At 44.4% G+C, this 72,089-nt stretch overlaps 3 gene segments (V, D, J or C); all 3 read right to left on the reverse strand.

Annotated features, from left to right (window-relative positions):
- Window positions 1-30,475: 30,475 nt before the first annotated feature.
- Window positions 30,476-34,182, reverse strand: LOC130365237 (Ig heavy chain V region 914-like). The segment is given in 3 exon segments: window positions 30,476-30,898; window positions 32,864-32,884; window positions 34,056-34,182. Coding segments are annotated over 3 exon segments (480 nt in total).
- A 12,545-nt stretch (window positions 34,183-46,727) lies between these two features.
- On the reverse strand, window positions 46,728-47,196 carry LOC130365392 (Ig heavy chain V region 914-like). The segment is given in 2 exon segments: window positions 46,728-47,059; window positions 47,151-47,196. Coding segments are annotated over 2 exon segments (378 nt in total).
- Window positions 47,197-65,971: 18,775 nt separating this feature from the next.
- LOC130277114 (Ig heavy chain V region 914-like) lies at window positions 65,972-69,722 on the reverse strand (the record flags this gene model as incomplete). The annotated part of the segment is given in 3 exon segments: window positions 65,972-66,003; window positions 69,277-69,585; window positions 69,677-69,722. Coding segments are annotated over 3 exon segments (387 nt in total), but the record flags the coding sequence as incomplete, so codon positions are not given.
- Between the last annotated feature and the right edge of the window lie 2,367 nt (window positions 69,723-72,089).

A 72,089-nucleotide genomic window follows, 5' to 3' on the forward strand; every position in this document is an offset into this window, starting at 1 on the left:
ACAACCAACTGTCAATCGCTGCTCAACTATAAAAAGACTCTGTTCTCTGGACTGTTATTGATGTTGCCTGCTACCCATCGTTTGTCGAATCCATCGTATGTTGAGGGATTCGTGCAATGTAAAGTATAGGAAGTTATACTCACCTGTCCCCGCCGCTCCGGACCACGTCCTCACCGCTCCCGATGTTGTCCCAGGGGCTCCTGATGCTGTCCCGCTGCTCCAGCATCTTTTTCGGGATCCTCCGGCTTTTTCCGCATCTTCTCCGGTGTCCGGACCCCGGAAAAGATGCAGAAAACGCAGGAGGATCGCGAAGTGGACCCGGAGCAGCGGGGATAGGTAAGTGAACCTGTCTGGGATGCTTAAACTGCTATCCGACAGCAGCTTAAGCATTTTGCGCTGTCGGATAGCAGTTAATGAGATGGCCCCGACATATAAAAGCATCATATGTCGATGCTGACATCGACATACGATGGCCTCTGAGAGGCCATCGTATGTCGATTTGATCATATGTCGGGGCCATCGCATGTCGGGGGGTTACTGTATTTAACCCTCACCCTGGCGTCACGAGTGACAAGGGTTAACAGCGCCCTTTATAATTCAGAACCGCAACACCCCAACTACCCTATAACCCCAGAGGCGTACCACAAAGCCTTTTTGGCCTGCTGCTGTTGCCACTAGTAAAAGTGTACTCCCCCCAATATAAGAGACTGTGTTAATGAACTGTGAATCATATTCTAGCATACGGGAAGAGGAGCGCACGAAAAGTAAGGGGGGAGGCGAAGAGTACAGCAGAGTTACAATTCGCAGTGGAAAGAGTTAAAGCTCCAGAGTCGGAGACCTGCAAAAGGACATAGCGCAACGCGCGAAAAAGCGAAGAGTGCGACAGCGGGTTGAAGGTTGTAAAGAGCCGGAGCAGTACTGGACTCTGAGACGCCAGACAATGTAATCTGTATGTTGAGGATTTCCTCTGTTTGTAGTTTCTTAAAGTGCGCAGATTGTTTAATGAAGTGCCACCTTATGGTTGCCTAATGGGCACACCACAGTGTTGCTTCTGAAACTTCTCTTGTATCATTTTCCATAAAGTATTGCCGGATGTTCCCTATTGTATCTTCCTTATATCCAGTTTGTTGCAGTATATGTGTGTAAAGCCTCCATGTTGACTTACCCAGATATGATCTATGTTCCTTAATTGTTAGTGTAACAGGACTATGGTCTGACCAGGTTATTGTACCTATTCTTATATCCTCCACCATAGATAAGTTTTGTTTCCCCACTAGAAAGTAATCTATTCTAGTATACGTTCCATGTCTCTGTGAGTAAAATGTATAATCCCTTTCCCCTGGGTGCTGAACCCGCCAAGGGTCAAATAGCTGATGATATATAAGGGTTTTTGCATATGTGGTAGGTTCAGCAACCAGTGTTGGGTTGGTAGAGTCCATTGAGGGCCATTGGGCTTTGTTAAAGTCTGCACTAATAATTAAAATTCCTTTTTTTACCTTATTTATTATATTTATCATATTCTTTAGGAATTTATGTTGCATTTGATTGGGGCTGTATAGTGACACTAAGGTATACACTATATTGTTAATTCTACAAATAACAATTACATACCGTCCTCCCAGGTCAGTCTGTGTTTTAAGTATTGTTGTTGCGTTTGTGTCCTTTAGGAATATGGAAACTCCTCCTTTCTTGTGGACTGCAGGAGAAGAGATAATGTTAGGAAATTTTTAATTTTTTAACCTATATAGGTCCCTGTCTTCAAGGTGTGTCTCCTGAACACAATATACATCCACTGTATGCATTTTAAAATCCTTGAAGAGCAGGTATCTCTTGTATGGTGAATTCAGACCCTTAACATTAAGCGTGGTTATCTTAAGTACCATTGTTACTGAGCATCTGCTCGCTTAGAATCAGTGCATCATTCTACCAACCGTCAGCAGTATCATATTTTATTTTGTTTCCTTTATACCAATTTATCATAAAGAAGAGTGCTACTAGATAGATTAGATTTACTTTCAACAGGTTCAAAGAAAAGAAGACAACATAACATATAGTAAAGAAGTTAAAAAATACCCCAAGATTCTCAAGACGTTGTTCCCACGCCTTATAGGAGGACAGATGGTGTTTTCCCATCTTATTTCAAACCAGGGCCGAGCCGGTCTAGCAAAATATAATCCAAAAAGATAATCAATAATAATAATAACAACGGCGGGGGGGTGGGGAGGGGTGGAGTTGGCATAGGGGGTGAGGGGGGTCCATAAGGAAATCGGGGGCGCCAGAAGAGGGGGGGGGAGTGGAAGGTGGGAAAGGTGGGCGGGGGAGGAATGTGGGAGGCGGGGTGGAGGAGAAGGGGAGCAGGGGGTGGGGGGGTAGGGAAAGGGAGGGGGGTTGATGGGGAAGGAGATGGTGGAGGGGGGGGAAGGAGATGGTGGAGGGGGGGAAGGGAGGGGAGGTGGGGTGGTGGTGTAGTGGGAGTTAAAGGATGGGGGAGAGGGGGTAGGGGGGAAGGAGGGGATAGGAAAAGGGGGGGAAGGGGAGGGATAGAGGAGGGGAGGGATAGAGAGAGAGGAAGAGGAGAGAGGGAGGAGGGGGAGAAAAGGATAGAGGGACTGTGAGAAACAGGAGTGGAGGGGAATAGAGGGAGAAAAAGAAAAAGGAGAAATGAATGTGGGGAGTGGGAAGGGAGTGACTCCCATCCTCCCCCAGCTTCAGAGGGAAATAAAGTCCATCACTACTTGTTTACATGCTCGTCTAGACGCTCGGAAGCATCCTTCCCATTAATACCAAAGCTATAGAGTCATTCAGTATGGTGGACTCCATTGCCACCAAGTATTCCTACCATACTTTCGGATCCTCAGGAGATTCTATTGTATTAGAATTTTTTTTTCTTTTTATAGTTGACCACTGTCCATTCAGGAACGGGACCCCGCATTCCGCTCAGGGGTTCTCCAGTTCTTTCCACTTGCATAATGAGTCCCCAATTTGTACATAGATCCAATAATGCTTTAGGGGATGTTACCACGAATTTTTCACCTCTGTATGTCAGCATTAGCTTAACAGGAAAGCCCCATTTATACAAAATTCCATTATCACGTAGTACCTTGGTATAAGGAGCAAATTCTCTGCATTTAGTAAGAGTGATGTTTGAAAAATCAGCAAACATAGAAATCTTTTGGAATTTTTCCGGGAGCTGCATATTAATTCTGGCTGCTCTCTGAAGCTTTTCTTTTATATGGAAGAAGTGTACTCTCAATATCACATCCCTTGGTAGGTGGACAGGTAAATGTTTGGGTTTCGGCAATCTATGTGCTCGATCAATTGTCAAATCAATTTTTGTGTTCTCAGGAAGTAAGTGGGAGAAATATTCAGATATAAATGCATGTATATTTTCATTTTTAATTTCTTCCGAGATGCCTCGGAGCCTAAGATTATTTCTCCTAGATCTGTGCTCCATATTTTCTATTTTTATTTTGAGAGTTTCAACTTCGTCTTTTAAATCTTTTAAGCTGCTCTGCACTGTACATTAAGTTCTTATTACGTTATCAAGATTTTGTTCAACCTGTGATGTGTGTTCACCCAATTGGTGTAGTTCTGAATGTATGCTGGTTACAGCGCTGTTAAGCAGACTTGCAAAAGATTGCTGGAGCTCATAGAGCATTGTTCGCATAGCCTGTTCTGTGACAGGGGCAGTAACCTCATTCTGTCTCTGTGTCTGTGGATCTTTGACGCTCTGTTCCCTGGGGGGTAAAGGTAGTAGGTGCTGGGCTGACTGCATTGGGGGGGGGGGGGGGGGTTGGTGATGTCAGCCTCAGGTTTGATGTTGTTTTGGCTGCAGGGCTGAATGCAATGGGGGCTGATAGCCTTGCTAGGGTCGGGACCTTCTCCCTCCTATTATGAATAGGGCTATCCACTGCCAGGGGTCCTTTAAAAGTAGAGTACTGCATCTGTAAGGTGGGTGCCGGTTTAATAATAGAGACCTGCATCCGTATGTCGGGTACAGGCTCTCTCATATCCTCAGTCACCTTTAAAGCACTACCAAATTCATCTCCACTGTCATTCCCTTCTGCTGAGTCGCCACTCTCTATCTCCTGTCCTCCTCCACATCCATCACCTCCGCTCCCCTCCACCGCTCCCCCACACAGCTGTCTGTCCATAGCCCATATTGCAGTACCCCCGTTATTATTCTGGATACCTGGCTGAGGTTCCATGCTCCCATCACTCTCCTTACGCCGTTGCAAGTGACTCACCTCCTGACTTCCATCCGGACCATCCTCGTTCTTTGTTTCCTTTGTTCCTATAATGCTCCTCGGCGTCACTGTAGTCCTCCCCTGGGTCGCGGCTCCTCCGGTCCTCTGCCACATTGGCAGCGTTGATCCCCGTCTCTCCGCTGGGCTCCCGCCGGCGTCTGTAGATTCCATCATCGCGCCGTGTCCGGGTCCTGTGGTGGAAGGGGAGTCTCTGCAGATTCCTGTTGCTTTGTTGCGGCCAGAATCAGCTCCTCTCCCCCATTCTGCCGGTGAGTAGTACATTGTTAACTTAGTAGGGGTCACTTTCTTGGCTCTGCTACGGGTCATAATGCTCAGTTTAGATCCGTCGGTATGGATACCCTCATCCACTGTGTTAGTAGCCAGGATTAGCTACCACGCCATTTATTCGTGCTGCTTTGCTAGCCGGTGACTTAGCGGTTCAGCTCACATCTCCAAGCTTACAGCTCCAGATTCAGAGCTCCCGCCATGCTCAAACAGCCCCTCCTCCTCCTCAAACAGCCCCTCCTCAAACTCTCTCAAGTGTTTGAATCCTATTCCCCCTGAGGTACGCCTCAGACTATAAGAGCGACGTCAGAAACCAGGTGAGACTCTCAGAGCATATGCGGTAGCTTTGCATAATGCATTAGATGTGTTGCAGAAGCTGGATGGCATCCCGCCCGATCAGGGTAACCGAGTGCTGATGGAGCGATTCATAGAGGGGTCACAACTTAGGATGTTAGCTGTGCAAAATCCCGACATGGCCTTCCCTGCTTTTAAGAGACTAACGGTTAAGGTGATTGAATCAGGACCCCAGGCAGAGGAAGCTAGTGTCCCTACTGCAGAATCCCCAGGGTCCTCGCCCCAGTCACCTGTCCCTTCTCAGACTGCCCTTATGTTGTGGACATGAAAAAGATCCAATTCAACCCCAGAGCCACAAACCACAACAAATGACGACGAGGATGGGATTTTGCAGGAGTTATGAATATTAGTAACCAATTGACCATATTAACTAATTTCCCTAACAATTATAGCTTATTTTTGAAACTTCTATATTAAGGAATATTTTTCTGATGATTAACTTTGTAGTCTTCAAGGGGCTTCTTAACTAAAAGGGTGATTTGTATGTTGGTCTGTACTTCCTGTTTCCGTTTTGTTCTTGGGGACAAAGAAAGCACATGGTCAGGGAGGTTAATCTGTTTAGATGTGGTTATCACGTGTAGCACTGTACTAGTTATACAGAATTCTCATAGACTGTTGCTTTGTGTTCCTTATTTAAGGGTAACTTGTATTGCATTAGTGATTTGTCACTGGTAATCAATAGCATTGCTTTGCTTTTGTAGGTAATGGTTGCTTGTATTGCATACATGATAGTTATTAGACACAGATTGTAAAGCATATTGAAAGTCTCCGGTTGTACATGTGTTGCTAGATTGTGATTGTACCTTTAGTTGTGAGAGCTGTAACTCTACACTATATTTTGTGTTTCACTAGTGTGGGAGGGCGTATACACACGTGTTTGTACGAGATACCCCAGTGTAGCCTGTTTGTGTATGTGCTTGGTGATTGTCCTGCCATCTGATATTGTGCTTTAGGTTCTTTGTCTGATCACATTCCAAGTATATCTGACGGAGAGAATGAGCTTCATTAGAAGGAAGTTTTGCGCATTGATTGAGGATAGAAGGCCCAAATTTGGGGCTGTACCACATTGGGCTACCACTATGGGAAAATGGAGTGTTGTAGCAGAAGAGCTTGTACGCTATGGTGCACCGGTTTACCCAGAGATGGGGGATGAGATAGGAGGTATGGCTCTGAAGCTTGATTTAGGGGTTTATCCCAAAAATGAGAGCCGAGCTGCGGCTGAAGTTGGTTGGATTGTTTTACATGCCCTAAAATGTGAGGTGCAGAGAAATGAGGAACTTGAGAAAGAGTTGCAGGCAAAAACACAGATGATTCGTGATAAAGATAGGCAGATTTGCATGTTGGAATCAGAATTACTGGAATGGGAGAGCCAATGTATAGATACTGATGAAAAATTGTCTCAGTCTTATGCTGAAATCCAGGAGTTGAGGAATGAGATTGCTAAAAGTGAGTTCCCCAAAATGGTGTCTGGTGTGGCCTCTTCCCATAATTCACAGCCACATTTCACAGCAGATTTGCCCTCTGAAAAGGTCTGTGTTTCAAGTGCAAATAATGGGGCACTAGAGAGTGAAATTGTAGAAGTTCCCAGTGTTGGTTCTCAATTGTGTAATAAACAGAAATTGAATAACAATAAGGGGAAATACAAAGCAAATTGGAGAAGTTTAAGTGTTGTTAGAAGTGTGTCTCTGGCAGTGAAGCGGTATAGATCAGCTATGAAAAATGAGACCCAGATAGTAAATACGGGTAAAAGGGAAAAGTCTTGTTTTGCATGTGGTGTTTCAGGCCATATCGCTAGATATTGTATCAAAACAAAACACTGTTCAGCTAAATGTACTACATGTGGTCATAGTGGCCATATCTCCACAAGTTGTTATTCTACTGGAAACATGATGCAGAGGGAACCAGGTAAATCCCGACTGACTGGGAAGGAAAATCTACATTCTTCCTCCAAACAACAGTTTCCAGAGAAATCTCTCAGCTTCCCATATAAACCTAATCTGCTTAATCCTATGAAAGATGACATTACAAAATACGTGTTCAAGGAGTTGTGTGCACAGGTAGCAATATTCTTACAGAAACCGTATATACAGGTGGAGGATCCCATGCCCTCTGTTGGTCAAACGGGGGAAGGGAGACTAAAGAGTAAACAAGGGCCACCTTCCTTTTGCATGTAAATAGTGTTCACTTGTTTTGTCTTTTGGGGAAAAATGGAGGCACATAAGATACTGACTAAACTTTCTTTCTGCCCACTAGGGCCATACCATAGGCTTACTTGTACAAATGACAATTCATTTGTTAGTTTAGGGTTGACATTTACAGGAGCCTCCCCAAATTTGTGGGGAAAACTAATTAGGAAGAAACTAACTAACCACTTTGATTTATTTTTTTCAAGAGGTGGGGGAGGTTTAGCAATAGCTAGTCCTTCCACTAGAAGGCAATATGCCTAGAGGGACTGAGGTAACACTCATACTCAAATATTAGTTAGCAATGGTCGGAATAATGCTGGGAAAGTGAGTGTGGATATGCAGAGTGGAGTTCAACTGTGTCTAGTGTTGGGTTGTTCCAAGGTTCACTGATCAGCACAGGCAGAAGATCATCTCTGATGGGCCTGGATATACTAAAATTGTATTGTTGGAAAGTGACTCTAAACATGTTTATTTTCCATTCAGCAGATTAGTGGCAGTGTAACCCCGCTCAACCCATGGACCTCCAATCAGAAGAATCCAAGCTCACCACAAACAGATGACCAGCGCTTCTAATGGAGTGAAGAAGGCTACCTATTCCCCAGCATCCCGTGGTTGGAAGATGACAAGGATCAAGTCGTCAAGACTGGGTTTGGATGACATAGCGAGACAGGAGAACCCAGAACCAAAGGATTCCCTCCAACATTTTGCAAAAGGCTCTTGGACACCACAGAGGATGCTTTAAATAAATAGTGTTGAGCGGCATAGGCCATATTCGAATTCGCGAATATTCGCGAATATATGGACGAATATTCGTCATATATTCGCGAATATTCGCGTTTTATTTTCGCATATGCAAATATTTGCGTATGCGAAAATTAACATATGCAAAAATTTGCATATATGAAACCTGTGTAAGGAAAATTCGCATATGCGAAAATTAGCATATGCAGATTTTCACATATGCGAAAATTCGCACACCAGTCTAACACAGTAGTATTAGAGCCTTCTTTACACCACACAAGCTGGAAGCAGAGAGGGATGATCACTGTGATGTGTACTGTGAAAAAAAAACAAAAAAAAATGAATATTCGTAATTACGAATATATAGTGCTATATTCGCGAATATTCGCGAATTCGCGAATATGCTATATTCGCGAATAAAATTCGTATTGCGAATATTCGCGAGCAACACTATAAATAAACTGTCTCAAGAGAAGCTACAAAATGAGGACAGTAGCTCCATCACTCGCCTAAGACCTAGACTATCCCTTTACTGGCAACAGTAGAGTCGGTGCTATAGCTACATAGTGAACAATGCGGGCATTGTCTACCATAATCTATGTAAGCTGACAGCAAGAATCTAGGGCTACCTATTGTAAATTTAATAATTTGTGAATACTGAGTTTAGAGGATTACCCATCCAGCAAGCAACTCTAATGTGGTTTTCTGGTACTAGAATCAAGAGGTGGAATGTTGTGGACATGAAAATGACATACATTTTATTTGCTATATTTTGTGATTCTAGTCCAAGGAGGCCGCATGGAGTTTACACAAAAGAAAAGACGGAGGATCATCTTTATAGTAGGGGTCTCCAAGGCATGCTTACAGGGGCTTTTGTAACATTAGACAGACCACCTGGGGGCTGGCTGGGGGCGGAGAACATCTAAATAAAAGCCCATTCAAAGGGGACCACGCGCTCTCTTTCTATTGCGGGGCTGGATACCAACACACCTGGCCATTCAACTTCCTGTTTGGGCCTGAATCCTGAAACAAAGGACTGCTGCCTACTCCCATGCCTGTCTTTGTTCATCATACTTGCTGTAAGTAGCTAAGTATTTCAGTATTATATTCTCTGTGTGTTTCATTTAGTATAGTTGTATCTTTTAAGGAAAATCCACCCATATAGCCAATTATAGGATTTCTACTATAAATGTAGTATATGTGTTTCCTTACATTGCGGATTTAAACTTCTAGGTATTAGCAATATATTTTCTCTTCTCTCTCTCTTAGTTAGAGTGTGTTTAGTTAACTGTGTATTAAACATCTTTATTTCTGCCAGTGTTTGGATGTGTAGTGTTAATTTGTGCATTGGATATTAGGATATAACTCTTCCAAAATTCCTAAATAGGTTGGTCTGTGGGGTGTTTATGAATGCATTTGGTCGCCGGTAGTACTGCTCAGTTAAGTGTCTATGTGGTCCTGGTCTGTGAATATATTGTATTCACAACACCGCATGGTGGCAGCCATTTTTGTCGGACATTTTGTGTCCCAGATGCATGGTCTGCAGATTTTAACTGGTCGTGTGACCCTTGGAGCCAGATATAATTGAACCCCAGAGCCACAAACCACAACACCTTACAACCAAAAAAACAACCAAGAGTAAGCTAAAATTTTACAACTTTTATTGAATACAGTAAAAAACCTATAATACTAATTATAAAATGAATACAGAGTCACGGGTCTCAATATAAGGAGACTCTACTCAGGGTCAATCCCCTATTATTCCCCCTTTTTAACCCAACGCGTTTCTCCATAGGTTAGATGTATCTACGGTTCATTAGGAGTTACACTTAAAACCCGGATTACAAATGGAGTCTATATTACAACTTATTCCATTCTATGTATAGTAGACACAGGACAGAACACATATCACATAGCAAGCAAGGTTAATAAATAATATGAAACATCTGTGGGTTCTTGCTTTGATCTCCAATGATAGATTGGCATCCAGTGAATCCCTACATGCTCGATATCTCCAGGGATAATTGGAAATCCTAGAATGCAAAAAGCAGACGGGCAGCAGACAGCAAATAGACATAGGTCTATTAACATACAGGGTATAGCAAACAAGACTACAAATGAACACAAAAAGCCACAATACATTGAAAGCACATATATAAGGGCCTTTGTTTGGTACATGTAGAATGGAATGGTTGTAATAAATACCTGAATGCCAGACTATAACACATCAGAGTTTGCCCAAACAAGATACAGTGGGTTAGTAGATACAATTAATTTCTTTTTCAACAATGGCCCCTATTGACTATTGCCCTTACAACCCCTCCTCGTAGCCCTTGGACAGCTGATTTACAAGACATTAAGCAAGACATTGAACAGTTAGCCCTGGCCTTTAACCCCTTAACGACGCAGGACGTATATTTACGTCCTGCGCCGGATCCCGCGATATGAAGCGGGATCGCGCCGCGATCCCGCATCATATCGCGTCGGTCCCGGCGCTCATCAACGGCCAGGACCCGCGGCTAATACCACACATCGCCGATCGCGGCGATGTGCGGTATTAACCCTTTAGAAGCGGCGGTCAGCTTTGCTAAAGCGAAAGTGAAAGTGACCCGGCTGCTCAGTCGGGCTGTTCGGGACCGCGGCGTCCCGAACAGCTGGCAGGACACCGGGAGGGCCCTTACCTGCCTCCTGCCTGACTGCTGTTGACTGCCATGACTGCTCCGTGCCTGAGATCCATGCAGGTGCAGTCAAGCGCCAATAACACTGATCACAGGCGTGTTAATACACGCCTGTGATCTGTGTAAAAGATCAGTGTGTGCAGTGTTATAGGTCCCTATGGGACCTATAACACTGCAAAAAAAAAGTTAAAAAAAGTGTTAATAAAGGTCATTTAACCCCTTCCCTAATGAAAGTTTGAATCACCCCCCTTTTCCCATAAAAAAAATGAAACAGTGTAAAAAAAAAAATAAATAAACATGTGTGGTATCGCCGCGTGCGTAAATGTCCGAACTATAAAAATATATCATTAATTAAACCGTGCGGTCAATGGCGTACGCGCAAAAAAATTCCAAAGTCAAAAAAAGCGCATTTTTGGTCACTTTTTATACCACTTTTAAAAAATGAATAAAAAGTGATCAAAAAGTCCGATCAAAACAAAAATCATACCGATAAAAACTTCAGATCACGCGCAAAAAATTAGTCCTCATACTGCCCTTTACGTGGAAAAATAAAAAAGTTATAGGGGTCAGAAGAGGACATTTTTAAACGTATAAATTTTCCTGCATGTAGTTATGATTTTTTCCAGAAGTGCGACAAAATCAAACCTATATAAGTAGGGTATCATTTTAACCGTATGGACCTACAGAATAATGATAAGGTGTAATGTTTACCAAAATATGCACTGCGTAGAAACGGAAGCCCCCAAACGTTACAAAATGGCATTTTTTCTTCGATTTTGTCGCACAATGATTTTTTTTTTCCGTTTCGCCGTGCATTTTTGGGTAAAATGACTAATGTCACTGCAAAGTAGAATTGGCGACGCAAAAAATAAGCCATAATATGGATTTTTAGGTGGAAAAATTAAAGGGTTATGATTTTTAAAAGGTAAGGAGGAAAAAACGAAAGTGGAAAAACCCTGAGTCCTTAAAGGGTTAAAGAGTCCTGAATGAAAACACGGCTATGCCAGATGCGGGTACAAACTTACTAGAACAATTGTGAAAAGAAAGCAAGGACTGCACTCGGATAGATACATAGGTGGAGGTGGGGGACGTAACCGGGACAGACTGTTTCACGCCGGTCTGGAACTTCTTCAAGCCGGTATACTAACTTACTAGAATCTCCTCAGGCAAGGAGTCTCCTGGCCAGAGGCCGGGCACAAACTTGTGAAGGTGGTTTTGTTGCAAACAGGAGAACTTCTTGGCATAGTCCTGCCAGGCACTTTATCTGGAACTTGTTGCAGAACTGTAGAAAACCTGTAACAACAAGAGGGTACTAGAGTACCACACAGTTAGTGATGAGCATAACACTTTAGAAATAGGATTTTCCTGACTCCCAACCTCGCCTATCAGCATGCTTCCTACTTTGTGACATATAGCGAGGAGCATGTGGTGTAGTGTCCCAAGAAACATGTGTGAGCCGGGACTGTGCCACTGATGGGTTCACGCTGACAACAACATTCATGGCAGAGGCTGAGGCCACTGGGACTACAGTCGGTGCCGGTTGGTTCGGCCTTACCTCCTTGGGTGGAGTAGGCCGCAGCACATCAGTTGGTGCCTGCTGTTTAGGCCCCACCTCTGGCTCTGGAGTATGCCTAGGCACATATGTTGGTGCCCGTTGATTAGGCCTCACCTCCCCAGGGGGAGTAGGCCTGGGCACGTTCTCTGTTAAAGATGATGCTGAACTGGACTTTGACATGTGCTTGGGATCCATGATGGTCATCTTGTACACTTTCTCTTCACAGTCTGTCTCTGGCAACCTCATTGGCCGAATTCAGTGGGGATCTGCGTCCCAGTCGCAGTCGTGGGAAGTATGTGAAGGGTATCTGTGTTGGATTTTTGGGCCTTGTTATGGCTGCAGCCCATTCACCCCTCAAACTATTGACTGGGGTGTACTCCACAATCTCCCCTTGCTCCGGGGAGTGATATCTTTTAGGCAGGTAGTCCCGCTGAATGGCCCTTCTATTGACTAATATGGTCCCTCCATGCCGGCAGTCCTGGAGGGTACCAAAGCCTCTGGCTTTATCAAATTTGACAACTGTGGCACGTCTGCACTCCAAGGGTGGCTCACCCTCTTGAGGATTGTCCAGCATGCAAATACATAGAGCTTGCAGCTTTTTAGTGTCCCTCTGTTGCTCTGCCTGGACTTCATAAGGGAGGCATTTCGGCCCATATCTCTCTCTATGCTGGGCCCTTAACTTTTCAATTATGCTGGTAATTTCAGCCTCCCTGCGGGCCCTTTCTGCCTCAGCTGTGGGGACCGGTGGATGGGACTTCCCTGGCTGGGGAAGGACGTGGTCCCGCATGTACTGTATGAGCACAGGCTCGTCACAGAACACCCACTGTGGAAAGGGGGGGGAGTGACCGCAGGTGTGCGCTAACAGGTGCAGACTTCTGTGCTAGGGGTCATTAACTCTTGCTGGTACTTGCAGAGGAGAGCGCAGCATGGCTTCGCTGCAGATTTTGCACATGGCCACAGAAAGACAATCTTCACCTCCCCCTTACTTTTTGTAACACTCCAGCTAAGCACCCTTTCAATAGTAATGTCCCGTACACTTATGGGCGCAATTTTAATCGCTACTCGTGATACTTCTGGGCAGTTCATGAAACACATTCCTGCATAGGGGGAGGACTATGGCACTTGCAATAACGGTATACACCCGTTTTTCGTTGTGGGTGGTCAGGGTAGCAAAGTTATTAAATGAACAGTACAAGAACTGCGGAGCACTCACGAGATATATTCAATCAGAGGCTTCTTTATTGTAGCTTCGTACAGACGAGATACATGCAGCGGATATGTATATCACACAATTGTTTACATGCAGAACTTCTTTTGTCGTCTATGGCCTTTTATGTACGTGCATTTTTTTCTACATAGGGAAAACCATACTGCCCCTATTTCATAGGGTTAGAGAACACATGATATCCCTTAAAATAATGATAGGGGCTCCACACCTGGTTTCCCATATGTCATAAACCCACAATAATAATCCAGAAGCCTTACAATTTTTTGCTATTGAGCGAGTAGAAACTCCAGAGTGAGGTTATACTAAGGAACAAGAATTATTGAAAAAAGAGGCTCTATGGATCATCCTTACTGAAGCTACAGGCTCACTTGGCCTTAATGATAAATTTGAAGTAAGTGCTTTTATGTAATGTACGGACTGTGACAATGTCTGTTTTGTATATACAATTTTATCACTCAATACAGCAGAAAACAAAATGAACAAAATAGAGCCTCTTTCATTCAAGTAATCAAATATAGATTCGCTAAGCTAGAAGGTAGTTTTTAGTGTTATACACTGTATGTGATCCCCGTTCACTGTGGTATGTATAGGGTTAACACATAGCTGTTCCAACCCTCACCTGGCATATAACATTCCCCGAAGTGCTTCGGCACGTAAACGGTCCGTCGCTGTCTTGTATACCCCCGTGTCTTCACCATCCTCCCCTGCATGTATCCCGTCTGTACGAAGCTACAATAAAGAAGCTGTTACGCCGAGCTCTCAGGCTCCCCCTCCTCCTCCGGAGCGCTTGCGGCGTTTCCTGCCCTGCAGCGCTCCGGTCGGCAGTGCTGACCGGAGACGCTGTTCAGCTGTGCCCGGCGGGGATGCGATCCGCCTAGCAGGTCGTGCCCGCTCGCGGATCGCACCCCGTCCCTCTCACCTGCCCCGTCCTCCAGCTGTTCTGTCCCAGCGCGCGCGGCCCCGCTCTCTAGGGCGCCCGCGCGCCGGTTCTCTGAGATTTGAAGGGCCAGTGCACCACTAATTGGTGCCTGGCCCAATCAGTGTTAATTAGCTCCTACCTGCTCCTTGCTTATATAAACCCACTTCCCCTTCCTGTCCTTGCCGGATCTTTTTGCCTTGTGCCCTGTGAAAGCGTTTAGTGTGTTCCCAAGCCTGTGTACCCAGACCTTCTGCTGTTGCCCCTGACTACGACTCTTGCTGCCTGCCCTGACCTTCTGCTACGTCCGACCTTGCTCTTGCCTTGTCCCTGTGTACCGCGCCTGTCTCAGCTGTCAGCTGGGGTTGAGTCGCTATCGGGTGGAACGACCTGGGGGTTACCTGCCGCTGCAAGTCCATCCCACTTTGCGGTGGGCTCTGGTGAAAACCAGTAACCCCTTAGACTCCGTTCCCCTGGTATGGCCCACGCCATCACTCTGCTGACACAGAGTATCCACCACCAGTGTCCTCGCTGCATACCAGTCCGGATCCTGACAGAAGCCTCTGATTGAATATACCTGGTGAGTGCTCCACAGTTCTTGTACTGCTCACATTGTCTGCTTTTTCTACATTGCGTGTCAGGATTGGTTTCCAGGGACTGTGTGGATCAAGTGTCCACTTACCTAATCTAGTGCAACATAGGGATGGTGCTAAGACCACTACTTTGCATGCGTGTGAAAGTTATTAAAGGCACACACCCATATCCTGTTTCTAGGATGCCAAAAGAGTGGTGGTGACTGGGTGAGGCAATGGTGTTATAGGGTCTGGTGGTATTAACCCTTGATTTTTCATGACGCCAGGGTACGGTTGTTTTCTGAACGAGGCCCTGCCGACCACCGGCCCAACACGGCAGGAAATAAATGGAATGTCCACAGCAGGATTTTTTTTATTTTTTTTTTAAAGTAGATACTCTATATTTTTTCAGACAGCCTGGGCACATTTCAATAAAAACAACTTTTTGCTGGACAACCCTTTAAAATGTGACAGTGTGTGCCAAAAAATGCTTTATTATTCTGCTGTAAGATTCCAGCAAAGTTTAACCAAAATAATATCTGAACCAAGAAGAAAGGTCCACAGCAGGATTTATGAGATACCTGGAACTTTTACTTAAACTTCTTATAGAACAGTCTTTACAGTTATACAGTATCTCTTGAGGTAAACGGGATGCAGGATACCTAACAGGCTTTGCTGGGATTAGTAGTCTGGAGATTTGAGCAGGCCACTGTGCTACTAATTATATACTTGAGTTGAATAGTAGTCACTAGGAATTGTAGATAGAGCTTGGTAACTCACGTTTTTAGTAGCTGCAGGTTCCTTAGGCTTTGACCCAGATGAGATGAATTTAGTATATGCTGCTGTAGTGTACAGGATGAGGAGCAGGAGACTATATATTAAGGAGGCTGGACTAAAGCCCATTGGTTACCAAGCCTGTAGGTCCTGAACCCAGGAAACTCTGAGTACATCACATGACAGTATCACATGACCCAGGAAGGTCCTATACATTTGTACAACTTTATATAGAATAGACACTAAGTACAATACATTTATAATGCATTATATGAGGGAGTAATTGATAAGCAAGGGGGGAACAGCCTGGGGAATGGAGGGACTCTAAATGAGGGGACTTAGGACAGGAACAGAACAAAGTCCTGTACCGGGAAACCACAAAGTCAATGGAATCTTTTTTTTACAATCCTTTATCACCTGTTTGCACCCGTTTGCCTCCTGTTCTGTTTTTGTAACAGATAGATACCATTCCCAATAAGGCTCCTTTCACACTATATGTTGACCCGTTATAAACACCCGTTATAATGTAAGTTAAGAAAAGCCTTAAAAACAGCTGTTAAACGGCCATTACAAAATCCCATTCAAGTCTATAGGATTTTGTGATTATCCGTTATCACCTGTTATAGCCCATTATGAATAACGGACGTTATTTGTGATGGGAGAAAAAATTTTACATGCACAAATCTTTCTCCTGTCACAAATAACATCCGTTATTCCTAACGGGCTATAACAGGTGATAATGGCTAATCACAAAATCCCATAGTCTTGAATGGGATTTTGTAACGGCCGTTTAACGGACATTTTTAAGGGACATTATAACAGGTCTTTAAAACGGATCAACATATAGTGTGAAAGTAGCCTAATAGTGATTACCATGGACCTCTACATACCAAACATACTGCATGGTATGAGTGCATTCGTATCTCAGATTTAGAATCCGGCAGCTGGATATGGTGCGAGAATTTCAAAACCGTTTCCTGCTGTATCCCAGCTGGATCCACATTTATACCCATTGATTTCAATGAGCTGCCCGGAGTCAGTTTGTACAGGTGAAACTCGAAAAATTTGAATATCGTGCAAAAGTCCATTGTATTTCATTAATCCAACTTAAAAGAAAAGGAAGCATGAAGTGCTCCAAAATCTCCTGGTAGACGGATGTGTTGACCCTAGACTTAATGAAGCACAGTGGATCAACACCAGCAGATGACATGGCTCCCCAAATCATATAATATATTGGGGGGTTTGGGGTTTTCATGAGCTGTAAGCCATAATCATCACAATTATGACAAATCACAGCTTGAACTATCTTGCTTTGCATGTAATGAGTCTCTCTCATATATTAGTTTCACCTTTTAAAAGGGTACTCCGCTGTTAAGCGTTTTGAACAAACTATTCCGAACGCTGCTGGAGCCTGTGCCAGGAGCTTGTGACGTCATAGCCTCGACCCCTCATGATGTCACGTCCCGCCACCTCAATCCAAGTCTATAGCATGACGGACATCCTGAGGGATGGGGATATGACGTCACAAGCTCTTGGTGCTGGCTCCAGCGTTCAGAACAGTTTGTTCCAAACGCTGAGCATAGAAGTACCCTTTAAGTTGCATCACTGAAATAAATGAACTTTGCACTAGATTCTAATTTTCCGGGTTTCACCTCTGTGGGGAGCTGGGGTGTTGCAATGGTGTAGCAGGGTCTGGTGGTATTAACCCTGTGGGGTAAGATGTTATTAACCCCTGTTTATTCGTGACACCAGGATTTGGTTGTTTCGGTGTAAGGCCCTGCCAACAACCAACCCAGAAACAACAGGTAATAAAGAAATGTCCACAACAGGAATTGTGAAAATAACTGGAACTTTTACTTGGAATTCTTATTAAACAGTCTTTACAAATATGCAGTTTCTCTAGAGGCAACCGTAATGCAGGATACCTCACAGGCTTGCTGGGACTTGTAGTTTTGAGATGATTTATGCAGGCCACTGTGCTACTTATATTATTCTTGAGTTGAGTAGTAGTCACTAGAATTGAAGATAGAGCTTGATAACTCATGTTTTGAAGTGGCTGCAGGTTCTTTAGGCTTTGGCCTAGTGGAGATGAATTTAGATAGTACAGGTGTTGTGCTGTCTTTGAAGACAGGAACTAAGAGAGTGAATCTACAGACTACAGCTCCTTTTATACTAAGGAGGCTGGACTAAAGCCCATTGGTTGCAAAGCCTGGAGTTCCTGTCTCCAGGGAGTTCTGGGTAACGTCACATGATAGTATGACTAGCCTCTATACATTTGTACAACTTTATATACAAAGAACCATATGTACTCAACACGTTAACAATGCATTAACAGAGGGTGAGCAAGGGGTGAGCTCTGTAGGAGAGCCCTATGGACTGCAGGGACTCTTCCTGAGGGGACTTAGGGATGGTACAGGACCATGTCCACTCTACCACCCTGGACCTAGATGCTGCATAAGGGAGGATCATAGGAGAGAGGTCAGATCCTGAGTGCACTGCAGGACAGACTGGCATAGACAATGGTGGATATATATCAAAATCTGTGTAAAGGTGTGCAGTTGCCCATAACGACCAATTACACTTCTTTCAGAGTCCTTTTTAAAAATAAAAGAAGCAAGCTGACTGGTTGCTTGGGGCAACCGCACCACTTCTCCTCTACACAGGTTTTCATAAATCTCCCCCAGTGACACTGGCATTTGGTCATTATTGTCCCTGACAGTCTGCTGAGTACCGTGATGCCTTTCAGCTTTGCTAACCTGGCAGAATCCTCTTCTCAGCAGAAGAGTGAACCCCCCTGTGCAGTCACATGCTCCCTAAAGCAAGACATGGATGCAGGTCCTTTACAATATGCCACACAAAAGTCTAGACTAGATCAGCGTAGACTAGACTAGATTATTCTAGAATATGCTGCATAGGCCTAAGTTTATAAAAAACCACCCCACTTAAAAGTGCAAAAACATTTAAAATCACAGTATAAAACAGAATATGAAATTACATAAGAACACTATTAGGGCATTATTACGTCCTGTTCACATTTAGCATTGCCGCAGGTTCGTGTATCATAATTGTTCACCAGGCACATACAACCTTAAGCATACTACCATCATCGCTTCTATGTTTAACAGAATCAGTATGTCAAATCTGTGATCAGATGGATCCCTATAAATCTTGATATGTCCCATTAACTTATTATTTACTTTAGGTTTAGTTTATTGTAATTGTTTTGCAGAATTTGCTATTCTTGCTGTAAAAATATAGTAAACCTAACAAAACAAAACCTAGTGCAGGTATGAACAGGGTCTTAGTTAATAACTGCGCTCATCTATTTGAGTCCGATTTATTTATCAAGATATCTTTATCTTGCATAGTTATTTTATGGTGATCTAGAATATTGTGCCGCCACCTAGTGAGTCACCTTAGAAACCTATGATTGGCTTAAATTATATGTTCTCTCACATTCATAACACTTATGTTTACCGCCACACAACCACCCTTCAGCTCACCGATTGGCTGAGCAGTTGGCTAACTTTGTCTCCCATTGGTTGAAAGCACGCACCACGTGACTATATAAACAAAAGAAGCGCTTTCAACATCAACACAATACGTCACCCCAATCTCACAATCTGATTGGTCGCCGACTTTGCATTGAAATAAGCGGCACGTACAAATTCCGACTTACCCATAAGGACGGTATAGTACGTCATTGCGTATCTATACTCTGATTGGCCGCCCTCTTCACATAGACAAACAGCGGCAAGCTTTAACCGCGGCCTTTGAGACCATGCCTCACTATCAACACTAGCTAGCCCAAGCCTCGTTCTGACTCCGTGGCTACCATGACTAGTACATAACTGTTAGACTTTGTAAAGTGGATTTACAATGAATAAAGCGAATTCCAATATTTTACAAGAACTAAACACAATATTTTCTATATTGTTTTCTAAATATGACCATTGTTATTCAAAATGAATATGCAGCATTACTCATTTCTTATGTTCAACCTTTGACCTGTGCCGGAATGTTTTTGGCGCCAGATTGTAAATGTATTTATGTGTACCACATCCCCTGTCACATCAGACTGCATATGTCCACAATTTAAAAAGGGAGGGCTCACTCCCGAAACGCATCTTGTCCTGTCTGTACCACCTATTGTATGTGTTTCAATAAAATATTGTTACATTATACTCTGGGTACCATCCACATTATTGCACCATCCGAGCAGCGCCGACGAAGAGGGTTCTCCTTTTTCTTCAAACCGTACTTTGTTTCAAGACTTCTGCCGATCCCTGCGAGGACATCGGCCGCAACCCGCAGGCTGCAGCTCCGGTTTATCGCTCACTACCCCAACACGGAGGGGTTACATGCATGAACCCAAGGTTCACCTAAGGTGAGCATATTACCTAATTTTTCGCTTTAACAAATATCATCGGAATTACACGAGGCGCCGTCCTCCTTTTTTTGCTTTTCTATTTTATATGGATCATATTAAAGGAGTACGGGGCCCCGGCAAGGGGGCATGTCCAACCACCGCATGACAAGGCAGCTGACATGCCCCCTCAGTGGCGGAGACTGTCGAGTGCTGCATTCGACAGTCTCTGCCACTGCCATAGAAATGTATTGAGGGGGCGTGTCACCCAATGCATCATGCAGTGGTAGGAACACACTCTTTTGGCAAAAAACCAAGGTCCCCATACAGGAGATGGCGGGGACCCCAGCAGTCATACCCCCCCCCCTCCGATCTGAAACTTATCCTCTATCCCTAGGATAAGGGATGCGTTTTTATATCCCAGAGTAATCCTTTAAAAATGTCGGCAAGTTGTGTAGTGGTGCAACATTTCTGCACCCAAATTCTAAGTGGAAAATCTGCACCAATTGATGCAGATTTTAGTGCAAATTTGCTCAGAATTTTCCTTTGCAGATTTGCAGTGCAGAAATGCAGTGGATTTTTTGCCTTACAAATTCTGTAGCAGTTCTTCTGCTTGTGGCCATACTTTTATAGCTGTGTTTGCAGTTGATCTGACACAAAGGATAACAGGCTGTGAATTAAAAAATTGCCCAACAAGGCCCTTACCATATGGATTTGTTGCATATTTTATCTAAAGCATGGTCCTGCTACTCTGAAATATTGCATCCAGTTAGCTGCAATTCTGAACGTTGTGGATTTTCTGCAAGGATGTTGGGGTTATTCATGAACAGTGGTGTAGGTGAACGTTTTCTTACTCCATTAATTCATGTGGTGGAAACTGTGTATCTGCTTGTCGCAGGACATGTGATAAATATGGTGCTGATCACATTTCTTACTTCAGTACTCCACTTTGTATGGTATGGTTATTCCACTTTTTGTGCATCTTTTTAACCTGTGCAACAAATGTGAGACTTTTTTATAATGCTGTCCATTGTCAGTTTGTAAGCCAACATAGGACTGGTGTACATTTGCGCTTCAGTCAGAACCAAATGATGTGACCGCAACCAAACAGACACCTCCAAGAGTAATCTCAGGATCAAGCAAGGCGCATGGATCTTGTTAAAATGGTAGGATAGTTTATTACCCACAAAGCAACTCGTTTCGTGGGAGACCGCTTCATCATCAAGGATGCCTTCATCAGGCATTCATCAGGAACTCGTTGCATTGTTGGTAATAAACTATCCTACCATTGAACAAGATCCAAGATCCACAACTTACTTGATCCTGAGATTACTCTGGGAGGTTTTGGTTTGGTTGCTGTTACTGCCTCAGAAGCGGCTGCTGAACCCTGGTTATTACGCTTCTACCTGAGGTTACCATTGTTGTACGTGGCTTAGTACAACCATCGCTGGTGAGCACCAGATATTCTGGTTTTTAATATAATTTTGCCATACGCTATCACACCATGTAGTGCTTTCCTTTGTTCTAGTTAAACGATGTGACAAACTGAAATGTCACACGTGATAAATTCCTGACCACTGCATGATATCAACTGAATTCACGAATTAGTATGATCTTTTAAAAAAAATGTCTTCTAAAGCAAAAGTCATAATAAAAAGTCTCTAAACAGCACCTAAGACAAACTGTGCAACACATTTACACCATAAAACCAAGGTAAAACCAATCATAACTCCAGTAACAAGAAGATGCAGAAAAACGGAGCACTCACACTGCTGTAGATGGTCTTCAAGCTGTATTCACGGAGGGCTCGGCATGAGGACCCTCTGCAGGAAGACTAGATGGAATAGGGGGGAAGCTCAGACGGCAGCCACGGTCCCGTATCGCGCCAAAGGGCGCTTCGTCAGGCCTGACGAAGCGCCCTTTGGCGCGATATGGGACCGTGGCCGCCGTCTGAGCTTCCCCTCTATTCCATCTAGCCTTCCTGCAGAGGGTCCTCATGCCGAGCCCTCCGTGAATACAGCTTGAAGACCATCTACAGCAGTGTGAGTGCTCCGTTTTTCTGCATCTTCTTGTTACTATAGTCATTTGCACTTATATACGGGCAGCACCATTGATACACATATGCTGGGTCATTAACCTTCTCTCCTTCCATTTGGACATTTCAGTTTGCATTGCCGATGCCGATTTTGCCACTATTCTCTTTCTGCTGTACCTTTTCTGTTCCCCCTTCCAATCATAGCCCCCGTTCTGGTGTGGAAAATCTGTAGCTTAAACCTCAGTCTAATACGCACCTCACTATTAGTGATGAGCGACATAGGCCATATTCGAATTTGCAATATTTCGCGAATATATGGACGAATATTCGTTATATGCGGGTTTTTTTGCGCATATGCGAAAATATATGTTCATATTCACCCTCCCTTCTTTAATGGTATAGGGAACTAATGGGCTAGTGCAGTGGTCTCCAACCTGCGGACCTCCAGATGTTGCAAAACTACAATTCCCAGCATGACCGGACAGCCAACAGCTTTCCGTGCATGCTGGGAGTTGAAGTTTTGCAACATCTGGAGGTCCGCAGGTTTGAGACCACTGCACTAGTGCATCAACTCTGTGATTTTTTGCCCGTTGACAGGTAAATTTAATATTTCATGAAATTTGGGAATTTTTCACCAATAAATGATGTAAGTATCGCCGAAAATTTTTTTGCGCATATACCATTGACCGTGCAGTTTAATTAATGATATAATCGTATAGTTCGGACATTTATGCACGCTGCGATACCACAAATGTTAATTTTTATTTTTATTCACACATTTTTTTTTTAAGGGAAAAGGGGCGTGATCAGCCCGACTGAGCTGCCGGGAAGCGTTTACTTTCGTTTTCAGACGCGGCGATCAACTTTGATCGCCGCATCTGAAGGGTTAACAGCGCGCGGCACAACGATCGTGACCCCGTTTTTCACCCCGGGACTGGGCTCAGGTCAAAATGGGCTTGGTCCCCAAAGGGTTAAAATGTATATATATATATATATATATATATATATATATTAAAAAAAATCTTGGCCACAGCATTAAAATTCCTGAAAAAAAATAGGTGTTTATTCCATAAAAGGTGTCAATACAGCAGCGGCGTTTCATTCAGCTCAATCTGACCTTTCTCAAGCAGGTTGACCTGAATGAAACGTCGCTGCTGTATTGACACCTTTCATGGAATAAACACCTATTTTTTTTCAGGAATTTTGGTGCTGTGGCCAAGATTTTTTGTACTGTTTGAAAGATGATCCCCTAACGAAGGATCCAGGAGCTGCGTGCACCTCCCTACAGAATTCTCCTCTTATTGGCTGTGCTGTTCTGTTTCTACTATATATATGTATATATATATATATATATATATATATATATATATATATATATATATGTGTGTGTGTGTGTGTGTGTGTGTGTGTGTGTGTGTGTGTGAAAATCTAAGGAATACATGTGTGGCGACATGGTGGTGCAAGGAATTCTTATCACTTTGTGATGCCATCGCACCATTAGCCTATACACGGGGTGGAGACATCTTCTCCTGGGCCAGACATGGGGGGGTGGTGGTAAGAAAGTGCAGAGCGCAGTTCACAATAGGGGGCCAGAGAGCCCTGTAGATCTTGTCATCTAACATATATCTCTAGTAGCCTGGGTGGAGGGTGGATCAATAGTGGGCATTTTTTTTCACATGTTTAGCAAATTTTTTTTAATTAAGTATATTAGGAAAATGCTTAGTTTTTAGGGAAGTATTACATTTAAAAAGTTGTTTCTAGCATCAGTAACACTTTAAGACAAAGGTGGAGACCTTTAAGGTTACATCCACCCGAACAATGTGCAGAGCAGCAAAAGGTGACCCTGCTCCGGGACACCACAGGTGCACAGAGTGTAGCATCAGCAAAAGGGGTAGTCTAACAGACAGGGTCAAAGCCAGACAGACATGAAAATTTAAATCAGACACCAGAGGGTAACCAGAAAAAAAGCTGGGATTAGGATGAGACAGTAATGGCCGGACAATTGCTGAAATGTCAGAACAAGCAGGGTCAAATCCGGAGAGTATGTCACAAGAAATCAGAGGTCAAAGTTAAGGTCACATTCTGACAGGAGGTCAAAAATCCAAAGTTCAATTGAATTGAAATGCTTGTGCAGCTCAAAGCAGAAACACTAATCGCAGGCAACAGCTGCCTATTTAAATCTGGCAGTGTCCGGCAGCATTGGACGCCGGTGCCGTGCCTCATTGGCCTTATGTCTCCGCTCCCATAAGCTGACTGTTGGGGCGGGTTAAGTGTATGTTGCGGTTCTAAGATGATAATCCTGTCTGCAGCTCCACTTATTGTGGAAAATCCTGCTGACTACACCAATTGTGATTTTTGAATTAGAGTAAAACAAACATGCCCCTCCACTGACCATGTGCTTTCTTTGTTAGTCCCCAAAATGGCCACCAACTATATGAAACGGAAAAAGGAACTTCAGGCTATATTTATAGGTCCTAAATATGTTTGTAAAACACAAGTTTTGTATTACTATGAAATAATTGCACAAGGTATTTTGGCAGAAATGTCTTGTACCGGCAGTGTATACCACCAAATTAACAATCACTCGGCAACCAGCAAAGTTGATAACATTTAATAAAACATTAATTAGCTAAACCAAATAAGACATACATACAAGCATTAATACAATAGTACATACTCTATGTTTAGCAAACTAGTATGAATCTACCCAAGTGATACATGAATATTTAGTGTAGAAATGATACAATCAATTAACTTATCCATCCTAGGCTAAGGAGCATAACATGCTCCCCTCTTCAAGGAAGATCCAAAAGAAAAGAGACAGAGGGCCATATGATTTCCAGTGAAATCCCCTAATGCCTCACCTCTTTGGTCTAGTGTCCGCCTGCTCTCCTCACATGATGTGGAAAAACAGGTTCTTTAGCCCCGCCTGCTGTGGATGTATGTGAAACTAAACTTTAGACCATGGGGGCAGGGACATTTATACTAAATGGAATATAATGGATGTAAAAACACATAATTTCAATATCCATAACAGTGTATGACACAAATATCACACTCATGCTTTCAGTTCAAGTCTCTAAACCCCACATTGGGCATTCATATTACATGTGCAAACGTGTCCATATAAGCATGTGTGAAAATGATTTAAAGCTGGGCTCACATGTTGTATTCTGGTCAGTTTCTTTAGACAAAACTAGGAGCGAAACAAACACAGATCATTATAATTTCCCTGTTTTGGACCCACTTCTGGTTTTAGCTAAAAATGCCGACCAAATACTATCCTGAAAAGAAGTACTGGAAGTATGTTCTTATATGTATCAACACATGAGTAATTGTTCCTATTGCTTGTAAATTGAAAATTTTAATCAACAGCTCCAAAGCACTTACTCGGTATCTTCTGTATTGAAAGTGTGGTTTACCAGCACCAAGGGCTGTCCTGTGGGCTGTGGATCTACTCGGGCATGCCTGTTGCACGTGTTGGGCCAACTGAGAAAGTGTCCATTATGTTTATCCTGTTAATGCACTTTATTATATTTTCCATATGCACTGTATATTATGTTATTTATGCCCCGTACCTGTGAGAGCAAGAGGAGCATTGTAAACCAGGTGACCCTGCCTGACCGATGGGAACCCCTAAATTGGTCAATTGGTCAGTATGTAGTGTGTGTGTGTGTGTGGATGTTTGGGACCCGCCCAAGTTCAGCCTAGAGCTGTAAGTTGAGTACAGTATGGAAAGGATGTGAAGTTGTTTGTGGAGAATTCCTGAGGGAAACATAAGAAAATCTCTTATTCATCTCAGCCTCGCCATTCTGCAAGTGTTCCTCCGTACAGCGGTGATAGTAATTGAACCTTGAAAGAACCCTAGCCTGCATGGGAAATCTACAGTGTCTAATCTCAAGTTGGTATAATTAAAGTTAGTGAAAAGCACCATAAGTCCCAGCAAGGCAACAGGTCTTCCAAGGGTTACACTGCCTCCCGTCTTCTCTGCTCCGTACTGTGTGTAATACCATCTGCACCTGCTCAGTAAAAGACAGTTATCTGTAACTCGACATTGGTGTGTTTCTTACCCCCCCCCCCATGCCTGGCCCAGGAGAAGATGTCTCCATCTTGAACCGTGTATAGGCTAACTGTGCCATGGCATCACAAAGTGATAAGAATTCCTTGCACCACCATGTCGCTACATATGTATTCCTTAGTTTTTCATATATTTTTACCCTTTGGGGACCGAGCTCATTTTGACCTTAAGGACCAGAGCATTTTTTGCAATTCTGACCACTGTCACTTTACGCATTAATAACTCTGGGATGCTTTTACTTAAGAATTTGATTCCGAGAATGTTTTTTCATGACATATTCTACTTTATGTTAGTGGTAAATTTTCGTTGATACTTGCATCATTTATTGGTGAAAAATTCCAAAATTTCATGAAAAATTTGAAAATTTAGCATTTTTATAACTTTGAAGCTCTCTGCTTGTAAGGAAAATTAACATGTCCAATAAATTAAATATTGATTCACATATACAATATGTCTACTTTATGTTGACATCATAAAGTTGACATGTTTTTACTTTTTGAAGACATCAGAGGGCTTCAAAGTATAGCAGCAATTTTCTAATTTTTCAAGTAAATTTCTAAATCTGAATTTTTCAGGGACCAGTTCAGTTTTGAAGTGAATTTTAGGGTCTTTATGTTAGAAATACCCCCTAATGGACCCCATTATGAAAACTGCACCCCTCAATGTATTCAAGATGACATTCAGAAAGTTTGTTAACTCTTTAGATGTTTTACATGAATAGTAGCAAAGTGGAGGCGAAAATTCAAAATCTTCATTTTTTACACTAACATGTTCTTGTAGACCCATATTGTTCTGAATGACATGGTGTGGAGGCATTGGCAGCATGAGGAGACCATATAGTGGCTGAATGACACAGCCTGGAGCTGGCAGCAGCATGAGTAGACACTAGGGCTTCACAATCCCTAAGATTAAAAGATGAATTTTTAAATTTAAATTGAAGATTTATGGTAGCTAGTTCTACCATAAAAAATTTTAGGTCCAGGCCCAGGCCCAGCAGCATCAGTAAGCCATATATTGCCTGAATGACACAGCCTGGAGTTGGCTGAAGCATAAGGGGACCATATTGTTTCTGAATGGCACAGCCTAGAGTTGGCAGCAGCATGAGTAGACACCAGGGCTTCACAATCCCTAAGAAAAAAAGACGAACTTTGAAATTTAAATTGAAGATTTAGAGTAGCTAGTGCTACCATAAAAATGTTTAGGCCCAGACCCAGGCCCAGCAGCATCAGTAAACCATATATTGGCTAAATGACACAGCCTGGAGTTCGCTGAAGCATGAGGAGACCATATAGTGTCTGAATGGCACAGCCTGGAGTTGACAGCAGCATGAGTAGACACTAGGGCTTTACAATCCCTAAGATTAAAAGATGAATTCTGAAATTTAAACTGAAGATTTTGGGTAGCTAGTGCTACCATAACAACATTTTTATTCCCAGACCCTGGCCCAGCAGCAGTATCAGTAAACCATATATTGCCTGAATGACACAGCCTGGAGTTGGCTGAAGCATGAGGAGACCATATCGTGTCTGAATGGCACAGCCTAGAGTTGACAGCAGCAGGAGGAGACCATTGAAATTTATGATTTTGAAATTGAAATTTAAGATTTTGAAATTGAAATTAAGGATTTTGAAATTTCACTACTCTGCCTGACATACTTATTGCCTATATGAGGGAAGTGCAATACGCTTCACTTTGCTTAAAACAACATTTGTCTAGAACAGCAGCTGGTGTACTATTGGCTGTCCTTTCACAGTATATAGACCCTTGACAGATTAACAGGTACAAAATAGTACACTACTTAGATGTAGGTATGTGGTATGCACTTATGAGGCCTTTAAAATTATTTTTACCTGTGTCCCAGATTCCAAAATTCCTTTATAATCAGAAATTGTCAGAATACCTCCTGACATTCAAAATAATAAAATGATAGATGTGTTCTCTGAAGAAAAGGATCCTTCATTAGATGACAATATGAGTATTTAACTTAATTCTGCAACTGAAGAACCACAACAAAGAATGAACGACTTAAAGCCTACTGGAACTGAGGAACTTCAAAATGGTTAAACACCAGCCGGTGAATACTTTTGTCTGTCCTTTCACAGTATGTAGGCCCGTGACAGATTAACAGGTACAAAATAGTACACTACTTACATGTACGTATGCACTTATGCACTTATGAGGGCAGAAAAATGCTCTACAGTACCCTTAAAAAAAAAAGTATTTTTGTAAAACACCAACAGTACACAACAGTGCTGCAGCCAAAAAAAGCTGTGTACTAAACACAAAATTACACTCTGTCAAAGACTATTAGGAATGGACTGTTGTGTATTTATCCGAAGTGAGAGAACGCTATGCGAATTTGAGGCCTAAATTAGGGATTCTCTTAGGGGTGTACCCGGATGCAAGCGTTACACTTGCCTCCACCAAAAATACTGTACGTCAGCTGGAGGCTCCGTTTTGGAAAAACTGACGTACAGGATGTTTTGAATTTATATTGGGGGGGGGGTCGCGAAAGTGCAAGGGTGCAGTGTATATGCAGTGTTTAACCTTTTATTTAAGGTGGATGATTTTTTTAGGGGACTTTCACACGAGCGGGGATTTACAGTGAGTTTCCCGCTGCAGCGGAAAATTTGCCGTATCTCAAACTTGAAGCGTAAAACTTTCTATAAACCTCCAGCCATGTGAATGTACCCTGTTTATTCACATGGGAGGGGGGGGGGGCAAAACTACAACTCCTAGCATGCACTGACAGACCATACATGCTGAGAGTTGTAGTAATGCAACAGCTGACAGACCATACATGCTGGGAGTTGTAGTAATGCAACAGCTGGAGGCACACTGGTTGGGATTGGGAAAAACTGAGTTAGGTATCAGACTACCGCAGTGTTTCCGCACCACTGTCTGTTTCCTAACTCAGTGTTTCCCAAGCCATGTGCCTCCAGCTGTTGCAAAACTACAACTCCCAGCATGCATGGTCTGTCAGTGCATGCTGGGAGTTATAGTTTTACAACAGAAGGAGGCACACGGGTTGAGAAAAACTGAGTTAGGAAACAGACAATGTTTCCCAACAAGTGTGCCTCCAGTTGTTGCAAAACTACAACTCCCAGCATGCCCAGACAGCTGAAGGGCATGTTGGGAGTTGTACTTATTCAACAACTGGAGGAGAATAGTTTGGAGACCACTGTGTAGTGGTCTCCAAACTGAAGCCCTCCAGATGTTGCAAAACTTCAAGTCCCAGCATGCCCAGACTGCCCAGGCATGCTGGGAGTACTAGTTCGGCAACATCTGATGGGCCAGATGTTGCCAAACTACAACTCCCAGCATGCCTGGACAGTCCCAGAATGCTTTGAATTGACATCTGGAGCGCTACAGTTCGGACACCACTGTATAGTGGTCTCAAAACAGTGCCCTTCCAGATGTTGCAAAACTACAACTCCAAGCATGCTGACACTGTCCAGGATATGAGGAGGTGGCACACCTGCCACCTCACTCCTATCCTTCAGGATGGTCGGAGCGGTCTCTGACAGCTCCGATCATCCCTATTTTCCGGGCTATCGGGTCATTAGAGACCCGATTAGCCCGGAATCAATTATCTGAATTGATTGGCGATTTGCGGCGATCGCCAACATGAGGGGTCTCAGGACCCCCCTAGGCATTGTCACGGGATTCCTGCTGAATGATTTCAGCAAGCATCCCGCTCCCAGCAGGGACTGCAATTCCAACTGGCGTACATGTACGCCCTTGGTCCTTAAGAACCAGGGAGCAAGGGCGTACCTGTACGCCCTTGGTCCTCAACAGGTTAATGGAAAACTAATAAATAAAAGTGCTTTGAAGCTGCCGCTGTAGAGCCGCTGTTTGCACTCAGTGGGACAACACAAATATATAACCAAAAACAACCAAAAAATAGCTAAAATATAACAAACTTTATTAGAAAATTACTAAAACCTATGGCAATGGTTACTATAAAATCAGTAAACATACAGAGTCAAGAGTCTCTAACACAGAGGCTCTCCTGAGGATCAATCCCCAATCCCTCAGGAAAGCCTCTGTAATACAGACTCTTGACTCTGTACGGATACTGATTTTATAGTAACCTTTGTCATAGGTTTTAGTAATTTTCTAATAAAGTTTTGTTATATTTTAGCTATTTTTGGTTGTTTTTGGTTGAGAAACTGGCTAAATTGCATGGGATTATCCAGCTTTTTCAGTGATTAGCCAGCTTCCTTATCCTACAGATGGAGTGAGGACTGGACTCCATTGGGAATCATCTGCCCATTTTTGAGCATTGCTGCCTCCCGTGAGCGAAATTTTTCAGATTCAAGCACAGAAAAAGGAAGCTTCTCTGCTTTTGGAGTACTGTGCTAAATCATCATTCTTATTTTTTGAGCAAGAATTTTTCTTGATATAAATTATGTTTTATAAACTGAAAAACACTAGAGGCATAAACAAAACTGTTTGCACAAAATTTTTTGCGTGTTTTCTTTTTCAAAAAATGACATGTCTAGTGGCCTAGTGGCCAGTGAGATAACTGTGTATCAGTTTTTGTTACACTCAGACATTGTCTTCTATCAGTGTGTCTCTAGCACAGTAATACACGGCAGAGTCCTCAGTCTTCATGTTGGTCATTTGTAGATATAACAGGTTATTACTGTTATCTCTGGAGATTGTGACTCGTCCTTTAACAGAATCATGATACCATGTGCTGCCTCCATCGCTACTAACCCGAGCAACCCACTGTAATCCTCCGCTAGGATTCTGTCTAACCCAGCTCATATAGAAGCTACTGAAGGGGAATCCAGAAGCCGTACATGAGACTCTATAGGAATTCCCGGGCTTTATCACCACTGGGTCTGATGACTGGACAAGTTGCTGAGACTGGACACCTGGAAAATAGAGAGAATAAGGTGACATCCATAGAAACATCTCATCATAGTGATAGTAATATCTTTATTGTAATGTTCTAGTAATGGTCACCTGACAAGCAGGCCAGTGATATAAAGAGGAGCAGGAAAGTCTTCATTGCTGCTGGGTGTAGATGTAGGAGGTGATGTGTGATCCCTCATCACTGTCTTTATTATGGGGGAGATCTTACACTATAGGAAGTGACGTCACCTCATTTACATATTATGGGACATATATACATCTGCGGTTCTAACATTCATTATAATACTATAGAGGAATCTAAATTTTATACTCACATGTTTTAAAAAAGTGGTGCATTATTTTTAGTATAAATGTTTAAGAGTAACTAAATCATATGTATAAAATAACTCTGGTGAATTCATATTATCATATTGTTGTATCACACAAAGCCAAACAAATAAACCAAAGTGAAAACTACAGATAAAACACATGAACTGACAAGCATAATTTGTTCTGTTTTTTCAGTGGTTTAACATGCTTTCTTTTTATAGGAACCAAAAGAGCAAATTTACTCTATATGTTATTTTCCTTTAGTCCACAGGCATATAAGCATTAGGCCAGGTCTTGTCATTGATAACTCATATTGACTCATCTTGAAAAAAAATATGGAATTGCACAATTTTTCAGAGCAATCATTTTTCACAGTTGAAAATACAGTAAATCTGACATGCTATGGGTCAGTACGATTCCAATGATACCAAACTTGAATAATGTTTTTTTGTTTTATGGTTAAAAAAAATGTAAAACTTGAGAAAGAAAAAAAACTTTGTTCAATACCATGTTCTCACTCCTATAACTTTTTTATTTTTCCACCTATGGAACTGTGTAAGATGTCAGATCTCCTGGGTATGACGCGGACCCGACCCCCAGGCCCGCGCCATGTCTGCTCACCCACCCCCTGACATACATGTATTTTATGGGTCAGGAAAGGGTTAAAGGGGTACTCCGGTGAAAAACTATTTTTTTTTTAAATCAACTGGTGCCAGAAAGTTGAACAGATTTGTAAATTACTTCTATTAAAAAATATTAATCCTTCTAGTACTTATCAGCTGCTGAAGTTGAGTTGTTCTTTTCAGTCTGATCACAGTACTCTCTGCTGACACCTCTGTCTGTCTCAGGAACTGTCTAGAGTAGGAGCAAATCCCCTTAGCAAACCTCTCATGCTCTGGACAGTTCCTGAGACAGACAGAAGTGTCAGCAGAGAGTACTGTGATCAGACAGAAAAGAACAACTCAACTTCAGCAGCTGATAAGTACTGGAAGGATTAATATTTTTTAATAGAAGTAATTTACAAATCTATTTAACTTTCTGGCACCAGCTGATTTAAAAAAAATCACCGGAGTACCCCTTTAACCCTTTCCTGACCCATGAAATACATGTACGTACATGCAGCATGACATTGCGGCTGACATGCCTCCTCCATGTATCTCTATGGGAGAGGCGGGGAGGCAGCAACTGTGCCTCTCCACCTCTCCCATAGAGTTGTATGGGGAGGGGGTGTGGAGGGGGTGTACCCTGCATGGGCCCCGTTCAGAGATTGCAGGGGGGTCCCAGCAGTCGTACCCCCTGCGATTAGAAACATACCCTTAATCCTCTGAATAGGGGATAAGTTTTGCTCGCTGCAGATGTCCTTTAATGTCTTTAGCCATTTGGAACTGATGCTGTAACATACATACATACATATGTCGTGAAGTTTTGAATTAAGTGGTGAGTGCAGTATTCGTGTTGGTGCTATGCACCCACTTTTGTGTAATTGTGTAAAATCTATGGTCCTGGTTATTTCCTAGCACCTATGCTAATGACAGGCCGTGGATTCACCTCACTGTCCTGAACTCCACAGTTTGTGAGCGCTAACCGTACCGAAATTCAGCAGTGCCTCCTTGTTTCCACATTGACATACATACATACATACATACTGTACATACACACATATACATTGGGGGAGATTTCTCATAACCTGTCCAGAGGAAACGTTGCTGAGTTGCCCATCGCAACCAATCACTTTGCTTCTTTCATTTTCCAGAGGCCTTTTCAAAAATGAAAGAAGCGATCTAATTGGTTGCTATGGGCAACTCAGCAACTTTTCCTCTGGTTTTGATGAATCTTCCCCATTGAGTTTTATATATATATAGATTAAGAATTTGGCAGCCCGATATGGTGAGAGAATTTTGAAACCGTCCCTGCCGTATCCCAGCCGGATCCGCACCGTATCCCAGCCGTAGCCCAGCTTCAATCCCCATTGATTTTAATGAGCTGGCCAGAGTCAGCTTGTATCTCCAGTCAGTTCATTTCCCAACCGTATCCAGGTTTTCCAAACCAGACTAAAAACCGTAGTCTGCTGCACTTTTCAGTCTGGTTCAAAAACCAGTTATGGTTGGAAAATGAGCCGACTGGAGACAAAAGCAAAATCTAGTCTGCTCATTAAAATCAATGGGATATGGGATATGGCAGTCGGCTTTGTACTCAGAGATGTGAATGCACCCTAACTTACCTCAAACATAATCCACTCACTCCTCTCATAGGGGGAGATTTATCAAAACCTCTCTAGAGGAAAAGTTGCCGAGTTGTCCATAGCAGCCAATCAGATCGCTTCTTTCATTTTTGAAAAGGCCTCTGAAAAATGAAGGAAGGGATCTGATTGGTTGCTATGTGCAACTCAGCAACTTTTCCTCTTGACAGGTTTTGATAAATCTCCCCCATAGAGTTCTGGTATGGCTAGCAAAGTTAGTGAGTCTCTGTGTGTGTGTGATACTGCCACCTGTTGGCTGCACCACTCTACCACCCTCAACCTAGAAGCTGCATAAGAGAGGATCATAGAAGAGAGGTCAGAGGCTGAGTGCAGTGCAAAGCAGGCTGGCATAGATAATGGGGGAGAGTTATCAAAACCTGTGTAGAGAAAGAGTGATGCAGTTGCCCATAGCAACCAATCAGATTTCTTCTTATATTTTTATGTGTCCTTTTTAAAAGTAAAATAAGCAATCTGATTGGTTGCTATGGGCAACTGCACCACTCTTTCTCTACACAGGTTTTGATTAATTTACCCCAGTGACACTGCCATTTCACCATTATTGTCCCTGACAGTCTGCTGAGTGCTGTTTGCCTTTCAGCTGTGCTAACCTGGCAGAACTCTCTTATATCCGTCTCCAGCAGGGGTGGTCCGTTCTGGCAGATCCATTAAGATGAGGTCCAAGAGGCCAGGACAGGTAAAGGGCCCGCCACCACCACTACTGGGGATCCAGGACATTCGTCATGGATCCCCAGGCAGACAACGCTGCTTTCTGCTGTATGCGCAGATCATGCACATACATCTGTGCAGTGTATGTGCCATTGACTCACTCATTGGCGCCTGCACTGTGGAGGATCGAAGACGCGGTCCCCTGCTGCGCTCTAGAGGAGATCGATACATGAGACATAATCAGGTGAACAAAATGTTTTTTTTCCATCCTGGGGAGGGGAGGTATTAGGGCTGGGGTGGGGACTCTGCTACCTATACCTAATGTGGGGGAACTCTGCTTCCTATACCTACTGTGGGGAAACTCTGCTGCCATTACCTAATGTGGAAGAACTATGCTGCCTATGTCTAATGTGGGATGAACTCTGCTGCTTATACCTAATGTGGGGGAACTCTGCTGCCTATACCTACTGTGGGGGGATTCTGCTGCCTATACCTAATGTGGGGGAACTCTGCTGCCTATACCTACTCTTGGAGAACTCTGCTGCCTATACCTACTGTGGGAGAAGTCTAAATATAGAAGTAGACTCGTTGTTGAAGATTATCTTTGTTGTGCTCTTGTAAAGACTGCCCGAGAAACAACCTCAAACTTAACACTGATGTTGACTTTTAACGCATACTGTTGAAAAATGTAGTGTGGTGTCCCGGCACCGTATTTCATACTGTGCCTTGGTAAGGGGGGGGTCCCCAAAGTCAGAGTCTCTAGGACTGTCGGGGTCTGTTTCCCTAGTTAGCCCCTAGTCACCCCTTAGTAAGTTAATATTTATAAATATTATCATTGTAAATATGTATATTGTGTTACTCATTTTTTTAACGTCGCAGGACGTGCGGGTCATGTGACTTGGTTCAGAACTCTATGGTAATTTGAAGGACCTTAGGCGATTCTTGTGTCACTTGTGTCACTTGTGGCCATTATTCTCTCTCTTGGGTTGCTGTCACTGAACGAGGTAGGACCTCCACAACTTTCAAGTACGTTAACCAGGCCAAAGCCTTGAGGCCTTGGCCTATACCACAGCGGATATATATATATATATATAATTCCCCGCTACTCTCCGCAAGATCACTGGACCTAAACGCACCCCTAAATCCAGCGGATCTATGCAGCAGAATCTTCCTCAAGCTAAACTGAGCTTATGTGATCCCAACCAACTGTCAATCGCTACTCAACTACAAATAGACTTTGTTATCTGGACTGTTATTGATATTGCCTTCTACCGAAAATCTTCAGTAAAAGTTCCTGCAAGTTTTCAGTTAAACAGTGGTTGTGGACAATCCATTTATTACGCATTCACCTATCGTTCTTGGGAAGGGTGGCGATAGGCCCTAGCAACATTACAGTATTTAACCCTTACCCTGTCATCACGAGTGACAAGGGCTAACAGCGCCCTTTATTATCCAGAACAGCAACACCCCAACTACCCTACATACCCCACCAAGGCACCACAAAGCCTTTTTGGCGTCTAAAGAACAGGATTCGGGTGTGTGCCTGCTGCTGCTGTCACTAGTGAAATTGTACTCCCCCCCAATATAACGGACTTTATTCATGGACTGTGGATTACATTCTAGGGTACGGGTCTGTGCGCACGGTGATGTGTGGAGAAAGTGCGCATGTAAAGTAAGGGGAGGCGAAGATTTATTTGCATCAAGAATGTGTAAACTGCGAAATGAATGCATTCTACTATCCTCTGGTCCGGTCAGCACAGGAAGAGTTAACCTGCTGCCGGAGAAGCGCGCGAAAAAGGCCCACGCTGCACCACGCCCTGCCCCTGGGCGGGGCTATCAAGTTACTGTATCGCAGCCGAAAGGGAACTTGGAAACAGAGGAGTCGTTTCTGGGAGGACCGGAAGTCGGAGCTGCACCAATGACGTCCTTCCTGCCGGCCGCCATTTTGGGGCAGCCCAGTATAAAAAACCTCTTCAGTCTGCACAAGGAGCCGGAGAGCACAGACATGGAGGAGAGCTACGTTCTACGTGGTGAGAACATCAAAATGGCGCCGGAACAACAGAAAGTTGTGGCGGTCGCAACCCAACTGTTCCAGGATATTGCTGACCGTCTGCAGCGGTTGTCATTGGACAAAGAAGGGGCCTGCAATCTTCCCCCACTGCCCGATTATGATGATGACTGGCCGGATACACCTCCTGGAGATTGCACTGGGACACTTGCAGTAGCATCGCTGGGGAGATTGTCCCCTCATCACAGGACTTGGGGCTCGTGGGCCGAGATCCCATCGGAGGAGTCTGCAGTGAGTACCCCGCCAGAGGGGGCCTTTTCTTCCTCCTCCAGCCCTGAGCCTGAAATGCCCCTGTCCAGCTTGCCGAGTGCACGACCGCGCTCACCAGATTTTCCCCAGTGGATTTTTGGGGACGAGCTGGGACTCACCGAGTATATGCACGCGGATCTACAACCTGGGAAGCCACTCCCATCAATTCTATACCTGGGAAGCCACTCCCATCAATTCCAACCGCACAAAGAGAAAGGGCCTGTCAGGTAGCCGAGCTGGCTGAGTTGATGGACAAAATAAAGGCCCGACACAGAGAACTGTACGCCCCTAAGCATGTGCATTTGCCTCCTGAGGAGAGGATTCGTTATCAGGAAAATACTAAAGAAATGGAAGCACTCTACATCCGCAAGTGGGATCATCCCCGAGAAGAGGAGGAGCCTTTAGAACGACGAAGAGCAACTGTGGCCAAGTTCGACAAGGTCAGAGGTTATGGGACACTCCTAGATTGCCATACAGGGCAAACCATCCTCGTAAACCGGTGAGCAGTACAGAGGCCATATCTTCCCTACTCTCTGGAGGTGGGTGAGATAGTGGAGTACACCCCCGTCCAGGGCCTGCGTGAAGAATGGGCTGCTGCGGTCACCAGACCAACACAGCTTCCCTTCAAATACTTTCCGTCTACAGATTGGGAAACGGATCCCTTCAACCTGAGGCCGAAATGGTCTGCTCCTGATGCCTCCACTACCGTACTCAAGGAGGAGGAGCCTCTACAGCATCAGTCATCTGCTTCGTACAGCAAAGAGCCAAGGCCTGCTCAGGACCAAGAAAGTAGGCCCAAATTGTGGGTACCAAAGACCTTACCTAGACCCTCTTGGAGCAATGAGAGTTTGTCTGTTTCCAAGGTACCAACGACTGTACCTAGGCCCTCTCGGAGCAATGAGAGTTTGCCTCCTGCAAGGGTACCAACGAAAGTGCTCTGGCCCTCTCCTGGCATGGAAATGGGGCTAAAACCTTATGCACTAACTTTTATCCCGACCAGTAAACCCCTGGTCACTTTGAATCCCACTGTTACCCATTCTACTCTCACCAATGCGGTGTGGGAGAGTTACATTAACTCCCAGCCAGCCCCTGATTTGGGAAGGGCTAGGGGGTCTACAAGAGGCACAAGAAAAGTTCCGAAAAATGTTTTCTGAAGGACTGTAAAGTAATGACTGTTGTTTTCTTTGCTAACCAATTTTGTTTTCCAGTAACCAAGTTCAAGAAAATTGTGCCTAGCAGGACTATGCTTAGACTGTTCCAGTTCCAAGTTCAGCAACGTAACCATTAAGCTTTGTGCCTGACCATCAGGTCAAGAGACTCCTAGTCGGTAGGAGATTCGTAAGTTTTGTGCCCGGCTGATTGTGGTAAAGCCGTGTTTCCCATAGACTCCTAGTGTAGGTGGACTGCAGATCCTTACACATCCGTTTTGTGTATTTCTATATTTATGGGACTTTCTTTCTAAAAATGGCACTTATCAGGTGTTGGAGTTTTAATAAATATGTAAGTCTGAGTAATAAAAATGTATGTGGTTCTTGTACACAGAAAAATAGCTTTGTGTCTGTGTACATAAAAAAGTAAGTAAAGGTTGTACACGGAAAATGTCCGCTAGATGCACGTGTACACAAAAGGAAAAATTGTGAATAATTCTTGTACACATGTACATACACCAGAAACATTTCAAAGGTGTTTTAGCAGTTACTAAATAGGTGACTCCCCCGTCTCCTCCGAGAGTAGCATTCCCGTCACCAATCGCTAGCACCTGTTTCAGAAAAAAATATAATAACAATAGTAAAGTACCCTTAAGATATTAAGACTAACTACTAAGCAGTACTTGCACACATAGTACCTCAGATATCTCACTTTACTGTACTACCTCAGTCTTTACAGTACACCAAACAGAAACATTTCTCACACTCAAGAAACACTTTAGGAATTGTAGCCTATTGATATTCAATTCCTGCCTCTGTTATGTACATTAACTTTTCCTCTTCTCTTTATTACGTGTGTGAGATGCTCTACCTGGCCGGTAGATAGCCTCAGGCAAGCCAATATACCCTTCTGTGTACTAACAGGTGACTCATTGTGGCAAAACAAAAGAAAGTGTGGTGAGATTTCAAAAATGTCTAGACAGCTTGAGACTAAATGTATAGAGAGCTGTGTATAAAAATCTAGGGAGCTTGAGACTAAATGTTAGACAGCTTCATCAATGTCTAGTGAGCTTTATCAATGTCTAGTTAGCCTCATAAATGTATAGATAGAGCTATAAATGTCTAAGGAGCTAGAGACTACATGTTAGATAGCTTCATAATTGTCTAGTAAGGATGCTAGTCAATCTAAAAGAAAATGTTGTCAGGATGTATAGAATGTTTAACAATTCTGTCCTTGTCCTAGTCAGGGGGACTTAGGGGACAGGCTTCGGGGTCGACTTGTTTTAACCCCTTAAGGACCCAGCCCAAATATACCTTAAGGACCCGACCATTTTTTGAACATCTGACCACTGTCACTTCAAGCATTAATAACTCTGGGATGCTTTTACCTTTCATTCTGATTCCTAGACAGTTTTTTCGTGACATATTCTACTTTATGTTAGTAGTAGAATTTTGTAGATACTTGTTTAATTTCTTGGTGAAAAATTCCAAAATTTGATGAAAAAATTGAAAATTTTGCATTTTTTTTTACTTTGAAGCTCTCTGCGTATAAGGAAAATAGACATCCCAAATAAATTATACATTGATCCACATACACAATATGTCTACTTTATGTTTGCATCATAAAGTTGACAAGTTTTTACTTTTGGAAGACATCAGAGGGCTTCAAAGTTCAGCAGCAATTTTCCAATTTTTCACAAAATTTTCAAAATCGAAATTTTTCAGGGACCAGTTCAGATTTGAAGTGGATTTAAAGGGCCTTCATAATAGAAATACCCCACAAATGACCCAATTATAAAAACTGCACCCCTCAAAGTATCCAAAATTACATTCAGTAAGTGTGTTAACCCTTTAGGTGTTTCACCGGAATAGCAGCAAAGTGAAGGAGAAAATTCAAAATCTTCATTTTTTACATTCGCATGTTCTTGGAAACCCAGTTTTTTTAATTTTTACAAGGGGTAAAAGGAGAGAAATCTTCCTAAAATGTGTAACCCAATTTCTCTTGAGTAAGGAAATACCTCATATGTGTATGTCAAGTGTTCGGCGGGCGCAGTAGAGGGCTCAGAAGGGAAGGAGCTACAATGGGATTTTGAAGAGTGAGTTTTTCTGAAATGGTTTTTGGGGGGCATGTCACATTTATGAAGCCCCTATGGTGCCAGAACAGCAAAAAAAAACATGTCATACTATTTTGGAAACTACACCCCTCAAGGAACATAACAAGGGGTACAGTGAGCCTTCACACCCCACAGGTGTTTCAAGACTTTATGTCAAAGTTGGATGTGTTAATAAATAATTTTTTTTCACTAAAATGCTAGTTTTCCCCCAAATTTAAAATTTTTACAAGGAGTAATAGGAGAAAATGCCCCCCAAAATTTGTAACCCCATCTCTTCTGAGTATGGTGATACCCCATGTGTGTACGTCAAGTGCACTGCGGGCGCACTACAATGCTCAGAAGGGAAATTTGTAACCCCATCTCTTCTGAGTATGATAATACCCTATATGTGGACGTCAAGTGCACTGCGGGCGCACTACAATGCTCAGAAGATAAGGAGTCACATTTGGCTTTTGGAAAGCACATTTTGCTGAAATGGTTTTTCTAGGGCATGTCGCATTCAGGAAGCCCCTATGGTGCCAGAACAGTTAAAAAAAATCACATGGCATACTATTTTGGAAACTACACCCCCTCAAGGAATGTAACAAGAGGTACAGTGAGACTTAACACCCCACAGGTGTTTGACAACTTTTCGTTAAAAGTTGGATGTGTAAATGAAAAAAATATTTTCCACTAAAATGCTGGTTTTCCCCCAAATTTTACATTTTTAAAAGGGGTGATAGGAGAAAATGCCCCTCAAAATTTGTAACCCCATCTCTTCTGAGTATGGTGATACCCCATGTGTGTACGTCAAGTGCACTGCGACGCACTACAATGCTCAGAAGGGAAGGAGTCACATTTGGCTTTTGGAAAGCACATTTTGCTGAAATGGTTTTTGGGGGGCATGTCGCATTTAGGAAGCCCCTATGGTGCCAGAACAGAAAAAAAAACCACATGGCATACTATTTTGGAAACTACACCCCTCAAGGAATGTAACAAGGGATCCAGGGAGCCTTACCACCCCACAGGTGTTTGACTACTTTGGATGTGTACATTTTTTTTTTTTACTAAAATGCAGTTTTTTTCCCCAAATTTTAGATTTTTAGAAGGGGTAATAGGAGAAAATGCCCCCCAAAGTGTGTAACCCCATCTCTTCTGAGTATGGTGATACCTCATGTGTGGACGTCAAGTGCACTGTGGGCGCACTACAATGCTCAGAAGAGAAGGAGTCACATTTGCAAATTTTGCTGAAATGGGGGGGGCATGTCGCATTTAGTGCCAGAACAGCAAAAAATAAATAAAATTTAATTTGTAAATACATTTCTTTGGAATAAGGACATACCTCATATCTGGACCGGTCACAGAAGAACTGGAGTGCATTCAGGGGCCTTGAGCTTCGAAATCGCTGCCTGTGGAGCCAAAGCAGTGGGACCCCCCTCAAGGGGCATTACATGGGGTAATTAATAAATGTTACATGGGGTAAATTAGTAAAATGGGGTACAGTGGGACATAAAATTATAAAACAGGTTATGTTCCCAGAATGATGACCCAGAGCATAGCCAAAACTAAAGAATATGCCCACCCCAAACCCTATGCTCTGAATCATCATTCTGGGAATGTGATGTGTATGGCCGTCCCTAACCTGTTGCCTCAAATGCGCACCCCGCTCATGTGGAGAGAGAGAGAGCGCTGCGCATTTGAGGCAACATAAAAAGTCCCCGATGATAGTGACTCAGTGACCCATGAAAAAATACCCCCAGAGGTCTTATCAGTTTATTTATTTATACATTTTTTGCTGAAATTTTTTTTTGCCCAATTTAGTGGTTTTATGGGGTTAAAATTTGGAATGTACTCTGGACTTGGTACATTGGGGTCAAATTATGGAAAATTTAAATGAAAAGGGAAGATTTAGTACCGCATGGAAGTGTGATACTCCCTGAAGCAGTTTTTAATGCAGAGGCCCGGATGATCGGGGCAAGTGTCACATTGATAGGTGGTATCCTTCTGTATCCCCCTCCTGCGACACACTCTGCATTTTTTCTGGGTTCGTCCCTTCTTTCCAGTGGGGATCTCACCTGGAAAGTGTTGGCCTTGGACGATCCTGGCACCTATTACTTCAGTTCCTTCTGAACTCCGGCCTGCTCTTTCCCGGTCAGCAAAGATCAGGGCCCTTAGGACTTCTTCTTGGAACTGGAGGAATGTCCCTGTGCTGCCAGCGTTCTGGTACAGTACAAAAGAGTTGTACATGGCAATCTGTACCATGTAGACCTTAACTTTCTTGTACCATACACGCGTTTTCCGCATGGCGTTATATGGCTTCAGGATTTGATCAGAAAGATCAACTCCCCCCATATACCGATTGTAGTCCAGAATACAATCGAGCTTGAGGACCGTTGTTGTGGTACCTCGCACAGGGACAGGTGAGCTGCCGTTGCCATGAATAGTGGTCTGCATAAGGACATCCCTCTTATCCTTATACCTGACCAGCAACAGGTTTTCATGGGCAAGGGCATGGGACTCACCCTTGGGCATAGGTGTCTGAAGAAAATTTAGAGGGAGGCCTCTCTGATTCTTCCGCACGGTCTCACAAGCGGACGTGGATCTGGCGGCAAGGGATGTGAAGAGAGGGATGCTGGTATAAAAGTTGTCCACGTACACGTGGTAACCCTTATTCAGAAATGGGTACATAAGGTCCCAAACGATTTTCCCGCTAACACCCAGAGTGGGGGAACAATCTGGGTGTTAAATACGAGAATCTCGTCCCTCATACACCCTAAACTTGTAAGTGTACCCGGAGGTACTCTCACAAAATTTATAAAGCTTCACGCTATACTGCGCCCGCTTCGAGGGAATATACTGGCAGAATATGAGTCTCCCCTTAAAACTGATGAGAGACTCATCTACAGAGAGGTCCCTGAGCGGTACGTAGGCCTCCAAAAATTTGGCCCCAAAGTGATCGATGACCGGCCTCACTTTGTAAAGCCGGTCATGAGCGGGATCACCTCGAGGTGGACATGCCTCATTATCTGCATAATGAAGGCATGTCCGAATGGCCTCGAACCTCTTCCGTGCCATGGCCATACTGTACAGTGGGGTCTGGTATAGGACGTCCCCGCTCCAGTACTGCCTGACACTTGGCTTTTTGACCAGGCCCATGTGCAGCACGAGGCCCCAAAATGTCCTCGTTTCGGCTGCACTGACGGTGTACCATTCATTGGGCCTGGCCAAAAAAGAATTAGGGTGGTGGGCGATGAACTGCCTGACATACAGATTCGTCTGCTCCACCATTAGATTGACCAGGCTGTCAGTGAAAAAATAACTGAAAAAGTAAAATTCAGTGAACCCAGCCGTGTCAATCCGGATTCCGGAGTCGCCAACAAACTCCAGAACCCGTGGCTGATAACCCTCTGGGGGTCTCCAGACAGGTTCACCGGAAGGGGGCTCCGGTAAAATTGCCTGGGGGGTCGGACTCCTAGTACGAGCGGCATTGTCGCTCGTACTAGTGCTGGCCACTGGGCCACTTTCATGGGGGATGCGTGGCCTCGCCTGGCGGCGTCTCCGCCGCCGTGCAGGGGGCTCATCATCACTGCTAGATGATGAGGAGGACGATGAAGAACACAGGAATGTTGGATCTTCATCGTCCTCACTGACAGATTCGGAGTCGGAGGCAAGAAAAGCGTAAGCCATCGCCTTTTTCTACAGTGGCGGGGGGGGGGGGTCAGTGGCGGGGGGGAGGGTGTGTGTGTGGGGGGGGGCGGGGATGTATGTAGTGAGTGCTTGGTGTAACTATTAGATATAACGGTGTGTGATTAGAAATAACACCGTTATATAAGGGAGGAAAAAAAATTGCGGACAAAAAAAAATGGGGGGGCAAATGCAGCGCCCTGAACCCCTAACACACTGAAAAATTTGTGGTGGACCCTTGGGGACCTATTAGGGGTCAGGGGGGGGGGGGATTTTTTTTTTTTTACTTTTTTTTAACTTTTTTACGCTCACTCCTACATTGCCCTGGAGTGTATTCTTTCCCTGCTCTGTCCCTGCAGATCTTCTTCCCTGAGGGGGCTCTGATCGCACAGAGCAGCTTTGCCCACTGACTGAACTCAGTTAATGGGCAGAGCTGCAATAAGATGCAGTTAACCCCTCCCCTGCCGGCTGCTATTGGCTGGATGATCGTCCAACCAATAGCAGCGCTCCTGGGGGGGGGGGGTGACGAAATTGCCCCCTCCCCATAGATACAGTGGGTGATAGGGGGTGTTTTGTACACCCCCGATCACCTTGTATCTCCGGGTCATCGGGTCACACGTGACCCGTATGACCCGAATCCCAGCTGATCGTTAGTGTGAATTCATTAACGATTTGCCGCGATCGCCGACACGGGGCGGTCTGATGACCCCCCTCGGCATTTGCACGGGATGCCTGCTGAACGATATCAGCAGGCATCCCGGTCCGGTCCCCGCCCGGCGCGCAGCAGGGACCGAAATTCCCACGGGCTTATGGATACACCCTAGGTCCTTAAGTACCAGAAAGCCAGGGCGTATCCATACGCCCTAGGTCCTTAAGGGGTTAAGTAAGGGGATTTGTGGTGTCCCAGCACCATATTTCATACTGTGCCTTGGTGAGGGGGGGTCCCCAAATTCACAGTCCCTAGGACTGTCGGGGGTCTGCTTCCCTAGTTAGCCCCTAGTCACCCCTTAGTAAGTTAATATTTATAAATATTATCATTGTAAATATGTATATTGTGTTACTCACTTGTTTAGCGTCGCAGGACCTGCGGGTCATGTGACTTGGTTCAGAACTCTATGGTATGTTGAAGGACCTTAGGTGGTTCTTGTGTCACATGTTCACCCACAATGCTGTGTAATGGTGAGTGACAGTTATTATGGACCAATCCAAAACGACCAGCCCCTGCCCATATAAGGGAGCTGCGGCCATTATTCTCTCTTTTGGGTTGCTGTCACTGAACGAGGTAGGACCTCCGCAACTTTCAAGTACGTTTACCAGGCCAAAGCCTTGCGGCCTTGGCCTATACCACAGCGGATAGATATATATAATTCCCCGCTACTCTCCGCAAAGATCACTGGACCTAAACGCACCCCTAAATCCAGCGGATCTATGCAACAGAATCTTCCTCAAGCTTAACTGAGCTTATCTGATCCCAACCAACTGTCAATCGCTACTCAACTACAAATAGACTTTGTTATCTGGACTATTATTGATATTGCCTTGTACCAAAAATCTTCAGTAAAAGTTCCTGCGAGTTTTCAGTTAAACAGCGGTTGTGGACAATCCATTTATTACGCATTCACCTATTGTTCTTGGGAAGGGTGGCGATAGGCCCTAGCAACATTACAGTATTAAACCTTCACCCTGGCGTCACGAGTGACAAGGGCTAACAGCGCCCTTTATTATCCAGAACAGCAACACCCCAACTACTCTACATACCCCACCAAGGCACCACAATAGCAATGTAGTTTACTGTTGTAATATTAAGACTGTTACCCACGCTACACTATGTTTCATGTTAAAATTTCATTTATTTGTAATTAGAAATAAATATGTCACACTCACAATATATAATTACATATTGTTTTTGTGATTGATCCCTATGCTTTAATTATGTTCAATTTGTAACCATGAAAATACATCCTGCATATCAGATATTTACATTACGATTCATAACAGTTGCAAAATTACAGTTATCAAGTAGCAATGAATTTTTTTTTTTAAGTTGGTGGTCACCATAATATGAGGATCTGTATTAAAAGGTTGCAGCATTAGTAAGGTTAAGAACCACTGTTTTAGAATATGCTGCATAGGCCTCAGCTTATAGAAACCACCCAACTTAAAAGTGTGTAAGTGCAAAAATGTTTAAAATCACCGTATATAACAGAATATGAAGTTACATAAGAACACTGTTAGTGCTATATGAAGGCAGCATTATATATTATGTCCTGTTCACATTTAGCATAACCGCAGGTACGTGTCTTATAACTGTTTACCAGGCACATACAACCTTAAGCATACTACCACCATGGTTCAATATTTAACAGAACCGTTATTATTATGTCAAATCTGTGATCAGATGGATCTCTATATATCTTCATGTGTCCCATTAACTTATTATTTACTTCCTCCGGTTTAGTTTATTGTAATAGTTTATCAGACTTTGCTATTCTTGCTGTAAAAATGTAGAAAACCTAACAGAACAAAACCTAGTGCAGGTATGAACAGGGTCTTAGTTAATAACTACACTTATCTATTTCAGTCTGCTTTATTTATCAAGATATATTTATTTTGCATAGTTATTTTATGTCTCACGCAGCATATGTTTGCCTCCTTTGAAAATAACATTTTATTGGTACGAATTAAAATTAAACGGTATAGATGCTGGACAGCAAGGGGGAAGACTGCTGCGACCGGTACCCAGAGGGGCGCAAGTATCTACAGTATGTCCTAGATGCTGGGTTGTTATCGAAGGTCGGGCAAATCCCGGAGCTATATATTTTGACATCAGCCCATATTGAGGGGCAGCACCATTGTATTATGTTCCTTGAGAAACCCCACTATAGAGGGGGGAAACGCGTCGGAACACAGAGAACAATTGTAAAGTAAAAGCTTATTATTTTTTTCACGTGGTGTTTCGGTTAAGGTCTGGACCGCAGTGAAGGAAAGTGCAAAGAGTGTGATTATATATGAGTATAATCGGATGCTTGTCTACTGGGACACAGTTGTATGTTGATAATGGTCCCAAGATAGAACACTACTGCTTGTATGGGGTCTGACCTCCTTTTTGATATTTCGCATCACGTGGAGGTGGTGGTGGTAGTTTGCACAAGAATGGTTTTAAATTTATAGGGGGACAATTTTAATTCATACCAATAAAATGTTATTTAAATAGGAGGCAAACATGTGCTGCGTGAGATTTTGATAATTGACCTCCTTGGTGAAGTGATTTACGAAGGCTGTGACATTATAGTTATTTTATGGTAATATTATAGAATATGTGCTGCCACCTAGTGAGGAAACAATGAAACTTTATTTCAGTTTTTGCTACACTCAGACATTGTCTTCTATCAGTGTGTGTCTAGCACAATAATACACGCCAGAGTCCTCAGTCTTCATGTTGGTCATTTGTAGATATAACAGGTTATTATTGTTATCTCTGGAGAATGTGAATCGTCCTTTAATAGAGTCATGATAGTTGGTGCCGCTACCGGCAGGGTTTATCTCACCCAACCACTGTAATCCTCCGCCAGGACTCTGTCTAACCCAGCTCATCCAGTGGCTACTGAAGGTGAATCCAGAAGCCGTACATGAGGCTCTATAGGAATTCCCGGGCTTTATCACCACTGGGTCCGATGACTGGACAAGTTGCTGAGACTGGACACCTGGAAAATAGAGAGAATAAGGTGACATCCAAAGAAACATCTCATCATAGTGATAGTAATATCTTTATTGTAATGTTCTAGTAATGGTCACCTGACAAGCAGGCCAGTGATATAAAGAGGAGCAGGAAAGTCTTCATTGCTGCTGGGTGTAGATGTAGGAGGTGATGTGTGATCCGTCATCACTGTCTTTATTATGGGGAGATCTTACACTATAGGAAGTGACGTCACCTCATTTACATATTATGGGGCATATATACATCCATGGCTCTGTCATACTGAGTATGTGAATAAAGACATAGGGATCTTAAAGTAATACCCTGTGTAATATATTATTGCTCTTCAGAATTATTCTGCAGAATTACTTAACTTATAATTCTACAAATAAAGTTACATCTGCTATATTACAAATAGTAATCATCACTTTATTTGCAGATTGTGAGAAATATATTGGTAGCATTATTTTATGTATCTAATACTGTAGATCAGTGGTATTTAACTGACCAACCATGGGCCAAATGTTGACCACGGCCCCTAGCTGTTGTTACGCCGAGCGCTCTGGGTCCCCGCTCCTCCCCGGAGCGCTCGCAACATTCTCGCAATTGCAGCGCCCCGGTCAGACCTGCTGACCGGGTGCGCTGCGATACCTCTCCCAGCCGGGATGCGATTCGCTATGCGGCAGGCGCCCGCTCGCGATGCGCATCCCGGCTCCCGTACCTGACTCGCTCTCCGTCGGTCTTGTCCCGGCGCGCGCGGCCCCGCTCCCTAGGGCGCGCGCGCGCCGGGTCTCTGCGATTTAAAGGGCCAGTGTGCCGCTGATTGGCGCCTGGTTCTAATTAGTGAATTCATCTGTGCACTTCCCTATATAACCTCACTTCCCCTTCCCTTCCTTGCCGGATCTTGTTGCCATCGTGCCAGTGAAAGCGTTTCCCAGTGTGTTCCTAGCCTGTGTTCCAGACCTCCTGCCGTTGCCCCTGACTACGATCCTTGCTGCCTGCCCTGACCTTCTGCTACGTCCGACCTTGCTCTTGTCTACTCCCTTGTACCGCGCCTATCTTCAGCAGTCAGAGAGGTTGAGCCGTTGCTAGTGGATACGACCTGGTTGCTACCGCCGCTGCAAGACCATCCCGCTTTGCGGTGGGCTCTGGTGAAAACCAGTAGCAGCTTAGAACCGGTCCACTAGCACGGTCCACGCCAATCCCTCTCTGGCACAGAGGATCCACCTCCTGCCAGCCGAATCGTGACAGTAGATCCGGCCATGGATCCCGCTGAAGTTCCACTGCCAGTTGTCGCCGACCTCACCACGGTGGTCGCCCAGCAGTCGCAACAGATAGCGCAACAAGGCCACCAGCTGTCTCAACTGACCGTGATGCTACAGCAGCTACTACCACAGCTCCAGCAATCATCTCCTCCGCCAGCTCCTGCACCTCCTCCGCAGTGAGTGGCCACTTCCGGCCTACGACTATCCTTGCCGGATAATTTTGATGGGGACTCTAAGTTTTGCCGTGGCTTTCTTTCGCAATGTTCCCTGCACTTGGAGATGATGTCGGACCAGTTTCCTACTGAAAGGTCTAAGGTGGCTTTCGTAGTCAGCCTTCTGTCTGGGAAAGCTCTGTCATGGGCCACACCGCTCTGGGACCGCAATGACCCCGTCACTGCCTCTGTACACTCCTTCTTCTCGGAAATTCAAAGTGTCTTTGAGGAACCTGCCCGAGCCTCTTCTGCTGAGACTGCCCTGCTGAACCTGGTCCAGGGTAATTCTTCCGTTGGCGAGTACGCCATCCAATTCCGTACTCTTGCTTCCGAATTATCCTGGAATAATGAGGCCCTCTGCGCGACCTTTAAAAAAGGCCTATCCAGCAACATTAAAGATGTTCTGGCCGCACGAGAAATTCTTGCTAACCTGCATGAACTCATTCATCTAGCCACTCGCATTGACATGCGTTTTTCCGAAAGGCGTCAGGAGCTCCGCCAGGATATGGACTTTGTTCGCACGAGGCGTTTTTTCTCCCCAGCTCCTCTCTCCTCTGGTCCTCTGCAATCCGTTCCTGTGCCTCCCGCCGTGGAGGCTATGCAAGTTGACCGGTCTCGCTTGACACCTCAAGAGAGGACACGACGCCGCATGGAGAATCTTTGCCTGTACTGTGCCGGTACCGAACACTTCATGAAGGATTGTCCTATCCGTCCTCCCCGCCTGGAAAGATGTACGCTGACTCCGCACAAGGGTGAGACAGTTCTTGATGTCAACTCTGCTTCTCCACGCCTTACTGTGCCTGTGCGGATATCTGCCTCTACCTTCTCCTTCTCTACTATGGCCTTCTTGGATTCCGGATCTGCAGGAAATTTTATTTTGGCCTCTCTCATCAACAGGTTCAACATCCCGGTGACCAGTCTCGCCAGACCCCTCTACATCAATTGTGTTAACAATGAAAGATTGGACTGTACCGTGCGTTACCGCACGGAGCCCCTCCTAATGTGCATCGGACCTCATCACGAAAAAATTGAGTTTTTGGTCCTCCCCAATTGCACTTCCGAAATTCTCCTTGGACTACCGTGGCTTCAACGCCATTCCCCAACCCTTGATTGGTCCACAGGAGAGATCAAGAGCTGGGGTACTTCTTGTTTCAAGGACTGTCTTAAACCGGTTCCCAGTACTCCCTGCCGTGACCCTGTGGGTCCCCCTGTAACCGGTCTCCCTAAGGCTTATATGGACTATGCTGACGTATTTTGTAAAAAGCAAGCTGAGACTTTACCTCCTCACAGGCCTTATGACTGTCCTATTGACCTCCTCCCGGGCACTACTCCACCCCGGGGCAGAATTTATCCTCTGTCCGCCCCAGAGACTCTTGCTATGTCTGAATACATCCAGGAAAATTTAAAAAAGGGGTTTATCCGCAAATCCTCCTCTCCTGCCGGAGCTGGATTTTTCTTTGTGTCCAAAAAAGATGGCTCCCTACGTCCTTGCATTGATTACCGCGGACTTAATAAAATCACGGTAAAGAACCGCTACCCCCTACCTCTTATCTCAGAACTCTTTGATCGCCTTCAAGGTGCCCACATCTTTACCAAACTGGACTTAAGAGGTGCTTATAATCTCATCCGCATCAGGGAGGGGGACGAATGGAAAACTGCATTTAACACCAGAGATGGACACTTTGAGTATCTAGTCATGCCCTTTGGCCTGTGCAACGCCCCTGCCGTCTTCCAAGACTTTGTTAATGAAATTTTTCGTGATCTCTTATATTCCTGTGTTGTTGTGTATCTGGACGATATTCTGATTTTTTCTGCCAACTTAGAAGAACATCGCCAGCATGTCCGCATGGTTCTTCAGAGACTTCGAGACAATCAACTTTATGCCAAAATGGAGAAATGTCTGTTTGAATGTCAATCTCTTCCTTTCCTAGGATACTTGGTCTCTGGCCAGGGACTACAAATGGACCCAGATAAACTCTCTGCCGTCTTAGATTGGCCACGCCCCTCCGGACTCCGTGCTATCCAACGTTTTTTGGGGTTCGCCAATTATTACAGACAATTTATTCCTCATTTTTCCACTATTGTGGCTCCTATCGTGGCTTTAACCAAGAAGAATGCCAATCCTAAGTCCTGGTCTCCTCAAGCGGAAGACGCATTTAAACGGCTCAAGTCTGCCTTTTCTTCTGCTCCCGTGCTCTCCAGACCTGACCCATCTAAACCCTTCCTATTGGAGGTTGATGCCTCCTCAGTGGGAGCTGGAGCGGTCCTTCTACAAAAAAATTCTTCCGGGCATGCTGTTACTTGTGGTTTTTTTTTCTAGGACCTTCTCTCCGGCGGAGAGGAACTACTCCATCGGGGATCGAGAACTACTGGCCATTAAATTGGCACTTGAGGAATGGAGGCATCTGCTGGAGGGATCAAAATTTCCAGTTATCATTTACACCGACCACAAGAATCTCTCCTATCTCCAGTCTGCCCAACGGCTGAATCCTCGCCAGGCCAGGTGGTCTTTGTTCTTTGCCCGTTTTAACTTTGAAATTCATTTTCGCCCTGCCGACAAGAACATTAGGGCCGATGCTCTCTCTCGTTCCTCGGATGCTTCGGAAGTAGAGGTCTCTCCGCAACACATCATTCCTCCTGACTGTCTGATCTCCACTTCTCCAGCCTCCATCAGGCAAACTCCTCCAGGGAAGACCTTCGTTTCTCCACGCCAACGTCTCGGGATTCTCAAATGGGGTCACTCCTCCCACCTCGCTGGCCATGCGGGCATCAAAAAGTCTTTGCAACTCATCTCTCGCTTCTATTGGTGGCCGACTCTGGAGACGGATGTTGTTGATTTTGTGCGGGCCTGTACTGTCTGTGCCCGGGATAAGACTCCTCGCCAGAAGCCTGCTGGTCTCCTTCATCCTCTGCCTGTCCCCGAACAGCCTTGGTCTCTGATTGGTATGGACTTTATTACAGACTTACCCCCATCCCGTGGCAACACTGTTGTTTGGGTGGTCGTTGATCGATTTTCCAAGATGGCACATTTTATTCCTCTTCCTGGTCTTCCTTCAGCGCCTCAGTTGGCAAAACAATTTTTTGTACACATTTTACGTCTTCACGGTTTGCCCACGCAGATCGTCTCGGATAGAGGCGTCCAATTCGTGTCAAAATTCTGGAGGGCTCTCTGTAAACAACTCAAGATTAAATTAAACTTCTCTTCTGCTTATCATCCTCAATCCAATGGGCAAGTAGAAAGAATTAACCAGGTCCTGGGTGACTATTTACGGCATTTTGTTTCCTCCCGCCAGGATGACTGGGCAGATCTTCTACCATGGGCCGAATTTTCATACAACTTCAGAGTCTCAGAATCTTCTGCTAAGTCCCCATTTTTCGTGGTGTACGGCCGTCACCCTCTTCCCCCCCCCTCCCTACTCCCTTGCCCTCTGGTTTGCCCGCTGTGGATGAAGTGACTCGTGATCTTTCCACCATATGGAAAGAGACCCAAAATTCTCTTTTACAGGCTTCATCCCGCATGAAAAGGTTTGCCGATAAGAAAAGAAGAACTCCCCCCATTTTTGCGCCCGGAGACAAGGTATGGCTCTCCGCTAAATATGTCCGCTTTCGTGTCCCCAGTTACAAACTGGGACCACGCTATCTTGGTCCTTTCAAAGTCTTGTGCCAGATTAATCCTGTCTCTTACAAACTCCTTCTTCCTCCTTCTCTCCGTATTCCCAATGCCTTCCATGTCTCTCTCCTTAAACCACTCATCATTAATCGCTTCTCTCCCAAATTTGTTTCTCCCACTCCTGTTTCCGGCTCTTCTGACGTCTTTTCCGTGAAGGAGATTCTGGCCTCCAAGACGGTCAGAGGAAAAAAATTTTTCCTGGTGGATTGGGAGGGCTGTGGTCCTGAAGAGAGATCCTGGGAACCTGAGGGCAACATCCTAGACAAAAGTCTTATCCTCAGGTTCTCAGGCTCCAAGAGGAGGGGGAGACCCAAGGGGGGGGTACTGTTACGCCGAGCGCTCCGGGTCCCCGCTCCTCCCCGGAGCGCTCGCAACATTCTCGCAATTGCAGCGCCCCGGTCAGACCTGCTGACCGGGTGCGCTGCGATACCTCTCCCAGCCGGGATGCGATTCGCTATGCGGCAGGCGCCCGCTCGCGATGCGCATCCCGGCTCCCGTACCTGACTCGCTCTCCGTCGGTCTTGTCCCGGCGCGCACGGCCCCGCTCCCTAGGGCGCGCGCGCGCCGGGTCTCTGCGATTTAAAGGGCCAGTGTGCCGCTGATTGGCGCCTGGTTCTAATTAGTGAATTCACCTGTGCACTTCCCTATATAACCTCACTTCCCCTTCCCTTCCTTGCCGGATCTTGTTGCCATCGTGCCAGTGAAAGCGTTTCCCAGTGTGTTCCTAGCCTGTGTTCCAGACCTCCTGCCGTTGCCCCTGACTACGATCCTTGCTGCCTGCCCCGACCTTCTGCTACGTCCGACCTTGCTCTTGTCTACTCCCTTGTACCGCGCCTATCTTCAGCAGTCAGAGAGGTTGAGCCGTTGCTAGTGGATACGACCTGGTTGCTACCGCCGCTGCAAGACCATCCCGCTTTGCAGCGGGCTCTGGTGAAAACCAGTAGCAGCTTAGAACCGGTCCACTAGCACGGTCCACGCCAATCCCTCTCTGGCACAGAGGATCCACCTCCTGCCAGCCGAATCGTGACAGCTGTCCTTACTTCCCCATTATTGCAGCTCCCAGACCCTCAAACCAACACCTATCCACCACCCACACAGACCCCTCGATCAGCTGTGCAAGTTACATCTTAATAAAATACTAAGTTTACTAAGTAAATATGTAGCGCTATGGGGCCTGCCTTTTAAACGTCATAGATCTTGGTTGCTTGCCTGGCTAGCTCAGGCAGCAACTGTAGTTTACAGAGGACAGTGAGTCACCTTTAGCTACCATGAACATTATTTGGGTGGCTGTTGCATCAAAGCTTCCCAGCTCAGGCTCATGTCTATTTCTCTTAATGTATTGCTCTGCCAGTGTATTATTATATACATGTATATGTCTTTTGCATGCACTTAGCCGATACAAGTGCAAGGGGTTAACTGTCTGTACTCAAAATCCTTATCTTCACTGATTAAAGGAGTACTCTGGTACAGAGTTCTCCTGCTCAGTCCTGTTCGGGCTGCAAATTAGATTTGGGTTTTCTCTTGGCAGGACTGTCCAAAGCGACGGACTAACGTCTGGAGTCTCCCTTCTGGATGTCCTCAGGTGAATGACATCTCAGAGTAACCCAAAGAAACATAGGAGAGGGAGGTAGAGTAGGCAAAGTTTACCACAGAATACCCCCTTGAAGACCTCCGAAGTACACACTCTCACATTTGAATAGCTGTCAGAACAGGGGGTACAGCCAAGTCAAGTCTCAAGTTGTCGTCTAAAGACTCAGGTGTCTAATCTCCTCCTACAACTGCAGTGTTGTACAGGCCAGAACAGCTACATGCCTATGAGCCCAGCATGTACCACTAAGGATAGAGAACGAGACTACTTAGGAGGACTACAAGCAGGGCCATTTGAAGGAATTTAGGGGCCCCAAGCAAAATGGACATGGAGGCCCCCCCCCCCCCCCCCTTGATGTTCACACACGTCACGCTCTAGGGTCAGCATCAGGACATAGTAAAGCCGGCCCTTGAATTCTGGGAGCGCGACGTGAGCGAACGTCGATACGAGGCCCCCACAATAGGTGCAGCACAGTTCCCCCCTCGTTAGGTGCAGCACAGTTCCCCCCACGTTAGGTGCAGCACAGTTCCCCCCAATTTAGGTGCGGTACAGTTCCCCCCACGTTAGGTGCTGCAGAGTTCACCCCATGTTAGGTGCGGCAGTGTTCCCCCCCCCCACTTTAGGTAGGCAGAGTTCCCCCCACATTAGGTGCGGCAGAGTTCCTCCCACATTAGGTGGGCAGAGTTCCCTCCACATTAGGTGCAGCAGAGTTCTCCCCACATTAAGTGCAGCAGAGTTCTCCCCACATTAGGTGCAGCAGAGTTTCCCCCGCATTAGGTGCAGTATAGCTCCCCCACATTAGGTGCAGTATAGTTCCCCCACATTAGGTGCAGTATAGTTCTCCACATTAGGTGTAATACAGTTCTCCACATTAGGTGCAGTATAGTTCTCCACATTAGATGCAGTGTATATAGTCCCCCACATTAGGTGCAGTATAGTTCCCCCACATTAGGTGCAGTAAAGTTCCCCCCACATTACGTGCAGTATAGTTCCCCCACATTAGGTGCAGTATAGATCCCCCACATTAGATGCAGTATAGTTCCCCACATTAGGTGCAGTATATAGTTCCCGACATTTGGTGCAGTATACAGTTCCCCACATTAGGTGCAGTATATAGTTCCCCACATTAGGAGCAATATATAGTCCCCCACATTAGGTGCAGAATAGCTCCCCCACATTAGTTGCAGAATAGCTCCCCCACATTAGGTGCAGAATAGCTCCCCCACATTAAGTGCAGTATAACTCCCCCACATTAGGTGCAGTATAGCTCCCCCACATTACGTGCAGTATAGTTCTCCACATTAGGTGCAGTATAGTTCTCCACATTAGGTGCAGTATATAGTCCCCCACATTACATGCAGTATAGTTCCCCCACATTAGGTGCAGTATAGTTCCCCCACATTAGGTGCAGTATAGATCCCCCCCCACATTAGGTGCAGTATAGTCCAATATATTAGGTGCAGTATAGTCCCCCACATTAGGTGCAGTACAGTCCCCCACATTAGGTGCAGTATATAGTTCCCCCACATTAGGTGCAGTATATAGTCCCCCACATTAGGCGCAGTATAGTTCCCCACATTAGGCGCAGTACAGTTTCCCACATTAGGTGCTGTATAGTTCCTCCACATTAGGTGCAGTACATAGTCCCCCACATTAGGTGCAGTATATATTCACCCACATTAGGTGCAGTACATAGTCCCCCACATTAGGTGCAGTATATATTCCCCACATTAAGTACAGTGCATAGTCCCCCACATTAGGTGCAGTATACAGTTCCCCCACATTAGATGCAGTATATAGTCCCCCACATTAGGTGCAGTACAGTTCCCCCACATTAGGTGCAGTATAGCTCCCCCACATTAGGTGCAGTATGTTCCCCCTACAGACATACAGCCTTCAGCCATATACAGTGTATGGCTGGAGGCTGTATGCCTGTTTACTGCCCCACTTCAGTATTCCGACCACCGCTCCAGGGTCACGATCTACTGCTATGGCCCATAGCCTATGATCGTGACCCTGGAGCGGTGGTCGGAATACTGAAGATGACATGCCGCTGGTCACTTACCTTCCATGCGCGCGCATCCTCCACTCCTCACCTCACGGCTCCACTGTGTTGCCATGGGCGCATGCACAGGACGTCAGTGACGTCCCTGCGTGTGCTACTTCCCGTTGGCCCCTGCGTTTTTAAAGTGAACGCGGGCCGGCAGCCGTACAGAGGTAACCAGGGCATCCTTATGTCCCAAAAGATTTTTCGGGACACAGGGATGTCCTTAATAGTGATGGGGGGAATTGCCCCGTCACTACAGGATGGGCAAGAACCGGCTCTGTTCAGGGCCCCCCAGCCAGCTCGGGGCTCCAAGCAATTGCTTGGTTTGCCTGTCCTGTAGCGACGGGCCAGACTACAAGTAAAACAATTCCCAAGTTTATATTCTTCACATTGTTCAAGGACTTGACATACTACCTTACACTGACATACTACCAGCTATCTCTACCTATTGTGTCTATCAAGTCAAGTGTGATATTTCCAGTCTGTATCATCACTGCTTTCTGTTATATTGGATCAGCAACATTAGTAAAGAACAAGCTGGTATCCGTAAATCCCGGCTTTTAAGGGATTTATTCCTGGGGCATTGACATGGATAGCTGCTTTATTTGAAGTAGTGGTTAGTGAAACTCTCAGTTAACTACAGGGTTGTTACAATTCACCAATCAGACGCTACAACGCTCATCATCAGTCACATACACTAAGTAAAACTCTACTTCTGGCGTCATGAACCTGGTAACCTGCCAGCCAAGTGTCCAAATCCATTTCACAGCATTTACGCCAGACCCCCACTCACCACATATTCCGGAGGGCACAACATTTTATAATTAATAGAGAAGGGGAGCACAGTGTATTTTAAGAAATAGAAGATAGCACAATGTTATACAGTTAATAAAGGGACACAATGTTGTACAGTTAATAGGGCGGGAGGGAAGTATTACAGTTAATAGAGGGGCACTGTGTATTACATTTTATAGAGGGGCATAATGTATTACAGGTAATAAATAGGCACAGTACATTATCAGTAATAGAGAAGTACAATGTGTGGTGGCGGATGGGAGGATACTGTCTTGTGGGGGTGTAGAATATTTAGGGTGTTGCTGTGCAGGATAGATAAGGGCGCTGTTAACCCTTGTCACTCGTGACGACAGGGTGAGGGTTAAATGCTGGGTTTCTTGATAGGCCTATTGCCACCCTTCCCAAGAGCAATAGGTGATGCAGAAATAAAGGATTGTCCACAACCACTGTTAACTGAAAACTTGCTGGAACTTTTACTGAAGAATTTCTGTACATGTGGTAATAGTAACCGTCCAGATAACAGAGTCTCTATGCATATAGCTTGAGCAGTGATTGACAGTCGGTTGGGATCAGATAAGCCCAATTTAGCTTCTTAAGGATTGTATAGCAGAGATCTGCTCGATTTAGGGGAGTATTTAGGTCCAGTGATCTTGCGATAAATAGCGGAAATTGCTTAGTCTATCCGCTATGTTAGAGGCCTAGGCCGCAAGGCTTTGGCCTAGTAAATCGTCTTGTAAGCTGCGGAGGTCCTACCTCTTCCAGAGTCAGCAACTCAAGAGAGAAGAGCAGGATCAAGATGGCTCAGGTCCCTTATATGGGCAGGGGCCGGCCGTTTTAGATTGGTCTGTAACAACTGTCACTCACCGTTACAGTGCATTGTGGGTGAACACATCATGGGAACCTCCAAAGGTTCTGTAGCAAAACCATAGAGTTCTAACCTAATCACGTGACCCGCAGGTCCTGTTACGCTCCAAACAGGTAGATGACTAAATATATACATATTTATACTTATATTTATTTTAATAAGAACTGCTATGTAGTCATCGACTAAGTGAGAGGTGACAAGGGGAAAACTATAAAAGAGAGACCCCGACGTCCTAGGGACTCTGACTATGGGGACCTCTATATAGGTAACGTATACAATACGGTACTGGGACAACACAAATGTATTACAGGTAATAGAGGGGAACAATGTATTATAGTTAATAGAGGGGCATATTGTATAACAGTTATCACAGATAGATGGCATAAGCTGGCAGCCTCAACTGCACCTAGATTTCTCAAGAGGCATGTTCCTCTTGATAAATCCAACTCGAAAATTTATTGGTGGGGGCCTTTCTTAATTCCCCCATTGGTCAACCAAGCTTTATCACAGTGGCTCATTCTGTTTGAAAAATCTGACACATCTTTAGACTGACTGGTTTAAATTTTGAATGCTTCCTAGTGGGCTTAATTTGTGTCCAAATGCTGCACCCAATTTTTGACACACAAAGTTGCTCCTGCTCTGGACAGTTCCTGAGAAGAACTGAGGTGTTAGCAGGGAGCACTGTGGTCAGACTGAAAAGAACTACTCAACTTCCTCTGGAGCATATAACAGCTGATAAATACTGGAAGGATTAAGATGTTTTAATAGAAGTAATTTACAAATCTGTTTAACTTTCTGGCACCAGCTGATTTGAAAAAAAATTGTTTACTATCGGAGTACCCCTTCAACTGGTGCCAGAAAGTTAAACAGATTTGTAAATTACTTCTATTAAAAAATCTTAATTCTTCCAGTACTTATTAGCTGCTGAATACTACAGATGAAATTCTTTTCTTTTTGGAACACAGAGCCCTCTGCTGACATCACGAGCACAGTGCTCTCTGCTGACACCTCTGTCCATTTTAAGAACTGTCCAGAGTAGGAGAAAATCCCCTTAGCAAACATATGCTGCTCTGGACAGTTCCTAAAAAGAACAGAGATGTCAGCAGAGAGCACTGTGCTCGTGATGTCAGCAGAGAGCACTGTGTTCCAAAAAGAAAATAATTTCCTCTGTAGTATTCAGCAGCTACTAAGTACTGGAAGGATTAAAATGTTTTAATAGAAGTAATTTACAAATCTGATTAACTTTCTGGCACCAAAAAAAAAATAATAATAATAATATAATATATATATATATATATATATATATATATATATATATATATATTTTTTTTTTTTTTTTTTTTTTTTTTTCGCCGAAGTACCCCTTTAAGGTATATGTCCTTTTTTTTAAATAAAGGAAAATGGATATGTCTCTTTGTATGATATAGTGTTACATAAATAGTTTGGGAAATCATTTTTTAAAAGGCATACTAACCTACCTGGGTCTCCTGTAGCTCCTGGTGCCTCAATTGTGACTCTGCCTCCTACTTCTGAGATGGACTCGTTTCAGCAGGAACTACTAATAAGTGTTTACAGCTACACCCTGTCTCAGTCTCATCGACTGAGTGGATCCTCACTGCTGAGATAAGTCCATCTCTGAAATAGGAAGAAAAGAGATGTGTAACATACCGGAGGATGTCACTTTGGGACCTGTTGGAAACTCAGGCAGAAAAATACTGTATGCCTTTTTTTAACAGCGGCCCAAGCAAAACATTACATGCCCAGAATTCCCCTATAAAATTAATAATTACAATTTTTATATGTCTTATAGGATAAAATTAGAAAAAAAGTTTTTCCGTTTTTGCACTTTCGTTATTTCCTCATTACCTTTTAAAAATCATAACCCTTTTAATTTTCCACCTAAAAATCCTTATTACAGCTAATTTTTTGTGCCAACAATTCTACTTTGCAATGACATTAGTCATTTTACCCAAAAATCCATGGCGAGATGGGAAAAAAAATCATTGTGCGACAAAATTGAAGAAAAAACGCCATTTTGTAACTTTGGGAGCTTCCGTTGCTATGCAGCACATTTTTCCTTATTCTGTAGGTGCATACGATAAAAATGATACCCTACTTTTATAGGTTTGATTTTATCTTACTTCTGGAAAAAATCATAACTACATGCATGAAAATTTTAATGTTTAAAAATGTCCTCTTCTGACCCCTATAACTTTTTTTATTTTTCCGCATATGGGATGTATGAAGGCCCATTTTTTGCGCCATGATCTGAAGTTTTCCTCAGTACCAATTTGTTTTGATCAGACTTTTTGATAACCAAAAATACGCTATTTTGGACTTTAGATTTTTTTTTACGTGTATGCCATTGACCATGCGGTTTAATAAATTATTTAATTTTATATTTCAGACATTTTCACACGCAGCAATACCATATATGTTTATATTTATTGACATGGTTTTTTTTAGATGGGAAAAGTCGGGTGATTTAAACTTTTATTAGGGAAGGGGTTAAATCACATTTATTAACTCTTTTTTTTTTTTTTTTTTTTGCAATGTTATAGCCCCCATAGGGGGGCTATAACATGCAGTACATTGATTGCCAGCACTGTTCAATGCTATGCCATAGCATTACATTGATCAATGTTATCAGTGGTCGATTGCTCAAGCCTGGATCTCAGGCTTTGAGCAATCAATTGCCGATCGGCGGCAGGTGAGGGACACTGCGCTCGCATTCTAGCTGATCGGGACAGCGTGGTTTCACCGCTGTGGTCCCGATCAGCCCCACTAAGCAACCAGGAGTGCTTTTTGTTACAGTCTAAACGTGGCAATCAACTTTGGTCGCCGCGTCTAAAGGTTAATAGCGCACATCAACATGATCGGTGATGCATTAGCCGCCTGGACGACCCGATATGACCGCGTGACCCCACGTTATATTGCGAGAGAGGGTTCAGAATGTACAGGTATGCCCTGCGTCCTTAAAGGACAACTGCAATGGAAAACACTTATCCCCTATTCACAGCGGGGGGGGGGGGGGGGGGGGGTTATGTCCCAGCGTTTGGACCACCCCGCGATCAAACACTGTGGATAGGGGATAAATGTTTTCCGCTGCAGATGTCCTTTAAGGGGTTAAAGAAGTTGTGTCAACATAGTCCTATGTCTGAATGAATGTATATTTATATTGTGTAGATTGCTAATATAATTACACTATGTAATATTACATGTTTGGAGGGGCAAGCTGTGCATCACTAGCTTGCCCCCTGACTGGTGAGCAGTTAAGAGGTTAAGAAATATAAAGGCAAGGTTTTAGCCCCCTCCCCCGCCTGTAAAAATTGTTGGTAACTATAGTGGTATGTCCCATGGGTGGGGGGGAAGGAGTGCACCAATCAGGTGTTTAATAGTTTCCCGGGCTTTCAGGGGTCCTCCCCTGGGAATTTATAGCTTTGGTGCCTCCCTTCCCCCCCTCAATCTGCCCTGGACCCGGAGTTTTGACTGCTGGTTGGTATGTGTCTGCCCTTTATTTATGGCCCGGATGGAGCAGGAGGGTGAGGGCTGGCATGCTCCCTTGTGGCTGAGCTGGCCTCCCCTCCTGTTGTGCCACAGGCTTGTAGTGCGGGTGATCCTGATTAAAACGCTCATTACCTGGTTAAAAATGGTTCAGCGCTTCTTAAGATATCTTTATTTTTAGTTTTCTGTTATTCCCTGGCTTGGGACTCAGTGGGAGGTCTTATCATCTGGGACTCGGCCACACGTCATTATAGCTGGGCGGAGCTGCCGCCCGGCTCATGAATATTCATGAACTTATCCTCGTGGCCCTCCCCACCAGACCTAGAAAAAGGAGTTAGACTACAAGGATAAGTTCATGAATATTCATGAGCCGGGCGGCAGCTCCGCCCAGCTAGAATGACGTGTGGCCGAGTCCCAGATGATAAGACCTCCCACTGAGTCCCAAGCCAGGGAATAACAAAAAACTAAAAATAAAGATATCTGAGGAACCGCTGAACCATTTTTAACCAGGTAAGAAGCGTTTTAATCAGGATCACCCGCACTACAAGCCTGTGTAACAGGTTTAGTGCGGGTGATTCTGATGACAGATTTCCTTTAAGTCAATAAAGGTCATTTAACCCTTTCAATAATAAAAGTTTGGTTTGTCCCCCTTTTCCCCATCCCAAAAAAATTAATAAATTAAGTGTATGTATATGTATATGTGTATGTCTGTATGTATGTATGTGTGTATGTATGTATATATATATATATATATATATATATATATGTATATAAATATATATGTATAACTGAACAAATAAAATGCTGTGTATTGCAGACATGCACGTATGTGGTATCGCCGCATGCGTGCATGTCTGGGGTATAACAATATGTCGTCGTTTGAAGTGCTCCGTCTATGGCGTACGCGCAAATATAAATAAATAAGAAATCAAATAAAATACATTTTAATGAAAAGAAATAAATAAATATAAAATTTAAATATATATGTGAAATACATAAATAAATAATATTGGTATAATTGAATAGTTACATATGACAGTTCTGATTAGCATATTTGATCATTTTTTCTACCGTATGTATGAATAAACGGCGATTTCAAAATCCACAGAAAACGGCAAGGGTACTGCGGACTACTTCTGATCACGGCGCAAACTATTTGAGCCCTCATACGGTCCCCTCTCATTTACCCAGCTCCTCACCCTGCCCGCACTAGCACCTTCCCCCTTCTCCCCCCCCTGCCCACTGCGACCGCCCCCCCCCCCTCCCCATCACCTCTCCGCCCTGTGTTCCCCCCTGCTGCTGCTGCTGTCCTTCTTCCTCCTGCCTCTCCAATGCCCCCCGTGGAGGGGTAGTGAGTGTTTTGGCGGAGTGCCTGCGACCCGGCGGTCTCCAGCGTGCCTTGTCCCACGCCTGCGGCGGTGGTGAAGTGGTTCTTCCAGCTGTTGGCTTCTCCATCTTCTGAAATTGGTGAGTGTTCTGATGCGGGGCTTGGCCCCTTCCCCGGTTAGTGTGCTTATGGCTGTTCTGTGCAGTGTTCGTCCTTTTGTTTCTGTGTGTATGTTGAGTTCGGTCTCTGGTTGGGAGTTGGGTACGTCTCTTCTTGACAGGGTGCTTTGGTAGGGTATCATTTTCTGCGGTGCACGCTTGGGTGAGTGCTCTTTTGGCCTTACGCTCTGGGTGGCCGGGGTTTGGCGGACTTGGCTCCTGAGGCTTGTTCCTTATCCTGAATCGGTGGGTGCCGCCCAGTTACGGTTTTGTTTCTTTTGGTTTTCTCCCCCTTTGTTTGGTTTATCTCTCCGTCTTTAGCTGCAGTCTCTCTTCGCTGCTCCATTTGTCCTAGTGTATTTGTCTGTTTTTCCTGCTTTGCTCCCAATCTCTGGTAGGCATGGGACTTCTGTATGTCGTTCTGGGTTCTTTAGCTGATGTGTTCGGTGGGGAGGTTTCGCTTGAGTCTCCGGTGGGTAGGTTTCGTTTGAGTCTCTGTTTGCCTTGCCTTGTGAGTTCTTCTGTTCGTGGTGGTATTCCTGAGGGTGATTCTCCTGTGCTCTACGCTTGTGGGGGTGTGATTTGTTGTTGCAAGGCTGACACGCAAATTGTGAAGCGTTCCATATTTTGTGCTCGCTTCGGCAGCACATATGTTAAAATTGGAACAATACTGAGTAGATTAGCATGGCTTCCGCATGCCGCGTGGGCGTTGGTCTGCTGCTTTCCTGTGGTCAGGGTGTGATTGCGTTTTCTCTGTTTTGGTTTCTTTGGAGCTCGCTAGGTGCCCTGGTTCCGATCCTTGCTGGTTTCCTGATTGTTCCATGTGGAATATGGTTCTGGGCGGAGTTTTTTCCTGCAGGTTGTCTCTTGCCCCCGAGGGTGTGTGGTATCTGTGCCCCCGCATATGTGCCCCGGGTGCGCTAAGGGCTGACGTTTCGGTTGGGTTTTTTTTCATGAGTCGTGCAGTGGACAGGCCTGCTTTCTGTCCCCCGTTGCAGCTCACGGGGAGCTCACTCTGCTCCCGGATGTGGCCGGTTTGGTTGGTTGTTGGTGTGGTTTTGTTTCCCAGTGGTGCTGCTGGGTGGTTTAGTCCTGGGTCTTGGTAGTCAGTGGTTTTCTGCCATGCTTGGGTTTTGTTTGCGCTTTTCCCTTGGTATTGGTTGTGGGACTTTGGGTGCTTGCTTCGTCCGCTCATGTTCTGGACTTGTAACGATACTGTGTGGGTTGGCATAGCCCCTGCACTTGGAAGTGCTCTAATTGGGCTTACTTTTCTTCTTTTCTGGGGTGTGATTTGAGTGATCGTGGCGTGTTGTCGGTCTGACTTTCGGGGAGTTGTTACTGCTATTACTCTTTTGGATTTCTTCCTGTGCTTGGCTTGTTGCACCTAGTGCTTCGCTGTTTGGAGTTACGATTTATTTTGGGGCTGTGCTCCCTGAGGTCGGTATTGGGTGTTGACGCTTTGTCCCGTTTTTTCTCTGGCAGTGGTTCCGGAGGTTGCTCCCTCGGGCGGAGTCGGAAGGTTTGCTTGTGTGGCTTGCCCGTTGGTCATCGTGGAGAGTGGTGTGTATTTCTTGGTCCGCTTTGGTGGCTCCTGCGACTTGGTTGCACTCACGGTAAGGCGTTTGCGAGTGGTTGGTTTGGTGTGGAGGCCGGGATGTCTACAGTCGAGGTGGGTCCCGGAGGTTCCAAATGTGTCTGTGGATAGGGGATTTGTTTTTCGTACCTGGAACACCCTTTGTAGTAACCTTCCAGGCTCTGATGCTTCATTCCTATTTTGTTTTCATAGGATGTGATGACGGAAGTTAACTGCTGTGTCACCTCTCCAAGGAGGTTCGAGATTTGGGCTGTGTTCTCCGTGCATCCAAATAACATTCTTAGTATGTGCCGCCGGGTATCTTCACCTGTTCATGTGAATCACCTTCTATTCAAAAAAAATAAAAAAATAAAAATAAAAAAAGGTGGGTGGCTGTCCCACTGTGCTGCGATCCAGTGGGGTGCGGTTGGCGCATGACAGGGGGTAATTTTTTATTTTCTGCTTTGCGGTTGGTGGGATGTTGGTGTGTACCTAGGGGCTGGGCCCGCGAGTGGGTGGCCTTGCTTTCGACGACCGGTTGTTCCTGTCAGTTTTTGGGTCACTTGGTGGCAGCTACGGGTCGGATTTTTGGTTGTCGCTTTTGCGTCGTTTTGCTCATCCGAGGTTTTGCGCTGGCTTTTTTCGGGGCTATGTGGATGGGGCCCTTCTTTTCTCCTTGTCTGGCACTGGGGTGTCTGTTTTTTGGGTGCCTATTTTGTGCGTTTTGCGAAACAGTAAAAAAAAAAATAAAAAAAAATAAAATAAAGGCCCTTTTGTCCGAGACTGCTTCGGCGATCCGGGTAGCACAGCTTGTGCTGCATGGGGGTCAGCGAATGACTGTTTTTTCGGGTTTTCGTCCTATTGCTTGGCTGGGCGGCTGTGGGGCACCCCCCCCCTTTTCTTTTTTGCTCCCTGCCCCCGATTATTCAGTTTCGAGTTTTTTGTCTGTTTTGGGTTTTGCTTTTCTTTGTTAGGATGGGGTGTTGTGAGTTTGAGATTTGCCCTCTTTTGTATCGGGGCCGGCGGAGATGGCTTGGTTTCCGGAGAGGGTAGTGCAGCGCATAGGGCGCTGGCGTTCTGCATGTTTCCCATATGTGTTATGTTTTGCGGGCGATTTCCGCAAGGTGGTGCGAGTGCCGCGGCACTCTTCGGTGTATGTGCGAGTCTGGGAGATGAGTTCACACGAGAGTTATTCAAAAAAAAAAATATATATAAATAAATAAAAATAAATAAAAGAAAAAGGTCCTGGCGGCAGGTACCTTGGGTTTCCTGGAGAGGAAATGTGTTGGACGGATTTCCTGGAGAGGAAATGTGTTGGGTGGGTTTCCTGGAGAGGAAATGTGTTGGGTGTGTCCGGGGGGCTGAGGTGGCCCCAGGTGTTGGCTATCCAGTATCTCTTGGTCGGGGTTGGAGCCCAATGTAGGGCTAACTGGTCTCCTCCATGGCGGTAAGAAGATGGTGAAAGCGGGGTCAACCCGGGGTAGACCTCCACACAGGACAGTGTGACAGCACCTCTCGGGTTGGCAAGAAGCCAATCGGTGTCTTTGTTACAGTTAAATTGTTATTTATATAAATAATTTTATAAATAAAGCTGTGGCCGATCCCCACCCACGAAAAAGTTGAATTGTTGTTGTGTCAGTTATTATTTAATTATTTATTGTAATATGGGGGAGGGGTAGTTATAGCCTGCTAGGAGGTAATTGGGTCTCAACAGTCTGGAGGGGCAAGCTGTGCATAACTAGCTTGCCCCCTGACTGGTGAGCAGTTAAGGGGTTAAGAAATATACAGGCAAGGTTTTAGCCCCCTCCCCCACCTGTAAAACTTGTTGGTAACCATAGTGGTATGTCCCATGGGTGGGGGGGAGGGAGTGCACCAATCAGGGGTTTAATAGTTTCCCGAGCTTTCAGGGGCCCTCTCCTGGGTATTTATAGCTTTGGTGCCTCCCTCCCCCCCTCAATCTGCCCAGGACCCGGAGTTTTGCCCTCCCTCCCTTTTTTGTATCTCTGTTTATTGTAAGTCACAACTTGGCGGTAAGAAGACGGTGAAAGCAGGGTCAACCCGGGGTAGACCTCCACACAGGACGGTGTGGCAGCACCTCTCGGGTTGGTAAGAAGCCAATCGGTGTCTTTGTTAGAGTTAAATTGTTATTTATATAAGTAATTTTATAAATAAAGCTGTGGCCGATCCACACCCACGAAAAAGTTGAATGGTTGTTGTGTCAGTTATTATTTAATTATTTATTGTAGTATGGGGGAGGGGTAGTTATAGCCTGCTAGGAGGTAATTGGGTCTCAACAGTCTTGTACAGTACTATAAATGTAAAGCATAATGCAGTGGGATGACAAATCTGCACTTGAGCTGCAGATCTACAGCGTTTCTGCAGCAAAATCTGCAATGCTACAGATTTATAGCAGATTTTTATTCCCTATTAAAGACAGTGGTTAAAATATCCCAAATATTTGCAGCATTTCCCATACAAAATTTAACAAGCTGTGGATATGAAATCTGGACAGGTGAATTTCCAAACAGATATATTGCAGAATTCTTGGAGAATCCCCTTTGCTGCTTCAGTATTGTTAGGGATTTTCTGCACAGAAATGTTGTGCAGAAAATCCACAGCACATGGGCTACTTGGGGTCATTCCCTTGGAACATATGCATGTCATAGAAGAAATGTTCACCTTAGGGCCCTCCACTTAGTAATGAAGCCCTCCTTTGTTACGTTGCCCACCTTATTGTCCCTCACTTAGTAATAATGTCCCCTTATTTTCCCCTTCATAGTTATAATGCCCCCTCATTGTTGACACATAGTAATATGTTCTATTCATTTCACCCACTTAGTAATAATACCCCTTTATTCCCACGTATTAATAATGCTCCCATTACTCCTAGTTAGTAATAATGCCCTCATTGCCTCCACTTATTAATAAGCCCCCTTGCCCTCACTTAGTGCTAATGCCCCCTTATTGATTCTACCAAGTACTAATGCCCCCTAATTGATCCTACCAAGTACTAATGCCCCTTATTTCCCCCACTAAAATAATTCTCCCTCATTTTTAAATAAAGGACTCCCACTTAGTAATAATGTCTCCTCATTTCCCTAATTTAATAAGAGTGCTCACTAATGGCCTCCACTTAATAAAAATCCCCTTTTATTACTACCGCTCAGTAGTAATGCACCTTCATTGATCCTACTTAGTACTAATTCCCCCTTATTGCCCCAGTAAGTAATAATGTCTCCTCATTGCCTCTTAGTAATAATATTCCCTCATATCCTCTTAGTAATAATATTCCCTCATATCCTCTTAGTAATAATATCCCCTCATATCCTCTTAGTAATAATATTCCCTCATATCCTCTTAGTAATAATATCCCCTCATATCCTCTTAGTAATAATATCCCCTCATATCCTCTTAGTAATAATATCCCCTCATATCCTCTTAGTAATAATATCCCCTCATATCCTCTTAGTAATAATATCCCCTCATATCCTCTTAGTAATAATATCCCCTCATATCCTCTTAGTAATAATATCCCCTCATATCCTCTTAGTAATAATATCCCCTCATATCCTCTTAGTAATAATATCCCCTCATATCCTCTTAGTAATAATATCCCCTCATTGCTCCCGCTTAGTAATAATCCCCTTCTTTTTTCTCCCAATTAGTAATAATTCTCTCTGCTCCCTCCCTCTGCTCCTACTTATTAGTAATGCCCCTCATTGATTTCCACTTAGTAGTAATGCTCTCTCATTTCCCTCTCAGTAATAATGCCCCCTCATTGCCACAATTTAGTAATATTTCCCTCTAATTCCCGCACGCCCCCTCATTTACCACATTTAGTAATTATTCCCCCTAATTGGTCTTACTTATTAAATGTGCCACCTTATTGCTTTCCATTTAATAATGCCCCCTCATTGCCCTCTTATTAATTATGACCCCTCATTGCCTCCATTTAGTAATAATGCCCTATTTTGAAACTTAGTAATAATTCCCTTTCACTCTTCCCACTTATTAGTACCACTATTAGTATTGCTACTACTTGCAGAAAAAATGCCCCTTCATTGCCCTCACTTAGAACTAATGCCCTCTCATTGATCTCACCTAGCACTAATGCCCCCTTATTGCCCACACTTAGCAATAATGCCCCCTTATTGCCCCCACTTAGCACTCTTGCCTCCATTTACCTAGCATGCTCCCACAATGCTGCTCAGTATATTTTTAGTAAAAAAAAAAAATCACAGAAAAAAGTCCACATTTACTGGTTACTGATATAAGGGCAGGTTAGGCACTTATACCCATGATGATGCAGATCAGCCACAAGGGAAGGTCACACAGGGGCAAAATACTGATGAACAACCACTCACACACCTAATACTCATGAAGGGGGTAGTTGCTTATTATTATAGTTGCACACAGATAAGCCATATACAGGGGTGGCAGTGGCATGATAGCGTGTAGTGCACCATGCTGGCTTACAACCTATTAGTGACGCCCATACTATTCCATCAGGCGGACTGCCCAGCATCTTATATAGGCACAACCCACAATAAACTGACACCTGAGACACCACCCAGCATCACAAGGCCGGACTACACCATAGAAAAGTATACTAGACAGGATAAACATGAGGTATTAGGTGATATTTTGGCCAAAAAGATCGCAACCCACGTCAAGAGTCCTCAGTCTCTTGTGAGTCCTTACACTAACATTATAGAAAAAAATCTGAGAAAAATGGGACAAAAATCATTTAAAACAAATGTGGCATTTTTCAGTGATTTTTATCAAATTTTTCCGGGATTTTTTTCTATCTACTTTCAGTCCTTTTAACATAAGAAATGTTTGATCATTTGCAGGGATGCAGTCACAGCATCTCAAAGGCTGCAGGCTTTGTATTCATATGCATTTGTGTCTGCCTTTCGCATGGAGATATAGGGCACAAGCAGGGCAGGGACCCCATGTGATCTTCAAAATGGGGCCCCAACTATTTGCTTTGAACGACAAGATAAATTAACTTGGAAAACCCCTTTAGCAAATACAATTGACTTTGTTATTGACAAGATAAAGTAAGAAAAAGTTAATTGAAAAAAAAAATATATAAAAAATTGTCTAAATTATTGTACACAAAATGTAAATGTATATTGTTTGGATTAATATTGTAATTACTCTATGTAATTTTACATGTTTTGTACTGCCACCTAGTGGGGAAATGATGAATCTGTGTGTGTCTTGCACAATAATATACGGCAGAGTCCTCAGTCTTCATGTTGGTCATTTGTAGATATAACAGGTTATTACTGTTATCTCTGGAGATTGTGAATCGTCCTTTAACAGAATCATGATAGTATATGCTGCCCCCATTGCCACTAATAGCAGAGACCCACTGTAATCCTCCGCCAGGACTCTGTCTAACCCAGCTCATCCAGTAGCTACTGAAGGTGAATCCAGAAGCCGTACATGAGGCTCTATAGGAATTCCCGGGCTTTATCACCACTGGGTCTGATGACTGGACAAGTTGCTGAGACTGGACACCTGGAAAATAGAGAGAATAAGGTGACATCCATAGAAACATCTCATCATAGTGATAGTAATATTTTTATTGTAATGTTCTAGTAATGGTCACCTGACAAGCAGGCCAGTGATATAAAGAGGAGCAGGAAAGTCTTCATTGCTGCTGGGTGTAGATGTAGGAGGTGATGTGTGATCCGTCATCACTGTCTTTATTATGGGGAGATAGGAAGTGACGTCACCTCATTTACATATTATGGGACATATATACATCTGTCGCTCTGTTATACTGTGTATGTGAATAAAGACATAGGGGTCTGAAAGTAATACCCAGTGTAATAAATTAGGACTTTTCAGAATTACCTAATTTTAAATGTAATTTTGTAAATAAAGAGATGTCTGCTATATTACAAACGGCAGTCATCACTTTATTTGCACATTGTGAGAAATATATTGGTGACTTTATTTTATCTATCTGAAACAGTAGGTAGAATCAACAGTAGTAGAATCAACTGGCCAACTGCGGGCCAAATGGAGACCATGGCCACCAGTTGTCCGTCCTTCCCCGTTTTGGCAGCTCCTGGCTCCCAACCAGGGGCGGATCCAAAGTCGAATCTCGGGAGGGGCACTATTAGAGTATTTTGTGTTGGCGGACAGAAAACAAGATGTTGCTCACGGAACTTAAAATATTATTAAATGTATCATACAGTCCTAACCTTGTTTAAGACTCTTAGGCCATGTTCACTTGTCAGAATAATTATCAAATATACCAATTGCCACAGAATGGGAAAGCGCTAAAGAAGTTTTTACCATTTAAAACTACAGCTCCCAGTATGACCTAAGTAGTGGTGAGGGGATGCTGGGAGTTGTTGTTTCACCCATCATTACTGTAGAACTTACAAGTGACTCCAGCTCTGATGGGACATAGTGAGGGGAATACAGAATGATATCAGTGACTACAGGTGACATCTTCTCTATAGAGAGGAGAATACAGAATGATATCAGTGACTACAGGTGACGTCTTCTCTATAGTCTTTCCTTATCTAATTCAGATGTACATACCACCGGGACTTGTTCCAGCTAAAACTTCTCTCTGCAGAACTTGACTCCCAGATGGTTTCTATGTCAGCGGATTCTGATCCTCTATATGAAAACAATAATTATTATAATACTGCCAAACACTGTATTCTTCTAATACAATACCGCCACACACCCTCTGAATATAATTCTGACACACTGTACCTCCTGAATATACAACACACCGTACCCTCTGTATATAATACCGCCACACACCGTACCCTCTGAATATAATACTACCACACACTGCACTCTCTGAATATAATACTATCACACACTGTGTTCTCTAAATTTAATGCTACCAAACACTGCACTCTCTGAATATAATACTATCACACACTGCCCTCTCTGAATATAATACTACCACACACCGTATCCTCTGAATATAATACTACCACACACTACACTCTCTGAATATAACTTGCTGTGCATTACACCCTCTGAATAAAATACCCAAATGTTTTGTGGCCCATAAAAAATGTACCACCCCAGAAATTCCTCATCATATACACTATACTTCTGAAATGCAGAACACTCTGTGCCTTCACATATAGTAATAATGCCCCATCTTGTGCCCCTACATATACTAGTTATGACCCGTCCTGTTCCCCCCACATAATAATAATGCCCTCTGTCCTGTGCCCCTAACATATATTGCCCCCTGTGCTGTGCCCTTCACATATAATGCCCCCGTTCTTTGCCCCTCACATATAATGCCCCCATCATGCGCCCCTCACATATAATGCCCCTTGCTGTGCCCTTCACATATAATGCCCCGTTTTTTGCCCCTCACATATAATGCCCTCATAATGCGCCCCTCACATATAATGCCCCCTGTGCTGTACCCCTCACATATAATGCCCCCTGTGCTGTGCCCCTCACATATAATGCCCCCATCCTGTCCCCTCAGGGGGCATTATATGTGAGGGGGACAGCACAGGGGGCATTTTATGTTTGGGGCACATGAAAGGAGCATTATTTGTGAGGGGCACAGCACAGGGGGCATTATATATGAGGGGTGCATGATGGGGGCATTATATGTGAAGGGCGCATGATGGGGGCATTATATATGAGGGGCGCATTATGGGGCATAATATGTGAAGGGCACAGCACAGGGGGCATTATATGTGTGGGGCATAGCACAGGGGGCATTATATGAAATAATGCCTCCTGTGCTGTGCCCCTCACATATAATGGCCCCTGTGCTGTGCCCCTCATATATGATGCCCCCTGTGCTGTGCCCCACACATATAATTTATATGTGTGGGGCACAGCACAGGGGGCATTATATGTGAGGGGCACAGCACAGGGGGCATTATATGTGTGGGACACAGCACAGGGGGCATTATATGTGTGGGACACAGCACAGGGGGCATTATATGAAATAATGCCCCCTGTGCTGTGCCCCTCACATATAATGCCTCCTGTGCTGTGCCCCTCACACATAATGC

The sequence above is a fragment of the Hyla sarda genome, chromosome 1 (genome assembly GCF_029499605.1).
Source record: "Hyla sarda isolate aHylSar1 chromosome 1, aHylSar1.hap1, whole genome shotgun sequence".
Taxonomy (NCBI): Eukaryota; Metazoa; Chordata; class Amphibia; order Anura; family Hylidae; genus Hyla; species Hyla sarda.